This window comes from Salmo salar, chromosome 06 (assembly GCF_965601325.2).
Source record: "Salmo salar chromosome 06, fSalSal1, whole genome shotgun sequence".
Classification (NCBI taxonomy): Eukaryota; Metazoa; Chordata; class Actinopteri; order Salmoniformes; family Salmonidae; genus Salmo; species Salmo salar.
The window spans coordinates 90,837,500-90,909,588 of NC_138296.1; the positions used below are offsets into that span (position 1 = coordinate 90,837,500).

Consider the following 72,089-nt stretch of genomic DNA (forward strand, 5'->3'; position numbering starts at 1 on the left):
CAGATAGAGCTGTAAGGCCTTTCCACAGAGACAAGCTTATATTCAGGCAGCAGGCAGCATTGACTACAGGAGGAGAACAATGACTACAGGAGAGCAGCAGTGACTACAGGAGGAGAACAATGACTACAGGAGGAAAACAATGACTACAGGAGGAGAACAATGACTACAGGAGGAAAACAATGACTACAGGAGGAAAACAATGACTACAGGAGAGCAGCAATGACGAGAGAAGAGTCCAAAACAGTGTTGACAATATTGACACACACAGTCAGACGTGTTATTCATCACATTACACAACTAGGCCTATACGCGGATCCTAGAAAGCGATCCCTCCCTGATGACACTGACTGTAAATACTGTAGTTTCCCCTTCGCCGACATGGTTTATGCCCGCTCAGCCTGATCGGACCACTCGCTCTGTAAATTTGTCGCAGACAGTAAAAAGCTGTCCGATGCATACTCAAATAATAGCCTGTCATTTTTGCAACACTTGTGAGTGTCTATCAGGGTACTATATATGTGTTTCAGTGGGAAAATAAACCCAGATTACACCTCTTTGAGTGATGGGCAGACTGTGGCTGTCTCTCAATAAGCGAGCGCACCAGAAGCGCTTGTTGGTTGACATTAATTCCAAGTAATAAAACGGACCAGGACAATGGAATAGTAAACGTGAAAGATCAACAAACACTTATTCTAAGGTTCTTAGTCTATACATGGAGCCGATTATGGAACAACTTTTAAAAAGGAAAATAAACTTGACTTGTCCACATAGCGTAAATCGGAGCGCAGAAGAACATTGTCGTTTCATGCATAGACAAATATTTTCTTAAAAGCGTCCGCATGATATGCTTTGTACACCGAAAACATTCGTGTAGAAACCAATAAATACGAACAAAACGAGGCATTTTTGTCCTAATGTGCACGGTGTGATATGTTTATAAACATCATTTAACATCAAAATAGCATATTCCATTATTCCACTCAATTTGTTGTCCTTTTCTACTTTATTGAACGCAACCATTGCATGCCAGCGAAAACGTTTTCTTGGTATAGAATATAGCATTTTGAGAATTACTTACGATTTGAGAGGATTCTGAATGACAGTCGCCATTTTGCTGCTAGACAGTAAGCAAATATTCCAAATCTCGGAGCTGTTTGGGACCCTATGAAAAAAACAACCAGTAAGGTTTTAGGCGACCTGCTCCTTAACCAATACAATACCAGGATGCAGGAGTAAAGGCGTGGTTTATGAGAAAACTGTCAAAAGCGTTTCATAAAGACGATGAGCCAAGGCTACACACTGTACAACTTTATATTGCACACATGCAAATCATTACAGTGTACTAGTCAGTATAAGTCATTTGCATAGTGTAGGCATATCCTCGGGCATATGAAACAGATATAGCAAGGAGTGGCTGCATTTTCTAAAAGGGAAAAGAAAAGCGTTGCCAGTGGTCCTGTGTTCCTTTGTGCCTGTCCCAAACAGACCATCTTTATTTTCTCAGCATATCAAATCAAATCAAATATTATTGGTCACATACACATGGTTAGCAGATGTTATTGCGAGTATAGCGAAATGCTTATATGGAGACTCTTCTTCATTCAGTGGCATTTAGCAAAACAAATAGAATGGCACTAGAAGATATACATAATATTATGTAGCAGTGTAGTAAAACACATTAACATGAGGTATATTTAGATGTATATATTGTAGAAGCATTAGTTACACATGAAGGTTTGTTTACACAGGAAATTGAAAACAAAGCAATGCCTGATGCTCTATCTAGAATATAAACAAATCCCAACTACTGTCCCACTACAGACAAACAAATTAATATTTTCCACTCTCTGTTACAATGTTCAGTTTATGAGAATGATCTTAAAAATGTTAGATTTCCTTTTAGAGGAGGGGAAAGTGATTGAAAGCACACGCATCCAATCGTAAAGCCGCAAAGAGGGCTATTATTGTCAGCGATAAACCAATGAGATTTGGCTGGCGGGTGTTAAATTGGTCACATGGATGCAGCATTGTAACAAGTACAGGAACTTTGTCAAGCTCCTACAATCAATCAAATGTAGTTATAAAAGCTCTTCTTACATCTGCTGTACACTTACAAAGTGCTGTACAGAAAACCGTTTGGTGAACACCTGGTCTGACTGTATCAGAGACGTTTGGTGAACTACACCTGGTCTGACTGTATCAGAGACGTTTGGTGAACTACACCTGGTCTGACTGTATCAGAGACGTTTGGTGAACTACACCTGGTCTGACTGTATCAGAGACGTTTGGTGAACTACACCTGGTCTGACTGCATCAGAGACGTTTGGTGAACAACACCTGGTCTGACTGTATCAGAGACGTTTGGTGAACTACACCTGGTCTGACTGTATCAGAGACGTTTGGTGAACTACACCTGGTCTGACTGCATCAGAGACGTTTGGTGAACAACACCTGGTCTGACTGTATCAGAGACGTTTGGTGAACAACACCTGGTCTGACTGTATCAGAGACGTTTGGTGAACAACACCTGGTCTGACTGTATCAGAGACGTTTGGTGAACCAGACCTGGTCTGACTGTATCAGAGACGTTTGGTGAACCAGACCTGGTCTGACTGTATCAGAGACGTTTGGTGAACCAGACCTGGTCTGACTGTATCAGAGACGTTTGGTGAACTACACCTGGTCTGACTGTATCAGAGACTTTTGGTGAACAACACCTGGTCTGACTGTATCAGAGACATTTGGTGAACCAGACCTGGTCTGACTTGGACAAGCTCCAGGGCCTAATACCGAGTGGTAGGCTTTAGATCAGCAGGCTAACACAGTCTAGTGCCACACAGGCTGGGCTCAAACCCAGATACACTCATATCACTTTGTTATTGTTATTGGAAGTTATCACAACATGCATTTGGATCCACCGTGTCCTCGCCTTGCATGTCCACTTTGTCCTAGCCTTGCATGTCCACTTTGTCCTAGCCTTGCATGTCCACCTTGTCCTAGCCTTGCATGTCCACCTTGTCCTCTCCTTGCATGTCCACCTTGTCCTCTCCTTGCATGTCCACCTTGTCCTCTCCTTGCATGTCCACCTTGTCCTCTCCTTGCATGTCCACCTTGTCCTCTCCTTGCATGTCCACCTTGTCCTAGCCTTGCATGTCCACCTTGTCCTCTCCTTGCATGTCCACCTTGTCCTCTCCTTGCATGTCCACCTTGTCCTCTCCTTGCATGTCCACCTTGTCCTCTCCTTGCATGTCCACCTTGTCCTAGCCTTGCATGTCCACCTTGTCCTCTCCTTGCATGTCCACCGTGTCCTCTCCTTGCATGTCCACCTTGTCCTAGCCTTGCATGTCCACTTTGTCCTAGCCTTGCATGTCCACCGTGTCCTCTCCTTGCATGTCCACCTTGTCCTCTCCTTGCATGTCCACCGTGTCCTCTCCTTGCATGTCCACCTTGTCCTAGCCTTGCATGTCCACTTTGTCCTAGCCTTGCATGTCCACTTTGTCCTAGCCTTGCATGTCCACCGTGTCCTCTCCTTGCATGTCCACCTTGTCCTCTCCTTGCATGTCCACCGTGTCCTCTCCTTGCATGTCCACCTTGTCCTAGCCTTGCATGTCCACTTTGTCCTAGCCTTGCATGTCCACCGTGTCCTCTCCTTGCATGTCCACCTTGTCCTCTCCTTGCATGTCCACTTTGTCCTAGCCTTGCATGTCCACCTTGTCCTCTCCTTGCATGTCCACCTTGTCCTCTCCTTGCATGTCCACCTTGTCCTCTCCTTGCATGTCCACCTTGTCCTAGCCTTGCATGTCCACCTTGTCCTAGCCTTGCATGTCCACCTTGTCCTCTCCTTGCATGTCCACCTTGTCCTCTCCTTGCATGTCCACCGTGTCCTCTCCTTGCATGTCCACCTTGTCCTCTCCTTGCATGTCCACCTTGTCCTAGCCTTGCATGTCCACTTTGTCCTAGCCTTGCATGTCCACTTTGTCCTAGCCTTGCATGTCCACCGTGTCCTCTCCTTGCATGTCCACCTTGTCCTAGCCTTGCATGTCCACTTTGTCCTAGCCTTGCATGTCCACTTTGTCCTAGCCTTGCATGTCCACCGTGTCCTCTCCTTGCATGTCCACCTTGTCCTCTCCTTGCATGTCCACCGTGTCCTCTCCTTGCATGTCCACCTTGTCCTAGCCTTGCATGTCCACTTTGTCCTAGCCTTGCATGTCCACCGTGTCCTCTCCTTGCATGTCCACCTTGTCCTCTCCTTGCATGTCCACTTTGTCCTAGCCTTGCATGTCCACCTTGTCCTCTCCTTGCATGTCCACCTTGTCCTCTCCTTGCATGTCCACCTTGTCCTCTCCTTGCATGTCCACCTTGTCCTAGCCTTGCATGTCCACCTTGTCCTAGCCTTGCATGTCCACTTTGTCCTCTCCTTGCATGTCCACCTTGTCCTCTCCTTGCATGTCCACCTTGTCCTCTCCTTGCATGTCCACCGTGTCCTCTCCTTGCATGTCCACCGTGTCCTCTCCTTGCATGTCCACCTTGTCCTTTTTTCCTTTCTTCCTCCCCTCTTCCCTTCTTAGTTCCTTCCGTCTCCAGAGTTGCCAGGGTTCTACTTTGACGTTGAGAAGAACCGTTACTGTAACCCTCTGCCCAGAGAGCTGCTGCAGGAGAGAGAGCAGGAGAAACACAGGGCCAGGATGATCTACGAGGAGGAGAGGCCTAAGGTCCACTGGGTTTCACTTTCACAGAGACAATCAGCAGTTGAAATAATTACAAAGCGTTTCCCCGCCCCTGTTTTGGTGAAAACAGGGGCTTGCACACCCTAGCAATCTTGAAGGATGGTTGTCATCCTGACATAAAATATTGCAAAATTACAACCAAATACTTTGTCTTTATAAAATGATTCCCTCATTCAATGAATCAGGGATCAGCTGGATAAAGTAGACTACTTCAAAGCAAGGTATCTAACTAGACATTTATATATAAGGCTCAAATATTCATGTTTCAGGGGAGATCTATGCACAGCAAGTTATTTTGTCAATTAGGCTATTCTTAGAATATTTTTTACGTTGTCACAATTACAAACATTCAAACAGGACAGTTTTATCTCAATCTCTTCATTCAAAGACTCAATCATGGACACTCTTACTGACAGTTGTGGCTGCTTTGCATGATGCATTGTTGTTTCTACCTTCTTTCCCTTTGTGCTGTTATCTGTGCCCAATAATGTTTGTACCATGTTTTGTGCTGCTGCCGTGTTGTGCTGCTGCCATGTTGTGCTTCTACCATGTTGTTGTCATGTTGTGTTGCTACCATGCTGTGTTGTCATGAGTTGCTGTCTTGCTATTTTGTTGTCTTAGGTCTCTCTTTATGTAGTGTTGTGATGTCTATCTTGTCATGATGTGTGTTTTGTCCTCTCTCATATATATATATTACATTCTCCCCTCGGGTGTAGCTCCTCTGAGGAGGAGACGTAAATGCCTGGGCCTAAACACACCAGGTAAACCAGATGAAAGGGGAAGAAATGTGGGGTGTAATGAGCGAAAACAACCAGACCACAACCAGAACTCAATGTTAGCCCTCAGGGGATGTTTAGTAAAGTAATTAAATAAACAATATAAAAACACCCATGAAGAATCAGTAAGAAAACTAAAAAACAACCACAACCAGGGAAGGTGAGAGAAGGGAATGTTTGGGATCGGGGTCCAAGTAATGAAAATGAACAAAAGGTCCCTCCTCTTCTACACACCTAATCCTTCCTAACACATTCTACACCCTAACCCACTGTCCTACCTGGTTCCTAATCCTTCCTAACACACTCTAAACCCTAACCCACTGTCCTACCTGGTTCCTAATCCTTCCTAACACACTCTAAACCCTAACCCACTGTCCTACCTGGTTCCTAATCCTTCCTAACACACTCTAAACCCTAACCCACTGTCCTACCTGGTTCCTAATCCTTCCTAACACACTCTAAACCCTAACCCACTGTCCTACCTGGTTCCTAATCCTTCCTAACACACTCTAAACCCTAACCCACTGTCCTACCTGGTTCCTAATCCTTCCTAACACACTCTAAACCCTAACCCACTGTCCTACCTGGTTCCTAATCCTTCCTAACACACTCTAAACCCTAACCCACTGTCCTACCTGGTTCCTAATCCTTCCTAACACACTCTAAACCCTAACCCACTGTCCTACCTGGTTCCTAATCCTTCCTAACACACTCTAAACCCTAACCCACTGTCCTACCTGGTTCCTAATCCTTCCTAACACACTCTAAACCCTAACCCACTGTCCTACCTGGTTCCTAATCCTTCCTAACACACTCTAAACCCTAACCCACTGTCCTACCTGGTTCCTAATCCTTCCTAACACACTCTAAACCCTAACCCACTGTCCTACCTGGTTCCTAATCCTTCCTAACACACTCTAAACCCTAACCCACTGTCCTACCTGGTTCCAAGAAAATACAAGGGTGACACCCGCCCAGCTAACCTAGTGTATAAAACAATGGGTTATCTACGTGGGAATGTACACCCATGGGCAGATCTACCTTTTCCCTTCTCCAGGACCTAGGTAGGGTGGAGTACCTCAGGAGGACAGGCTGAAACACAAACAAAGATGAATTAAATCAACAAATCATCAACTAGCCAAAAAACAAGTGTCCCCTCTCTCTCTCTCTCTCTTTCTCTCTCTCCTCTTCTAGGTTCACACGGCAAACAGTTATCCCCTCCTCAGTCAGCTACAGCTGCCAGGACTCCGGACCGAAGCCACGCCCACCATCGTCAGCCCAACTCGGTACACCTGTAATGCCTAGGACACAAACACACTAACATGGAAAAATGGGGAGCAAGAAAAACGTGACACGTAACATATATATATATATATATATATATATATATATATATATATATATATATATATATATATATATATATATACACTGCTCAAAAAAATAAAGGGAACACTTAAACAACACATCCTAGATCTGAATGAAAGAAATTATCTTATTAAATACTTTTTTCTTTACATAGTTGAATGTGCTGACAACAAAATCACACAAAAATAATCAATGGAAATCCAATTTATCAACCCATGGAGGTCTGGATTTGGAGTCACACTCAAAATTAAAGTGGAAAACCACACTACAGGCTGATCCAACTTTGATGTAATGTCCTTAAAACAAGTCAAAATGAGGCTCAGTAGTGTGTGTGGCCTCCACGTGCCTGTATGACCTCCCTACAACGTCTGGGCATGCTCCTGATGAGGTGGCGGATGGTCTCCTGAGGGATCTCTTCCCAGACCTGGACTAAAGCATCCGCCAACTCCTGGACAGTCTGTGGTGCAATGTGGCGTTGGTGGATGGAGCGAGACATGATGTCCCAGATGTGCTCAATTGGATTCAGGTCTGGAGAACGGGCAGGCCAGTCCATAGCATCAATGCCTTCCTCTTGCAGGAATTGCTGACACACTCCAGCCACATGAGGTCTAGCCTTGTCTTGCATTAGGAGGAACCTAGGGCCAACCGCACCAGCATATGGTCTCACAAGGGGTCTGAGGATCTCATCTCGGTACCTAATGACAGTCAGGCTACCGCTGGTGAGCACATGGAGGGCTGTGCGGCCCCCCAAAGAAATGCCACCCCACACCATGACTGACCCACCGCCAAACCGGTCATGCTGGAGGATGTTGCAGGCAGCAGAACGTTCTCCACGGCGTCTCCAGACTCTGTCACGTCTGTCACGTGCTCAGTGTGAATCTGCTTTCATCTGTGAAGAGCACAGGGCGCCAGTGGCGAATTTGCCAATCTTGGTGTTCTCTGGCAAATGCCAAACATCCTGCACGGTGTTGGGCTGTAGGCACAACCCCCACCTGTGGACGTCGGACCCTCATACCACCCTCGTGGAGTCTGTTTCTGACCGTTTGAGCAGACACATGCACATTTGTGGCCTGCTGGAGGTCATTTTGCAGGGCTCTGGCAGTGCTCCTCCTGCTCCTCCTTGCACAAAGGCGGAGGTAGCGGTCCTGCTGCTGGGTTGTTGCCCTCCTACGGCCTCCTCCACGTCTCCTGATGTACTGGCCTGTCTCCTGGTAGCGCCTCCATGCTCTGGACACTACGCTGACAGACACAGCAAACCTTCTTGCCACAGCTCGCATTGATGTGCCATCCTGGATGAGCTGCACTACCTGAGCCACTTGTGTGGGTTGTAGACACCGTCTCATGCTACCACTAGAGTGAAAGCACCGCCAGCATTCAAAAGTGACCAAAACATCAGCCAGGAAGCATAGGAACTGAGAAGTGGTCTGTGGTCACCCCCTGCAGAACCACTCCTTTATTGGGGGTGTCTTGCTTATTGCCTATAATTTCCACCTGTTGTCTATTCCATTTGCACAACAGCATGTGAAATGTATTGTCAATCAGTGTTGCTTCCTAAGTGGACAGTTTGATTTCACAGAAGTGTGATTGACTTGGAGTTACATTGTGTTGTTTAAGTGTTCCCTTTATTTTTTTGAGCAGTATATATATACATACACACAGTTGAAGTCGGAAGTTTACATAGACCTTAGCCAAATATATTTAAACTCAGTTTTTCACAATTCCTGACATTTAATCCTAGTAAAAATTCCCTGTCTTAGGTCAGTTAGGATCACCACTTTATTTTAAGAATGTGAAATGTCAGATAGTAGAGAGAATGATTTATTTCAGATTTTATTTCTTTCTTCCCATTCCCAGTGGGTCAGAAGTTTACATACACTCAATTAGTATTTGGTAGCATTGCCTTTAAATTGTTTAACTTGGGTCAAACGTTTCGGGTAGCCTTCCACAAGCTTCCCACAATAAGTTGGGTAAATTTTGACCCATTCCTCCTGACAGAGCTGGTGTAACTGAGTCAGGTTTGTAGGCCTCCTTGCTCGCACAGACTTTTTCAGTTCTGCCCACAAATGTTCAATAGGATTGAGGTCAGGGCTTTGTGATAGCCACTCCAATACCTTGACTTTGTTGTCCTTAAGCAATTTTGCCACAACTTTGGAGGTATGCTTGGGGTCATTGTCCATTTGGAAGACCCATTTGTGACCAAGCTTTAACTTCCTGACTGATGTCTTGAGATGTTGCTTCCACATAATTTTCCTACCTCATGATACCATCTATTTTGTGAAGTGCACCAGTCCCTCCTGCAGCAAAGCACCCCCACAACATGATGCTGCCACCCCTGTGCTGCATGGATGGGATGGTGTTCTTCGGCTTGCAAGCCTCCCCCTTTTTCCTCCAAACATAACGATGGTCATTATGGCCAAACAGTTTTATTTTTGTTTCATCAGACCAGAGGACATTTCCATGTGCAGTTGCAAACCGTAGTCTGGCTTTTTTTTATGGCGGTTTTGGAGCAGTGGCTTCTTCCTTGCTGAGCGGCCTTTCAGGTTATGTCTATATAGGACTCGTCTTACTGTGGATATAGATACTTTTGTACCTGTTTCCTCCAGCATCTTCACAAGGTCCTTTGCTGTTGTTCTGGGATTGATTTGAACTTTTTGCACCAAAGTACATTCATCTCTAGGAGACAGAACGTGTCTCCTTCCTGAGCGGTATGACGGCTGCGTGGTCCCATGGTGTTTATACTTGCCTACTACTGTTTGTACAGATGAACGTGGTACCTCCAGGCATTTGGAAGTTGCTCCCATGGATGAATCAGACTTGTGGAGGTCAACAAAACATTTTTTGAGGTCTTGGCTGATTTCTTTTGATTTTTCCATGACGTCAAGCAAAGATGCACTGAGCTTGAAGGTAGGCCTTGAAATACATCCACAGGTACACCTCCAATTGACTCAAATTGATGTTAATTAGCCTATCAGAAGCTACTAAAGCCATGACATCATTTTCTGGAATTTTCCAAGCCGTTTAAAGGCACAGTCAACTTAGTGTACGTAAACTTCTGACCCACTGGAATTGTGATACAGTGAATTATAAGTGAAATAATCTGTCTGTAAACAATTGTTGGAAAAAATGACTTGTGTCATGCACAAAGTGAATGTCCTAACCCACTTGCTAAAACTATAGTTTGTTAACAAGAAACTTGTGGAGTGGTTGACTCCAACCTAAGTGTATGTAAACTTCCTGCTTCAACTGTATGTTGTATCTGTTATGTGTTGTACCTGTCATATCTGTGTTGTACCTGTATATGTATATTTTACTTGTTATATCTGTGTTGTACCTGTTATTTCTGTGTTGTATCTGTTACATCTGTGTTAAATATGTCGTATCTGTGTTGTGCCTGTTATATCTATATTTTACATGTTATATCTGTGTTGTATCTGTGTTTTACCTGTTATATCTGTGCTGTACCTGTTATAGCTATGTTAAATCTGTGAGATCTGTTTTGTATCTGTTATATCTATATTTTACCTGTTATATCTGTGTTAAATATGTTATATCTGTGTTTAACCTGTTATATCTGTGCTGTACCTGTTATAGCTGTGTTAAATCTGTGATATCTGTTTTGTAACTGTTATATCTGTGTTGTTCCTGTTATCTGTGTTAAATCAGCTGTATCTGTGTTGTATCTGTGTTTTACCTGTTATATCTGTGCTGTACCTGTTAAATCTGTGATATCTGTTAAATCTGTGTTAAATTGGTCTTCCCTGTGGCTCAGTTGGTAGAGCATGGTGTTTGCAACGCCAGGGTTGTGGGTTCTATAAGTGATTTCATTTTTTGGGGGGTGAACTCAATATGCCGGGTCGCTGTCACTCACCCAGACGTCCTGTATCCTTCATTCACATGTATCACCCTTTTACTAGAGTTCTGCTAAGTTTTTAACTTCAACATGAATACTAAAAGACAAGTCTGTCGTGTCGTAGTCAGTCATCAGATACAATGGATTGTTAGTGTTTTCTTAAATCCAGTGTTCAGCCCGTCTGGTGGGCTTGGCAGAGACACCAGGCTGTGGCAGTTGACTACCTGCCTCCCTTACGGCTGACGGCTGGTAGGTTACAGGACCTTACTGCTGGTAGGTTACAGGACCTTACTGCTGGTAGGTTACAGGACCTTACTGCCGACGGCTGGTAGGTTACAGGACCTTACTGCCGAGGGCCGGTAGGTTACAGGACTCTCTCGTGAGAATTCAGGCAGGGTGAAGTGAAACAGTGCAGTAAAGAGATTAAAGGTGTCCTGTCAGGATGGAAGAACTAAGGACAAAGTCAGGACATCTGACTTGACGTCCCAGCCTTACTACTGATGACGTCACAATGAATAAGAAGAATTCCCTTCCAAACTGGGCTGAACCACTGCAGCCACAGAGAGAGGGGTGTTCCACCAGTTCCAAACGCTCCAGTTCCACAGCTGTTAGGTAGAACCTGGACCGTGTTCATTAGGGCACGCCGTAGTAAAACGTTTAGAAGCTAAAAACTTTTTGAGTTGTGGACATTAAAACAATGTATTTTATCCGATGTGATTGAATGGGTGTCTTTTGGAATTATTATAAGAAAATATTCTGGTTAAAGGGATCAACAAACCTCACAAGAAATCTGCAATTTCTATAATCACATGCATATACACAGTTTACATGCACACACACACACATTGAGGTTGTCAAGTTTATTACTATGCATTCATGGTGTAGTAAACATAACAGTATTTATCTTCAGTCTGATGTCAGTATTCTCTCCTGGTTTCTTTTATCAGCTGAGATGAATCATCATGATCACTGTTCTGTTCTAGAACTTTACAACGTTCCATTTTATGTACAAGCTGATTCCAGTCAGTTATTCTGCTCCTACCCCATACTTCTTAGCCTGGGTCCCAGATCTGTTTGTGCCGTCTTGTCAACCCCTACGGTTGTTGCCCATACCAGTAGGCAAGACAGCAGAAACAGATCTGCGACCAGGCTACATAATTGCAGCTAATCATATTGAGCACGGTTGGCTGCTACACAGCCTGAGATGATAGTGTAACGATTACGTGATATTATACACTATGAATTGAATGTATAATATGTTTAAGGCTCCAGCCCCAAAGTGTGTTCATATCCTTCCATGTTATTCTACATCCTGTGCTGTGGGCCAGTCACACTGTGAAAGCAGCTCCCACCATAGAATTAAAATGGTTCAAATTCTGATCATCTAATTCTATGGTTCCTTTTCAGCAATCTCCTCTAACGTCAATCTGATGACATCACTCAATGATAGTAGCATTGTAGTGTGGACCCATTAAAAACAAAAAAGAGGCCATTTTATACTAAACAAATCAATTATTTTCCCCATTATATTAAAACTTACCCTATATGTCAAATAAAAACAAGTCAACGAGGGCTGTCTGCCTGTTTAAACCCACATATAAAACCACTCAGCTTCCAACATTATAATCGGTAGTTAATTAAGCGAATCATCATAAACATGGAATGCATCTATGCTGCTACATAAGGGTTGTGATTCCTCTTCTTCAAGCCAAGGATCAAAGTTGGACAGAAAGTATAAGCTATGAAAAGCACGACGCTGAAGGATGAGGATCAAAATGACAAGCGTGACGCTGAAGGATGAGGACCAAAATGACAAGCGCGATGCTGAAGGATGAGGACCAAAGCGAAAAGACGAGAGCACAGTGATCTTTTCCTTTTTCCAGATCATCTTTCCTCACCGATGCTCCTCCTCTTCTGTCCTAGTTCCTCTTAGCCAGGTGGTATCAGGTATTATAAACTGGGTGGTTCGAGCCCTGAATGCTGATTGGCTGACAGTCGTGGTATATCAGACCATATACCACAGGTATGACAAAACATTTGTTTTTACTGCTCTAATTACGTTGGTAACCAGTTTATAATAGCAATTAGGCACCTCGGGGGTTTGTGGTATATTGCCAATATACCAAGGCTAAGGGCTGTATCCAGGCACTCCGCATTGCGTTGTGCTTAAGAACAGCCCTTACCCGTGGTATATTGGCCATATACCACACCCCCCCTGGCCTTATTGCTTAATTGTTGTCTCCTAGTTCCTCTTGGTCAGGTGGTATGAGGTACTGTTGTCAGGTAGAGTACAGGTGGTATCAGGTACTGTTGTCAGGTAGAGTACAGGTGGTATCAGGTACTGTTGTCAGGTAGAGTACAGGTGGTATCAGGTACAGTACAGGTGGTATCAGGTACTGTTGTCAGGTAGAGTACAGGTGGTATCAGGTACTGTTGTCAGGTAGAGTACAGGTGGTATCAGGTACTGTTGTCAGGTAAAGTACAGGTGGTATCAGGTACTGTTGTCAGGTAGAGTACAGGTGGTATCAGGTACTGTTGTCAGGTAGAGTACAGGTGGTATCAGGTACTGTTGTCAGGTAGAGTACAGGTGGTATCAGGTACTGTTGTCAGGTAGAGTACAGGTGGTATCAGGTACTGTTGTCAGGTAGAGTACAGGTGGTATCAGGTACTGTTGTCAGGTAGAGTACAGGTGGTATCAGGTACTGTTGTCAGGTAGAGTACAGGTGGTATCAGGTACTGTTGTCAGGTAGAGTACAGGTGGTATCAGGTACTGTTGTCAGGTAGAGTACAGGTGGTATCAGGTACTGTTGTCAGGTAGAGTACAGGTGGTATCAGGTACTGTTGTCAGGTAGAGTACAGGTGGTATCAGGTACTGTTGTCAGGTAGAGTACAGGTGGTATCAGGTACTGTTGTCAGGTAGAGTACAGGTGGTATCAGGTACTGTTGTCAGGTAGAGTACAGGTGGTATCAGGTACTGTTGTCAGGTAGAGTACAGGTGGTATCAGGTACTGTTGTCAGGTAGAGTACAGGTGGTATCAGGTACTGTTGTCAGGTAGAGTACAGGTGGTATCAGGTACTGTTGTCAGGTAGAGTACAGGTGGTATCAGGTACTGTTGTCAGGTAGAGTACAGGTGGTATCAGGTACTGTTGTCAGGTAGAGTACAGGTGGTATCAGGTACTGTTGTCAGGTAGAGTACAGGTGGTATCAGGTAGAGTACAGGTGGTATCAGGTACTGTTGTCAGGTAGAGTACAGGTGGTATCAGGTACTGTTGTCAGGTAGAGTACAGGTGGTATCAGGTACTGTTGTCAGGTAGAGTACAGGTGGTATCAGGTACTGTTGTCAGGTAGAGTACAGGTGGTATCAGGTACTGTTGTCAGGTAGAGTACAGGTGGTATCAGGTACTGTTGTCAGGTAGAGTACAGGTGGTATCAGGTAGAGTACAGGTGGTATCAGGTACTGTTGTCAGGTAGAGTACAGGTGGTCTACTATTGCGGCGTCATTCATTCGGATAGACTGGTATTCAAGGATTTCTGGTTTCTTCTGTGTGCATTAATATAAATCTCTATGTCTGTGTGTGTGTGTGTGTGTGTGTGTGTGTGTGTGTGTGTGTGTGTGTGTGTGTGTGTGTGTGTGTGTGTGTGTGTGTGTGTGTGTGTGTGTGTGTGTGTGAGAGAGAGAGAGAATTCAGGCAGGGTGAAGTGAAACAGTGCAGTAAAGAGATTAAAGGTGTCCTGTCAGGATGGAAGAACTAAGGACAAAGTCAGGACATCTGACGTGACGTCCCAGCCTTACTACTGATGACGTCACAATGAATAAGAAGAATTCCCTTCCAAACTGGGCTGAACCACTGCAGCCACAGAGAGAGGGGTGTTCCACCAGTTCCAAACGCTCCAGTTCCACAGCTGTTAGGTAGAACCTGGACCGTGTTCATTAAGGCACGCCGTAGCAAAACGTTTCTTCCATTTCATACCTAATGAACACAACCCTGGACTGTATCTGTCTGTGTCCCAAATGGCACCCTAGTTCATATACAGTACACTATTTTTGACCAGGGTCTATAGGAAATAGGATGCCAATGTGTCCTCTCTCTCGCTCCCCCGTCTCCTGCTAGAGGTCCCCTGGTTTCTGGTGGCAGGTGTTGCAGACGCGCACCGGGTGGTCCCAACCCCTAGAGGGCACCGCTCTGCGTTCAGGGGAGCAGTCGTCACACACGCCCTGGCCGCAGGCCCTGCAGTGGTGGATGGAGAGACACGGGGCGGAGAGGTCTCTCTGACACTCACAGCAGCACCGGATGTTCTGGTCTGGAACCCAGTAGGCTGGACGAGCTGCATCCTTCATCAGACCTAGAGAGAGAGGGAGAGGGCGTACACAGGCACGCAAACACACACACACACACACACACACACACACACACACACACACACACACACACACACACACACACACACACACACACACACACACACACACACCACACACACACACACACACACACACAGATTAGTTTTGCGAGGACATACGGTTATGTCCATCACAGTTTATATTGAATGATGTATATCACATGATGAAAAAGTAATCATCGCGGCTGTATTTCTGCTTAAACAGCTAGATAGACATGAAAACATGAAATGACCCGGGAATCGAAAGAACGTCGCTCAAAGATGCACAAAAACGACATAACATTGAAAATGGATGAACCTTTCCTTTATAAAGGTGCTACAGGTAGAACAGCCTCAATTCGTCAGGGCATGGTATTATGGACATTTTCTGAAATTACAATGCAAATATGCAAAAACAACGTGTAGCACCTTTAAGCCTCTATTAGGCCGTTAAAAATGTTAAGCTCAGACATGTGGACATGTGATGTTTGTACATCTCCTCTCTCTCCAGACCGGTGACCACAGAGCAGTCTAGACTACAGTACTCACCCAGCGGGCTACAGTACTCACCCAGAGGGCTACAGTACTCACCCAGAGGGCTACAGTACTCACCCAGAGTGCTACAGTCATCGCCCAGAGGGCTACAGTACTCGCCCAGAGGGCTACAGTACTCAGCCAGAGGGCTACAGTACTCACCCAGAGGGCTACAGTACTCACCCAGAGTGCTACAGTACTCACCCAGAGGGCTACAGTACTCGCCCAGAGGGCTACAGTACTCACCCAGAGGGCTACAGTACTCAGCCAGAGGGCTACAGTACTCACCCAGAGGGCTACAGTACTCAGCCAGAAGGCTACAGTACTCAGCCAGAAGGCTACAGTACTCACCCAGAGGGCTACAGACATCACCCAGAGGGCTACAGCACTCAGCCAGAAGGCTACAGTACTCACCCAGAGGGATGTATGTAGCAGTGACCACAGCTCCCAGTGTATTCTGAACAGCCTCTCCTACTCTCCTACTGAGTGTCCCTCCTTCCTCCTCCTCCAACTCTGCATCCAGCAGCTCTACCACACACACACACACACACACACACACACACGGAAGAAAGAAAGAAGAAAACAACCACAGATTTATGTTTCACATATTAATTTATAAGATCTGTAAATCCGATAGTAAGAGTAAGAAATAAACAGTAAAAGGGGGAAATATTCTATGTCTGTTAATCTGGATACACGATTTTCCGCCTAATTTTGATGATCATGTTAGTAATGGGGGAAAACTCCAGTTAAATATTGGGATATTATTTTTGACGATATATCATATCGTTTTGACAATATCGCAATATTATTTTTGCGCTAGTTGTCTCTACCTGCACCAAAACTCCAGTATTTTTCCTTCATAGCTTCTTTTCCAGCTTCTTTTTAAATAGCGAGCCAATTTGTTTTCAGCACTTTTATTTCCATGACTGATCAAAACTTGTTTTCTCATGGCTCTCTCTCATCCCTCTGCAGCAGACATATGGTGAGCAATATGTTTGGAACATTGAATCACAATAAAATCACAGTATGGAATCACAATACATACAGTGCATTCGGAATGTATTCAAACCCATTCACTTTTTCACATTTTGTTACGTTACAGCCATATTCTAAAATTGATTAAATAGACACAAAATACCCAATAATGACATCACAATACCCCATAATGACATCACAATACCCCATAATGACATCACAATACCCCATAATGACAAAGCAAAAACTGTTTTATATAAATTTTTGCACATTTATTACAAATAAAAAACTGAAATATCACATAAGTATTCAGACCCTTTACTCAGTACTTTGTTGAAGCACCTTTATCAGTGATTACAGCCTCTAGTCTTCTTGGGTATGACGCTACAAGCTTGGCACACCTGTATTTGGGGAGTTTCTCCCATTCTTCTCTGCAGATCCTCTCAAGCTCTGTCATGTTGGATGGGGAGCGTCGCTGCACAGCTATTTTCAGGTCTCTCAAGAGATGTTCGATCGGGTTCATGTCTGGGCTCTGGCTGAGCCACTCAAGGACATTCAGAGACTTGTCCCGAAGCCACTCCTGCGTTGTCTTGGCTGTGTGCTTAGGGTCATTGTCCTGTTAGAAGGTGAACCTTTGCCCCAGTCTGAGGTCCTGAGTGCTCTGGAGCAAATTTTCATCAAGGATCTCTCTGTACTTTGCTCCATTCATCTTTCCCTCGATCCTGACTAGTCTCCCAGTCCCTGCCGCTGAAAAACATCCCCACAGCATGATGCTGCCACCACCATGCTTCACCATAGGGATGGTGCCAGGTTTCCTCCATATCATAAAGACCTGATTGGTGGAGTGCTGCAGAGGTGGTTCTCCTTCTGGAAGGTTCTCCCATCTCCACAGAGGAACTCTGGAGTTCTATCAGAGTGACCATCGGGTTCTTGGTCGCCTCCCTGACCAAGGCCCTTCTCCCCCGATTGCTCAGTTTGGCCGGGCGGCCAGCTCTAGGAAGAGTCTTGGTGGTTCCAAACTTTTATTTTAGAATGATGGAGGCCACTGTGGTCTTGGGGACCTTCAATGCTGCAGAAATGTTTTGGTACCCTTCCCCAGAAATGTTCCTCGACACAATCCTGTCTCGGAGCTCTACGGACAATTCCTTCGACCTCATGGCTTGGTTTTTGCTCTGACATGAACTGTCAACTGTGGGACCTTATATAGACAGGTGTGTGCCTTTCCACATCATGTCCAATCAATTGAATTTACCACAGGTGGACTCCAATCAAGTTGTAGAAACATCTCAAGGATGATCAATGGAAACAGGATGCACCTGAGCCCAATTTCCAGTCTCATAACAAAGGGGCTGAATACTTATGTAAATAGGGTATTTCTGTTTTTTATTTTATTTCATAAATTAGCAAACATTTCTCAAAACCTGTTTTCGCTTTGTCATTATGGAGTTGTGTGTAGATTGATGAGGAAAAACATGTATTTAATAATTTTTTGGAATAAGGCTGTAAGGTAACAGAATGTGGAAAAAGCCAAGGGGTCTGAATACTTTCTGAATGCACAGTATAGTATCAGCACCTACAGGAAGTATCATGTTAATATCGTATTGTGAGATCCCTGGCAATTCCCTGCCCAAATTCACATGGCATACAGTTTTATCTAAGAGTATTCTTTAAAGACCTATTGGGACATCATAGGATCACTGAAGAAAAAACATTTCCTTACCTTCTTTTTTGAAAGTTTGTTTTACCCCTTTTTCCTCCCCTATTGGTAGTTACAGTCTTGTCCCATTGCTGCAACTCCCGTACGGACTCGGGAGAGGTGAAGGTCGAGAGCCCTGCGTTCTCCTGGAAACACAACCCAGTCACGCAGCACTGCTTCTTGACACAATGCCCGCTTAACTCAGAAGCCAGCCGCACCAATGTGTCAGAGGAAACACCGTACACCTGGAGTCCGTGTCAGCATGCACTGTGCCCGGCCCTTCACAGGAGTCGCTAGTGTGCGACGGGACAAGAACATCCCTGCCGGCCAAACCCTCCCCTAACCCGGACAACGCTGGGCCAATTGTGCACCGCCCCATTGGTCTCCCGGTCGTGGCCGGATGTGACAGAGCCTGGACTCAAACCAGGATCTCTAGTGGCACAGCTAGCACTGCGCCACTCGGGAGGCCCGTCCTTACCTTCTGAGATTCCCCGGTTCTGGAAGCAGGCATCACAGACCCGTACGGGGGCGAGCCCCCAGCCCCTCTCTGGAACAGGACGGTTCTTGGTGGAGCAGCCGTCACAGAAGCCCTCTCCACAGGCACGGCAGTGATGCTTAGTATCGTTGTCCTGGAACACCTCACTGCACTTAGAACATTTCTGTTACAGAGACACAGAGAGCACAGCTGAAAGAAAATATCACAGGCTGAAAACACAAGCACACATAGGAGCAATGGACAGTCATAGGAGGAATGGACAGTCTTTACACACACACATATATGAGAGAGAGAGAGAGAGAGAAACAGATACTTTAAAAAACTCTGCATTACAACCCTTAAAATAACCTTCATTGCCAGTGAGTCACTGCATCTCGATGTTGGTTCTGAAAATGCATATGTCAGCCATGTTGGATCCATGCTGTGTCTATATCAGTATGACCAGATGGCTGTGAGGACCACGTACCAGGATGAGTGAGTTGGGTTTCCAGTAGGCCGGGGCGATCTGGTCAGTGAGCCAGGAAGTGACAGCTTTGGCAGGTTTCACACTGAGCTCTGACACACTCTGGGAGATGTAGTTCACACTGTCCAACAGTCTCTGAGCTGCATTGTTGTTGTCTTTCAGAAAACCATCCGACTGGAGAGAGGAGAGAGAGTGGAAGGAGTGAGAGAGAGGGGAAAGAGAGAGAGGAGAGAAAGAAAGGGAGGAGAGAGTGGAAGGAGTGACACAGAGGGAGAGAAAGGGAGAGAGAAAGGGAGAGAGAGAGAGAGAGAGAGAGAGAGAGAGAGAGAGAGAGAGAGAGAGAGAAGGGCAGTAGTATGAGTGACAGAGAAGTCAGTCAGTATGTATAGCTCATTGCGGTACATTCTAGATTATACATTCTAGAGGCTTCATTTTGGAGCGGCAGGTAGCCTAGTGGTTAGAGCGTTGGGCCAGTAACTGAAAGGTTGCTAGATCGAATCCCCGAGCAGACAAGGTAAAAATCTGTCGTTCTGCCCCTGAACAAGTCAGTTAACCCACTGTTCCTAGGCCGACACTGTAAATAAGAATTGCTGTATGCCAGTCCTGACCACTGGGTCCTGGTCCCCTCCTCTCTTGTTCTTTACCCCAGGTTAGATGTGCTGTATGTCAGTCCTGACCACTGGGTCCTGGTCCCCTCCTCTCTTGTTCTTTACCCCAGGTTAGATGTGCTGTATGTCAGTCCTGACCACTGGGTCCTGGTCCCCTCCTCTCTTGTTCTTTACCCCAGGTTAGATGTGCTGTATGTCAGTCCTGACCACTGGGTCCTGGTCCCCTCCTCTCTTGTTCTTACCCCAGGTTAGATGTGCTGTATGTCAGTCCTGACCACTGGGTCCTGGTCCCCTCCTCTCTTGTTCTTTACCCCAGGTTAGATGTGCTGTATGTCAGTCCTGACCACTGGGTCCTGGTCCCCTCCTCTCTTGTTCTTTACCCCAGGTTAGATGTGCTGTATGTCAGTCCTGACCACTGGGTCCTGGTCCCCTCCAATCTCTTGTTCTTTACCCCAGGTTAGATGTGCTGTATGCCAGTCCTGACCACTGGGTCCTGGTCCCCTCCTCTCTTGTTCTTACCCCAGGTTAGATGTGCTGTATGTCAGTCCTGACCACTGGGTCCTGGTCCCCTCCAATCTCTTGTTCTTTACCCCAGGTTAGATGTGCTGTATGTCAGTCCTGACCACTGGGTCCTGGTCCCCTCCTCTCTTGTTCTTTACCCCAGGTTAGATGTGCTGTATGTCAGTCCTGACCACTGGGTCCTGGTCCCCTCCTCTCTTGTTCTTTACCCCAGGTTAGATGTGCTGTATGTCAGTCCTGACCACTGGGTCCTGGTCCCCTCCTCTCTTGTTCTTTACCCCAGGTTAGATGTGCTGTATGTCAGTCCTGACCACTGGGTCCTGGTCCCCTCCTCTCTTGTTCTTACCCCAGGTTAGATGTGCTGTATGTCAGTCCTGACCACTGGGTCCTGGTCCCCTCCAATCTCTTGTTCTTTTTAAAATGCATTTCTTAGGGGGTGTAGATCAGCCTTAATATTGCAGATAGATTGTAGCCTCCATCAATGTAATTGTCTGCACCCTTTTCAATCCCCCATATATTTGTTTGTAAATATACACAGTACCAGTCAAAATATTGACCAAGGAGAGTGATGGAGTGCTGCATCAGATGACCTGGCCTCCACAATCACCCGACCTCAACCCAATTGAGATTTGGAATGAGTTGGACCGCAGAGTGAAGGAAAAGCAGCCAACAAGTGCTCAGCATATGTGGGAACTCCTTCAAGACTGTTGGAAAAGCATTCCTCATGAAGCTGGTTGAGAGAATGCCAAGAGTGTGCAAAGCTGTCATCAAGGCAAAGGGTGGCTACTTTGAAGAATCTGAAATATAAAATATATTTTGATTTGTTTAACATTTGTTTAATGCTTTTTTTGGTTACTACATGATTCCATATGTGTTATTTCATACTTTTGATGTCTTCACTATTATTCTACAATGTAGAAAATAGTAAACATTAAAAAAGAAACTTGAATTAGTAGGTGTGTCCAAACTTTTGACTGGTATTGTATTATTATTAAAAAATCGTACATATCTTAATTAATTTCCACAATTAAGGAATAATATGCAATATAATGTTGGCAGTTCATACGAAGGATTGTTACATACAACCAGGATTGGCATTACAAAGTAAAAATATTATTTTGGCAAACAATTATTGTGATTCATCCTGTATTGTCCCTAACATCATTACCCCATAGCAACAGATGTGGGGGACAAACACAGATGGACACACACACACACTCCACCCTTTCCCTGTCAACAACCAAAAGCTCAGATGTTCAACAGTTGTTCCATCCCCAACTCAAGAGAAGACTTGATGTGTGAATACATATACAGTTGTTTGAGAAGGCATGCAAAATTGAGCAAGAATGAGGAGATTTGATCAAGCTCCTCTTGTTCTTACCCCAGGCCAGATGTGTTCTATTTCAGTCCTGACCACTGTGTCCACTGGGTCCTGGTTCCCGTACCAGTACTGCCTGCTTCTGTAGATCACCCCACAGTTGGGACACTCTATCACATACCTGTAAACAACAACACCACTACTTTAGTTTAAAAAGTTTGGACACATCTACTCATTCAAGCATTTTTATTTATTTTTACTATTTTCTACATTGTAGAATAATAGTGAAGACATCACAACTATGAAATAACACACATGGAATCATGTAGTAACCAAAAAAGTGTTAAACAAATCAACATATATTTTAGATTCTTCAAGGTAGCCACGCTTTGCCTTGATGACAGCTTTGCACACTCTTGGCATTCTCTCAACCAGCTTCATCAGGTAGTCACCTGGAAAGCATTTCAATTAACAGGTGTGCCTTGTTAAAAGTACATTTGTGGAATGTCTTTCCTTCTTAATGCATTTGAGACAATTAGTTGTGTTGTGACAAGGTAGGGTTGTATACAGAAGATAGCCCTATTTGGTAAAATACCAAGTCCATATTATGACAAGAACAGCTCAAATAAGCAAAGAGAAACGACAGTCCATCATTACTTTAAGACATGAAGGTCAGTCAATCTGGAAAATGTCATGAAATGTGAAAGTTTCTTCAAGTGCAGTTGCAAAAAACCATCAAGTGCTATGATGATACTGGCTCTCATGAGGACTGCCACAGGAAAGGAAGACCCAGAGTTACCTCTGCTGCAAAGGATAAGTAGGTGTGTCCAAACTTTTGACTGGTACTGTACAAGCGAACAACACTACAGTTCAGCCAGCGACAGCAGATAGAGTTGAAAAAGCAACTACCCGTTGGTCTCATACCACTCTTAAAGGACCATTATTCTCCTTTTCTCCACAGCCTTACATACAGTGATACAGAGTAAATATCTTCCTTCATTCTGAAAGACCACACCCGGCATGCATCCCAAATGGCACCCTATTCCCTATGTAGTGCACTACTTCAGACCAGAGTGCTATGGGTCCCTATTCCCTATGTAGTGCACTACTTTCTGATTAACCAGTAGGCCAGTACTCACCCTGACCAGGCATAGATGGCCAGACCAAACCAGGGAGAGTCAGAGGAGGCTGTCGTCTTGGGAACCACAATCACCTCCTTTCCTCCCTCATAGCACGCCTGAGGATCAGAGTACAGACGTTCAGATCAGAGGAATAACTAGTGTGTGTGTGTGTATTCCTACCTTACAAGTGTAGATGCGGTTGTCGTACTGAGCAGAGTAGCGACAGCGGTGTTTAGCCTCGTGGTCCACTTCCTCCTTCAGGTGGTTCATACTGTTCTTACAGCCAGACCTGACAGGAAGAGGGTTCGTACACAGTTAGTACAAATTGAGGAGAATAAGTAACTAAAAAGCAGCATTCCCCAAGAGAGGATGGCTTTCACTTCAGCAGTGATAAATTCATGAACTTCTTTGAGGAAAAGATCATGATCATTAGAAAGCAAATTACGGACTCTTCTTTAAATCTGCATATTTCTCCAAAGCTCAGTTGTCCTGAGTCAGCACAACACTGCCAGGACCTAGGATCAAGTGAGACACTGCCTTCCTGAAGACAAACAATGTATCCGAAATACGTCAGTCTGGTTTTAGACCCCATCATAGCACTGAGACTGCACTCATGAAGGTAGTAAGTTACCTTTAATGGCGTCAGACCGAGGCTCTGCATTTGTCCAAGTGCTCCTAGACCTTAGCGCTGCTTTTGATACCATCGATCACCACATTCTTTTGGAGAGATTGGAAATCCAAATTGGTCTATACGGACAACTTCTGGCCTAGTTTAGATCTTATCTGTCGGAAAGATATCATTTTGTCTCTGTGGATGGTTTGTCTTCTGACAAATCAACTGTACATTTCAGTGTTCTTCAAGGTTCCGTTTTAGGACCACTATTGTTTTCACTGTACATTTTAACTTTTGGTGATGTAATTCGGAAACATCATGTTAACTTTCACTGCTATGCAGACAACACACAGCTGTACATTTCGATAAAACATGGTGAAGCCCCAAAATTGCCCTCCCTGGAAGCCTGTGTTTCAGACATAAGTGGATGGCGACAAATGTTTTACTTTTAAACTCGGACAAAACAGAGATGTTTGTTCTAGGTCCCAAGAAACAAAGAGATCTTCTGTTGGATCTGACAATTAATCTTGATGGTTGTACAGTCGTCTCAAATAAAACTGAAGGACCTCGGCATTACTCTGGACCATGAGCTCTCTTTTGACAAACATATCAAGAATATTTCAAGGACAGCTTTTTTCCTTCTTCGTAACACTACAAAAATCTGAAACTTTCTGTCCAAAAATGATGCAGAAAAATTCATCCATGATTTCTAGATTAGACTACTGCAATGCTCTACTTTCCGGCTACCCGGATAAAGCACTAAATAAACTTCAGTTAGTGCTAAATACGGCTGCTAGAATCCTGACTAGAACCAAAACATTTGATCATACTACTCCAGTGCTAGCCTCTCTACACTGGCTTCCTGTTAAGGCTAGAGCTGATTTCAAGGTTTTACTGCTAACCTACAAAGCATTACATGGGCTTGCTCCTAGCTATCTTTCCGATTTGGTCTTGCCGTACATACCTACACGTACGCTACGGTCACAAGACGCAGGCCTCCTAACTGTCTCTAGAATTTCTAAGCAAACAGCTGGAGACAGGGCTTTCTCCTACAGAGCTCCATTTTTATAGAATGGTCTGCCTATCCATGTGAGAGACGCAGACTCGATCTCGACCTTTAAGTCTTTATTGAAGACTCATCTCTTCAGTAGGTCATATGATTGAGTGTAGTCTGGCCCAGGGGTGTGACGGTGAACGGAAAGGCACTGGAGCGACGAACCGCCCTTGCTGTCTCTGCCTGGCCAGTTCCCCTCTCCAGTGGGATTCTCTGCCTCTAACCCTATTACGGGGGCTGAGTCACTGGCTTACTGGTGCTCTTCCATGCCGTCCCTAGGAGGGGTGCGTCACTTGAGTGGGTTGAGTCACTGACGTGATCTTCCTGTCCGGGTTGTTCTGTTTTGGACTCTCTCTCTACCGCACCTGCTGTCTCTAACTCTGAATTATCGGCTATGAAAAGCCAACTGACATTTACTCCTGAGGTGCTGACCTGTTGCACCCTCTATAACCACTGTGATGATTATTATCTGACCCTGCTGGTCATCTATGAACGTTTGAACATCTTGGCCATGTTCTGTTATAATCTCCACCCGGCACAGCCAGAAGAGGACTGGCCACCCCTCAGAGCCTGGTTCCTCTCTAGGTTTCATCCTAGGTTTTGGCCTTTCTAGGGAGTTTTTCCTAGCCACCGTGCTTCTACACCTGCATTGCTTGCTGTTTGGAGTTTTAGCCTGGGTTTCTGTACAGCACTTTGTGACATCGGCTGATGTAAAAAGAGCTTTATAAATACATTTGATTGACTGATGATTGAATTACTATGTTATTAATGTGCTGTTCTTACAGCCAGACCTGACAGGAAAAGGGTTAGTACACAGTGTTTAATTACTGTTATTACTGTACCAAAGCTGAAAGGAAGGCAGAGAAACATTATGGCTGTAGAAAACTATTATTGTTCTATCCTGTTTGAGATGCTATTTTAGTGTAATTATCAGGTAATTACTACCGATATGTAATAACTATGCAACTCCAATGTAATACACATTAATCATTAAATAACAAAATACCAAGTAAACATTGGACTGTAATAGAAAACAGTGTAAACTGAGCCATCACACAACTAAGGCTAATTCACCATGTAAATTATAAACACAAAAAAATTGTCAAAATTGGACTGTAATACAAAGCAGAACTGGAAACAGAGAATATAGCGCGAGGTACCACAGCTGAGACGGTAACAGAAACTGCCGGTCTCGGAGATTCTGGGTTCGAGCCCAGGCTCTGTCGCAGCCGGCCGCGACCGGGAGGCCCATGGGGCGACGCACAATTGGCCCAGCATAGTCCGGGTTAGGGAGGGTTTGGCCGGCAGGGATAACCTTGTCTCATCTCGCACTAGCGACTCCTGTGGCGGGCCGGGCGCAGTGCATGCTGACACGGACTCCAGGTGTACGGTGTTTCCTCCCGACTGGCTTCCGGGTTGGATGTGCATTGTGTCAAGAAGCAGTGCGGCTTGGTTGGGTTGTGTTTCGGAGGACGCATGGCTCTCGACCTTTGCCTCTTCCGAGTCCGTACTCGAGTTGCAGCGATGAGACAAGACTGTAACTATTACCAATTGGATACCATGAAATTGGGGAGAAAAAAAGGGTAATAAATAAATAAATGTAAAAAATAACTGCCGGTCTCACGGTAATTGACCGTTAATTAACATAAACACATTTAGCATCTCCTGGCTTCCACACATAGCCTACAAGCCACTGATGCAGACCTTTGGAACATTTACATTTTTTAAAAGTCTAATAAATCCATGTAATATAGTCCACACCGTCACAGAAAATCCACTATTTATTTTAGACAGGTCTAAAGAAACATGAAATGAAGAAAATTTCTGAAGAACAGAATAGCATACTCTTTGATGTCCTTATGTTAGGTCCTGATCTGGCTATGCCATATGGCTGCTACACTCATTTAGCAGACACAATTTGCTTAGAATTCCGTGGCATTATTTTATAGTATGAAGAATACATTTGAACAAAGCTGAATAAAATGGAAATTATATTTTCTCCAAATGATTTGAGGGAGTGAGCACACGCGGCTATTCTGTGTTGAGCGGTTAACAACGAAATAGATCCTCCTATATGCTTAATTTAGAATTATTAATGTAACTTTAGTTGTGATACAAACGTTGGGCTATATGTTATTGATTTTTAATACATTACAAAGCTACATGATGAGACTAATGATGATTTGAAAAAAGTTGCTTGAAAGGCATGAGCTCTGCATTGTTTTTTGTGCAGACTGTACACACTTCATCAATCTCTCATTCACAAGTTGACAAGCACTTGATAATGCCTCGAATTTCCCGGCGGCATCCCCTTTGTGTGGCCATAATGTCATCTATGCACTTAAATAGCAAATGGAGGACACTTCCCCATGGTTCATTTTCATGCCAGCCAGGTAGGCTATACTCCTGTTGTAAAGATAAACAATGTGCTTATTATTAGGGAAGTTGAGAAATAAATATAGTAGGCCTAGCCTATTAAAAGCTGATGGGATCCTCCTCTTTTTAATAGAGGCCATCACTCTGTTTTCTCACGCAATTGCGCAACATGAGCTCATGGGCTCTCATGAAGTGTTTGATTAGATTTTCAAATACATTTGCATTGATGTCAGAGTGATTAGAGGGACAATAGAGTGCTGAGTACCAGGCAGTTAGCAAGTTTGGTAAGTTACTAATGATCATCAGCAGCATCAGAGCTTGGAGAAGCCTAATTACGATGACTAAACGGTCACGTGGAATTTGACTGCCTTCATGAGTCGTGACCTCTGGTGTGGCGGTAATATGGTCACCACAACAGATACCAGAGCAGGTGAAGTACTAATCCACAGCTGAGACAGATACCAGAGCAGGTGAAGTACTAACCCACAGCTGAGACAGATACCAGAGCAGGTGAAGTACTAACCCACAGCTGAGACAGATAGCAGAGCAGGTGAAGTACTAACCCACAGCTGAGACAGATACCAAAGCAGGTGAAGTACTAACCCACAGCTGGGACAGATACCAGAGCAGGTGAAGTACTAACCCACAGCTGAGACAGATACCAGAGCAGGTGAAGTACTAACCCACAGCTGAGACAGATACCAGAGCAGGTGAAGTACTAACCCACAGCTGAGACAGATACCAGAGCAGGTGAAGTACTAACCCACAGCTGAGACAGATACCAGAGCAGGTGAAGTACTAACCCACAGCTGAGACAGATACCAGAGCAGGTGAAGTACTAACCCACAGCTGAGACAGATACCAGAGCAGGTGAAGTACTAACCCACAGCTGAGACAGATACCAGAACAGGTGAAGTACCTACCCACAGCTGAGACAGATACCAGAGCAGGTGAAGTACTAACCCACAGCTGAGACAGATACCAGAGCAGGTGAAGTACTAACCCACAGCTGAGACAGATACCAGAGCAGGTGAAGTACTAACCCACAGCTGAGACAGATACCAGAGCAGGTGAAGTACTAACCCACAGCTGAGACAGATACCAGAGCAGGTGAAGTACTAACCCACAGCTGAGACAGATACCAGAGCAGGTGAAGTACTAACCCACAGCTGAGACAGATACCAGAACAGGTGAAGTACTAACCCACAGCTGAGACAGATACCAGAACAGGTGAAGTACTAACCCACAGCTGAGACAGATACCAGAACAGGTGAAGTACTAACCCACAGCTGAGACAGATACCAGAGCAGGTGAAGTACTAACCCACAGCTGAGACAGATACCAGAACAGGTGAAGTACCTACCCACAGCTGAGACAGATACCAGAACAGGTGAAGTACTAACCCACAGCTGAGACAGATACCAGAACAGGTGAAGTACTAACCCACAGCTGAGACAGATACCAGAACAGGTGAAGTACTAACCCACAGCTGAGACAGATACCAGAGCAGGTGAAGTACTAACCCACAGCTGAGACAGATACCAGAGCAGGTGAAGTACTAACCCACAGCTGAGACAGATACCAGAACAGGTGAAGTACTAACCCACAGCTGAGACAGATACCAGAGCAGGTGAAGTACTAACCCACAGCTGAGACAGATACCAGAGCAGGTGAAGTACTAACCCACAGCTGAGACAGATACCAGAACAGGTGAAGTACTAACCCACAGCTGAGACAGATACCAGAACAGGTGAAGTACTAACCCACAGCTGAGACAGATACCAGAGCAGGTGAAGTACTAACCCACAGCTGAGACAGATACCAGAACAGGTGAAGTACTAACCCACAGCTGAGACAGATACCAGAGCAGGTGAAGTACTAACCCACAGCTGAGACAGATACCAGAACAGGTGAAGTACTAACCCACAGCTGAGACAGATACCAGAACAGGTGAAGTACTAACCCACAGCTGAGACAGATACCAGAACAGGTGAAGTACTAACCCACAGCTGAGACAGATACCAGAACAGGTGAAGTACTAACCCACAGCTGAGACAGATACCAGAGCAGGTGAAGTACTAACCCACAGCTGAGACAGATACCAGAACAGGTGAAGTACTAACCCACAGCTGGGACAGATACCAGAGCAGGTGAAGTACTAACCCACAGCTGAGACAGATACCAGAACAGGTGAAGTACTAACCCACAGCTGGGACAGATACCAGAACAGGTGAAATACTCATCAGGGAAGAAAGAGTTACTGGCCAGGTGCTCTTCTGGGATATCCCCACTGAAACGTTCACTCAGGGCCTAGAAGGGAGAGAGAGAGAGAGTAGAGAGAGAGGGGGAGATTATAGAGAGGGAGGAGAGCTTTGCAACAGGTGTTGACAATGTCATTCATTTGCTCACACACACACACACACACACACACACACACACACACACACACACACACACACACACACACACACACACACACACACACACACACACACACACACACACACACACACCTGCAGCGCTCTGTATATGACGCTTGCGGAACGAGGTGAGCGGGTAGTGTTGTTATCTAACTGTTGCTCCAGGCTCCGCAGCAGACCACTAAAATCTGTCGGGGGGTTGTAGGTTCGAGTCCCACGATACTGGATGGAGCTGAAGGCCTCGGGAAACAGACCCAACTTCCTGAAACGCTCCTGGAGCAGACGCTCTGCGGACTCTGATGGGTTGTCTGGAGAGAGGGGGAGCGAGAGACATGTAGAGGAGAGGGAAAGAGGTGTAGAGGAGAGAGGAAGAGAGAGAGAGAGAGATGTAGAGGAGAGAGAAATAGGTGTAGAGGAGAGAGAGGAAGAGAGAGAGATGTAGAGGAGAGAGAGGAAGAGAGAGAGATGTAGAGGAGAGAGGAAGAGAGAGATGTAGAGGAGAGGGAAAGAGATGTAGAGGAGAGAGAGGAAGAGAGAGAGAGATGTAGAGGAGAGAGGAAGAGAGAGATGTAGAGGAGAGGGAAAAAGATGTAGAGGAGAGAGGGGGAGCGAGAGACATGTAGAGGAGAGAGAGGAAGAGAGAGATGTAGAGGAGAGAGGAAGAGAGAGAGATGTAGAGGAGAGGGAAAGAGATGTAGAGGAGAGAGGAAGAGAGAGAGAGATGTAGAGGAGAAAGGGGAAGAGAGAGAGAGAGAGAGCAGTGGATGAGGAAGAGAAAAGAGGGGAAGACAGTCTTGATGTTAGAAAGAGATGATTGTAAGTAGAGGTGAATGGACTAGGCTATGACAAGTTATTTGCACTTTCTAAACTGAAAACTGAATTGAGGGACATCCTGCTATGGCCTCTATCTCTGTCTCAGCCCCTGACCCTGTCCCCCAACCTCTCTGTCTCAGCCCCTGACCCTGTCCCCCAACCTGAACCCAGCTGTTAATCTGTCTCAACCCCTGACCCTGTCCCCCAACCTGAACCCAGCTGTTTATCTGTCTCAGCCCCTGACCCTGTCCCCCAACCTGAACCCAGCTGTTTATCTGTCTCAGCCCCTGACCCTGTCCCCCAACCAGAACCCAGCTGTTTGTCTCAGCCCCTGACCCTGTCCCCCAACCTGAACCCAGCTGTTTATCTGTCTCAACCCCTGACCCTGTCCCCCAACCAGAACCCAGCTGTTTATCTGTCTCAGCCCCTGACCCTGTCCCCCAACCTGAACCCAGCTGTTTATCTGTCTCAACCCCTGACCCTGTCCCCCAACCTGAACCCAGCTGTTTATCTGTCTCAGCCCCTGACCCTGTCCCCCAACCTGAACCCAGCTGTTTATCTGTCTCAGCCCCTGACCCTGTCCCCCAACCTGAACCCAGTTGTTTATCTGTCTCAGCCCCTGACCCTGTCCCCCAACCTGAACCCAGCTGTTTATCTGTCTCAGCCCCTGACCCTGTCCCCCAACCTGAACCCAGCTGTTTATCTGTCTCAGCCCCTGACCCTGTCCCCCAACCTGAACCCAGCTGTTTATCTGTCTCAGCCCCTGACCCTGTCCCCCAACCTGAACCCAGCTGTTTATCTGTCTCAACCCCTGACCCTGTCCCCCAACCTGAACCCAGCTGTTTATCTGTCTCAGCCCCTGACCCTGTCCCCCAACCAGAACCCAGCTGTTTATCTGTCTCAGCCCCTGACCCTGTCCCCCAACCAGAACCCAGCTGTTTGTCTCAGCCCCTGACCCTGTCCCCCAACCTGAACCCAGCTGTTTATCTGTCTCAACCCCTGACCCTGTCCCCCAACCTGAACCCAGCTGTTTATCTGTCTCAACCCCTGACCCTGTCCCCCAACCTGAACCCAGCTGTTTATCTGTCTCAGCCCCTGACCCTGTCCCCCAACCTGAACCCAGCTGTTTATCTGTCTCAGCCCCTGACCCTGTCCCCCAACCTGAACCCAGCTGTTTATCTGTCTCAGCCCCTGACCCTGTCCCCCAACCTGAACCCAGCTGTTTATCTGTCTCAGCCCCTGACCCTGTCCCCCAACCTGAACCCAGCTGTTTATCTGTCTCAACCCCTGACCCTGTCCCCCAACCAGAACCCAGCTGTTTATCTGTCTCAGCCCCTGACCCTGTCCCCCAACCAGAACCCAGCTGTTTATCTGTCTCAGCCCCTGACCCTGTCCCCCAACCTGAACCCAGCTGTTTATCTGTCTCAGCCCCTGACCCTGTCCCCCAACCAGAACCCAGCTGTTTATCTGTCTCAGCCCCTGACCCTGTCCCCCAACCAGAACCCAGCTGTTTGTCTCAGCCCCTGACCCTGTCCCCCAACCTGAACCCAGCTGTTTATCTGTCTCAACCCCTGACCCTGTCCCCCAACCAGAACCCAGCTGTTTATCTGTCTCAGCCCCTGACCCTGTCCCCCAACCTGAACCCAGCTGTTTATCTGTCTCAACCCCTGACCCTGTCCCCCAACCTGAACCCAGCTGTTTATCTGTCTCAGCCCCTGACCCTGTCCCCCAACCTGAACCCAGCTGTTTATCTGTCTCAGCCCCTGACCCTGTCCCCCAACCTGAACCCAGTTGTTTATCTGTCTCAGCCCCTGACCCTGTCCCCCAACCTGAACCCAGCTGTTTATCTGTCTCAGCCCCTGACCCTGTCCCCCAACCTGAACCCAGCTGTTAATCTGTCTCAACCCCTGACCCTGTCCCCCAACCTGAACCCAGCTGTTTATCTGTCTCAGCCCCTGACCCTGTCCCCCAACCTGAACCCAGCTGTTTATCTGTCTCAACCCCTGACCCTGTCCCCCAACCTGAACCCAGCTGTTTATATGTCTCAGCCCCTGACCCTGTCCCCCAACCAGAACCCAGCTGTTTATCTGTCTCAGCCCCTGACCCTGTCCCCCAACCAGAACCCAGCTGTTTGTCTCAGCCCCTGACCCTGTCCCCCAACCTGAACCCAGCTGTTTATCTGTCTCAACCCCTGACCCTGTCCCCCAACCTGAACCCAGCTGTTTATATGTCTCAGCCCCTGACCCTGTCCCCCAACCTGAACCCAGCTGTTTATCTGTCTCAGCCCCTGACCCTGTCCCCCAACCTGAACCCAGCTGTTTATCTGTCTCAACCCCTGACCCTGTCCCCCAACCTGAACCCAGTTGTTTATCTGTCTCAGCCCATGACATGACAGCACAAACAGACTGGCACTCAGGCTAAGCCAACCAGAACCACCTACCTGAGCTCAGTAGCTTGGTGTGGACGGTCTCATGGAAGATAATAACAGCTGGTCCCAGAGTGGACAGAGGGACGTCCAGGCCACAGCGGGCCGTAGTGGCCTTCAGCTCCCTGGTGAAGTGCTTCAGATAGGCTTCCGAAGCATCACCTAGGAACTTGAACAGGTCGTCGTGGAGACGGTCGGCATGGGTACGGTAGATGACGAGGTCGGAGACGGCAAGGACTTTGAGGAGCAGCCGGGTACGCTGGCCCTGATTGGATCCTAGGTGGGAACCGAGGAAGATGAAGTGTTAGTAATCAAAGGCCTTTAGGCATTCCCCTCGACAGCCAGCCAGCCAGCCAGCCAGCCAGCCAGCCAGCATTCCCCTCGACAGACAGCCAGCCAGCCAGCCAGCCAGCATTCCCCTCGACAGACAGCCAGCCAGCAAGCATTCCCCTCGACAGCCAGCCAGCCAGCCAGCCAGCCAGCATTCCCCTCGACAGACAGCCAGCCAGCCAGCATTCCCCTCGACAGACAGCCAGCCAGCAAGCATTCCCCTCGACAGACAGCCAGCCAGCAAGCATTCCCCTCGACAGACAGCCAGCCAGCAAGCATTCCCCTCGACAGACAGCCAGCCAGCAAGCATTCCCCTCGACAGACAGCCAGCCAGCCTTCCCCTCGACAGACAGCCAGCCAGCCAGCCAGCATTCCCCTCGACAGCCAGCCAGCCAGCCAGCCAGCCAGCATTCCCCTCGACAGACAGCCAGCCAGCCAGCCAGCCAGCCAGCATTCCCCTCGACCGACAGACAGACAGCATTCCCCTCGACCGACAGACAGCCAGCCAGCCAGCATTCCCCTCGACAGACAGACAGCCAGCCAGCCAGCCAGCATTCCCCTCGACAGCCAGCCAGCCAGCCAGCCAGCCAGCATTCCCCTCGACAGAAAGCCAGCCAGCAAGCATTCCCCTCGACAGACAGCCAGCCAGCAAGCATTCCCCTCGACAGACAGCCAGCCAGCAAGCATTCCCCTCGACAGACAGCCAGCCAGCAAGCATTCCCCTCGACAGACAGCCAGCCAGCCAGCCAGCCAGCATTCCCCTCGACAGCCAGCCAGCCAGCCAGCCAGCCAGCATTCCCCTCGACAGACAGCCAGCCAGCCAGCCAGCCAGCCAGCATTCCCCTCGACAGACAGCCAGCCAGCATTCCCCTCGACAGACAGCCAGCCAGCATTCCCCTCGACCGACAGACAGACAGCATTCCCCTCGACCGACAGACAGCCAGCCAGCCAGCATTCCCCTCGACAGACAGACAGCCAGCCAGCATTCTCTCAGACAGACAGACAACATTCCCCCAGAGAGACAGCCAGCATTCCCCCAGAGAGACAGACAGCCAGCAATCCCCCCGACAGACAGACAGCCAGCAATCCCCCCGACAGACAGACAGACAGCAATCCCCCCGACAGACAGACAGCCAGCCAATCCCCCCGACAGACAGACAGCCAGCAATCCCCCCGACAGAGAGACAGCCAGCAATCCCCCCGACAGACAGACAGACAGACAGCCAGCAATCCCCCCGACAGACAGACAGCCAGCAATCCCCCCGACAGAGAGACAGCCAGCAATCCCCCCGACAGACAGCCAGCCAGTCAGCATTCCCCTCGGCAGACACACAGCACTCCCCTCGGCAGACAGACAGCTTTCCCCTCGACAGACAGACAGACAGCATTCCCCTCAGACAGACAGACAGCATTCCCCTCATACAGACAGACAGCATTCCCCTCAGACAGACAGCATTCCCCTCAGACAGACAGCATTTCCCTCATACAGACAGACAGCATTCCCCTCAGACAGACAGACAGCATTCCCCTCAGACAGACAGCATTCCCCTCAGACAGACAGACAGCATTCCCCTCAGACAGACAAGTGATACTCTAGTCTAGTCTTTTGATACAACAAGGTTTTGACCAATCAGATGACAGTCGAAGCCTTGTTGTTGTTTCTAGCTACCAACAGTGTATTTGTCAGCTCCTGTGTCAAATTTAGTCATGTTTAATTCTGTACCTGCCCCCAGCAGTCCCTCTGTGTCGATCACCACCACCCTGTGGATGGGGTCCATGGCAGCCCAGACCCCCACGGTGCAGGACTCCTGGGTGGGGGATGTCTGGAACACTTCTCGCCCCAGGAAGAAGGTGTGATTCAGGGTGTGGGACTTCCCCTCCCCCGTGTTTCCAAAGATAGACACGACCTTGAGGAGTTCCTCTGGCCTGCAGTCCAGCCGGCTCACAAAGTCTTCCTCATCCTTTAACTAGAGATTCAATACAACAGAGGTCAGTCTGTGGTGAGGTACTTTCCTCAACCAAACAGAGTATCGGTCTAGCCTGGTCCCAGATCTGTTGTCTACTTCTATAGCCTGGTCCCAGATCTGTTGTCTACTTCTATAGCCTGGTCCCAGATCTGTTGTCTCCTTCTATTGCCTGGTCCCAGATCTGTTGTCTACTTCTATAGCCTGGTCCCAGATCTGTTGTCTCCTTCTATTGCCTGGTCCCAGATCTGTAGTCTACTTCTATTGCCTGGTCCCAGATCTGTTGTCTACTTCTATAGCCTGGTCCCAGATCTGTTGTCTCCTTCTATAGCCTGGTCCCAGATCTGTTGTCTCCTTCTATAGCCTGGTCCCAGATCTGTTGTCTACTTCTATAGCCTGGTCCCAGATCTGTTGTCTCCTTCTATAACCTGGTCATAGATCTGTTGTCTCCTTCTATAGCCTGGTCCCAGATCTGTTGTCTCCTTCTATAGCCTGGTCATAGATCTGTTGTCTCCTTCTATAGTCTGGTCCCAGATCTGTTGTCTCCTTCTATAGCCTGGTCCCAGATCTGTTGTCTCCTTCTATAGCCTGGTCCTAGATCTGTTGTCTACTTCTATAGCCTGGTCCCAGATCTGTTGTCTACTTCTATAGCCTGGTCCTAGATCTGTTGTCTACTTCTATAGCCTGGTCCCAGATCTGTTGTCTACTTCTATAGCCTGGTCCCAGATCTGTTGTCTCCTTCTATAGCCTGATCCCAGATCTGTTGTCTACTTCTATTGCCTGGTCCCAGATCTGTTGTCTACTTCTATAGCCTGGTCCCAGATCTGTTGTCTACTTCTATAGCCTGGTCCCAGATCTGTTGTCTACTTCTATAGCCTGGTCCCAGATCTGTTGTCTACTTCTATAGCCTGGTCCCAGATCTGTTGTCTACTTCTATAGCCTGGTCCGAGATCTGTTGTATCCTTCTATAGCCTGGTCCCAGATCTGTTGTCTACTTCTATAGCCTGGTCCCAGATCTGTTGTCTCCTTCTATAGCCTGGTCCCAGATCTGTTGTCTCCTTCTATAGCCTGGTCCTAGATCATTGTCTACTTCTATAGCCTGGTCCCAGATCTGTTGTCTCCTTCAATAACCTGGTCCCAGATCTGTTGTCTACTTCTATAGTCTGGTCCCAGATCTGTTGTCTCCTTCTATAGCCTGGTCCCAGATCTGTTGTCTCCTTCTATAGCCTGGTCCCAGATCTGTTGTCTCCTTCTATAGCCTGGTCCCAGATCTGTTGTCTCCTTCTATAGCCTGGTCCCAGATCTGTTGTCTCCTTCTATAGCCTGGTCCCAGATCTGTTGTCTCCTTCTATAGCCTGGTCCTAGACCTGTTGTCTACTTCTATAGCCTGGTCCCAGATCTGTTGTCTACTTCTATAGCCTGGTCCTAGATCTGTTGTCTACTTCTATAGCCTGGTCCCAGATCTGTTGTCTACTTCTATAGCCTGGTTCTAGATCTGTTGTCTACTTCTATAGCCTGGTCCCAGATCTGTTGTCTCCTTCTATAGCCTGGTCCCAGATCTGTTGTCTACTTCTATAGCCTGGTCCCAGATCTGTTGTCTACTTCTATAGCCTGGTCCCAGATCTGTTGTCTACTTCTATAGCCTGGTCCCAGATCTGTTGTCTACTTCTATAGCCTGGTCCCAGATCTGTTGTCTACTTCTATAGCCTGGTCCCAGATCTGTTGTCTACTTCTATAGCCTGGTCCCAGATCTGTTGTCTACTTCTATAGCCTGGTCCCAGATCTGTTGTCTACTTCTATAGCCTGGTCCCAGATCTGTTGTCTCCTTCTATAGCCTGGTCCCAGATCTGTTGTCTCCTTCTATAGCCTGGTCCTAGACCTGTTGTCTACTTCTATAGCCTGGTCCCAGATCTGTTGTCTACTTCTATAGCCTGGTCCTAGATCTGTTGTCTACTTCTATAGCCTGGTCCCAGATCTGTTGTCTACTTCTATAGCCTGGTTCTAGATCTGTTGTCTACTTCTATAGCCTGGTCCCAGATCTGTTGTCTCCTTCTATAGCCTGGTCCCAGATCTGTTGTCTACTTCTATAGCCTGGTCCCAGATCTGTTGTCTACTTCTATAGCCTGGTCCCAGATCTGTTGTCTACTTCTATAGCCTGGTCCCAGATCTGTTGTCTACTTCTATAGCCTGGTCCCAGATCTGTTGTCTACTTCTATAGCCTGGTCCCAGATCTGTTGTCTACTTCTATAGCCTGGTCCCAGATCTGTTGTCTACTTCTATAGCCTGGTCCCAGATCTGTTGTCTACTTCTATAGCCTGGTCCCAGATCTGTTGTCTACTTCTATAGCCTGGTCCCAGATCTGTTGTCTACTTCTATAGCCTGGTCCCAGATCTGTTGTCTACTTCTATAGCCTGGTCCCAGATCTGTTGTATCCTTCTATAGCCTGGTCCTAGATCTGTTGTCTACTTCTATAGCCTGGTCCTAGATCTGTTGTCTACTTCTATAGCCTGGTCCCAGATCTGTTGTCTCCTTCTATAGCCTGGTCCTAGATCTGTTGTCTCCTTCTATAGCCTGGTCCCAGATCTGTTGTCTACTTCTATAGCCTGGTCCCAGATCTGTTGTCTCCTTCTATAGCCTGGTCCTAGATCTGTTGTCTCCTTCTATAGTCTGGTCCCAGATCTGTTGTCTCCTTCTATAGTCTGGTCCCAGATCTGTTGTCTACTTCTATAGCCTGGTCCTAGATCTGTTGTCTCCTTCTATAGTCTGGTCCCAGATCTGTTGTCTCCTTCTATAGCCTGGTCCCAGATCTGTTGTCTCCTTCTATAGCCTGGTCCCAGATCTGTTGTCTCCTTCTATAGCCTGGTCCTAGATCATTGTCTACTTCTATAGCCTGGTCCCAGATCTGTCGTCTACTTCTATAGCCTGGTCCCAGATCTGTCGTCTCCTTCTATAGCCTGGTCCCAGATCTGTTGTCTACTTCTATAGCCTGGTCCCAGATCTGTTGTCTCCTTCTATAGCCTGGTCCCAGATCTGTTGTCTCCTTCTATAGCCTGGTCCCAGATCTGTTGTCTCCTTCTATAGCCTGGTCCCAGATCTGTTGTCTCCTTCTATAGCCTGGTCCTAGATCTGTTGTCTCCTTCTATAGCCTGGTCCCAGATCTGTTGTCTCCTTCTATAGCCTGGTCCCAGATCTGTTGTCTCCTTCTATAGCCTGGTCCTAGATCTGTTGTCTACTTCTATAGCCTGGTCCCAGATCTGTTGTCTCCTTCTATAGCCTGGTCCCAGATCTGTTGTCTCCTTCTATAGTCTGGTCCCAGATCTGTTGTCTACTTCTATAGCCTGGTCCTAGATCTGTTGTCTACTTCAATAGCCTGGTCCCAGATCTGTTTGTGCGCTTACCAGCTCCATTGTTCATTGACATGTCAATGACTGACAAGGAGTTGGCATGATTGCACAAAGATTGAAACTCACACGATTATTGGTCTTCTTAACCAATATTTTCTTGGACAGCCGGCAGTCCATTTCATACAGATTGTCAAATTGCAAACTGCCTTATACCTATCATCCAATCTTTTCAGATATACACAAGTTCCTAGTGATTAGTGTCTACAGTTAGGGGGTTGATTAGTGTCTAGTTAGGGGGTTGAGTATGACTCTGTGGGGCCTGGTCAAAAATAAGTACACTATATAGGGAACAGGGTGTCATTTGGGATGCATACAAGCACACAATATGTCACTCACCTGCATCTCCTCCTTCTCATCCACCAGTAAGAAGCTGCACACCTTCTCCAGTTTTGCTTTCAGGGCCTCCATCTCCCCTCCATCCCCAGTATCCAGGCTACTATCCTGGGCTTTCACCGGAGGAGGGTAGGGGGTCACGGGGTGCTTCCTCTTGTTCACCCCGCTGTGGGTCCGCTTCTGGCAGTCCAAACAGAGGTTAATCTTACAGCCCTGGCAGCGCACCACTGCCCTCAGCCTTCCCCTGTTCACTCCAAATCCGCTGTTGTTCCCTTTACAGGAGTCACAGAAAGGAACGTGTCCAGAGGCGATGCGTTCCTGACGATGGAGCTCCAGCTCGCAGCGGACACACTGCAGGCTTCCGCACTCGTCGCATTCGAAGGCGTCGTCGTCTGAGCCGCCGCAGGCGTAGCTCTCCTGACACACCAGGATGGTGTTTATCCCCTTATCTACAGACGGACCTTGACCATTCATAATTAACACTTCGGTGTGGTATTGCTAACAAGTGCGCCTTTTATGCCGATAAATCTGTGCCTGAGGAACTGTTGCTGAAGAGTCGAAAACTATACTAGGATAACGAAACCAGACTGATGTAGAATATGTTTATGGCTATAGTCTATAAGGTGTTAAAGATTTAAATGTTTTCTTCTTTAGTACGTTATGGTAGTAGTCCCTGTTCTATACTCCCCAAAACACTTAGCAGATCACTTTGACAACAAATGACTCTAAGTTACAGATCTGTCCGTCTGTCAGCAAAACAATCACAACGATTTCCTACATACATGTCCGGACATGCAGCTAGCACCACCTGCAAGCAATCGATAGCTGTCAACCACCAAATAACATTGGCATTAGCTAACGTTAGTTAGCCTAGTGTTTGTTGTTGGCTAAGCCACTTTGAGAGTAGAAATTGACAACGGTGACTCTGTGCAAAAACAAATCTGCATATATATATAAAAAGAAAACACTTACATATTTGTCAGTTACTCTACATCAACTGAAACGACCCATCAACAAAAGCCTTCATCAAGCCAAAAAGATTCAGCTAGCTAGTTTGCCCAGATGTTTCCTAACCTAAACACAAAATAACTCAATACTCTTTTAATAAACAAACATGGTATGTAGTGTCAATCACAAAGATACCGTTGTATTTAAAAAAATATATAATAATATATATAATATATATATATCTTGTAAGGATAACTTCGCTGCCCAACAGCTTGATGTTGTTCACAGTTTCATCAGCTGATTGGCTTGTTTTCATCCAGAAGTCAAAGGTTAGAGACCGCGAAGCATCCTGGGAAATGTAGTATTACTCCTAAGAGTTGTTGTTTTGAATCGATTACATTCCCCACAATGCACCTCAAAGTTTGTAGCTTGCCAGTTAGGTCAAAGAGGTTTTCTCATCGATGTTGTCCTAGTTTTGTGCAATTAATAGTCAATACTGAGAGGAAGTGCATTCCCGGATTCATATATTTGCTGGCTTTGAAGTAAACTACTAGCGTATGAAAATATGTTAGTCATTGTTAATTTTGTTTCGTTTTTTTCAGTCTCCACATTGTTAGCTAGCTAGTAAGCTGTTTACTCACTGAAGACGTTAGAGCTAGCCTACATTAGTTAGACGATAGCTAACGTTAGCTAGACATCACTCCATTTCCAGCTATTGATATTCAGTAATTCAGAGTTTATGCAGAACGGTGACCAGCATTACAGCATGGAAGATGAAACCTACACGGACATCGACGGCAAGGCCATCTCTCTGGAGTGTCAAAGTCACTCGGGTTTCTGCAGGGAGTTCACGGTTAGCTCGGCTAAAGTCTCCATAGGCAGAGTGATGGCTTACACTTGCGCCGTCTGGCTATCGGCCTACATCATATTCTTCGTCACTGAGGTAAGGAGACTAGGGATGAGTCCCAAATGGCACCCTATTCGCTATACAGTGTAATAGTTTTGACCATGGCCCATGGGGCTCTCGTGAAATGTAGTGCACTATATAGGGTAAAGGGTTCCATTTGGGACTCCCACCAGATACCCACTGGCACCTGCGTCAGTGGTCAACAATCCAGTTCCTGGAAGCTACTGGGTGTGCAGGATTTTGTTCCGGCCTGACACTAACACATCTGATTCAACCAACTGCTCATCAGGTGTTGTGTGGTTGTATCAGGTGTGTTAGTGCAGGTCTAGAACAAAAGCGTGTCCCTATAGTGCTTTAGGGCCAGTGTCGGTAACCTACTAAGCTAGATTAATCATTTAACAATATAGCCTACACCTAATAACTAAGTATTATTGTTGTTGTGGCTGTTGTGGTTCAATCAGTTCAATGCTGGTCTCTTCTCAAAGTCGCTGTATGTGGCGCACCCTGAGTCTACAGAGAAATTATTTATATTTTTTACTTCAATGCCAGTCTCTTCATCTCTCTCCAGAACACAGCCGTTCTCTCCAGTGCCATAATCATCACCCTGGTCGGTATGATGGTTCACATCCACTTTGTGAAGGTGGACCATGAGACGCTGCTCATCATTGGTTCCCTGGGTGTCCAGGTGTCTTCTAGCTACGCCTCCGGCAGGGAGTCTACAGACTTCATAGAGATGGGGAAGATCAAAGACATAGTGATTAATGAAGCTATTCACATGGTGAGGAAAATCAAAGACATAGTAATTAATGAAGCTATTCACATGGTGAGGAAATAGGATACTGAGCTGTTTGTGTCATCTAGCCAATGAAGGTACATTTCCACAGTTGATTTGATCGTCACTAAAGTCGTTGACTGCTTCTCGTTCAGATGAATCTAGATGGATCCTGCTATGACTTATCTTAACCGTTGATGATTGGCAGGACAGCTAACAATGAAAGTCGCTTTGGATAAAAGATTCTGATAAATGGTATATACAGTATTATTATATTTTATTTTAAATGCCCATTTTTTTCCAGCAAACAGTCATCTACTACCTTTGCATCCTGTTGAAGGACCCCTCAGATCCAGAGGCAGTGTCTAGCGTGGTCCCGCTCTTTCAGGTGAGCTTCGGGATCATTATTCATCAAACATACTGTTTAAAATGCATGTCTGTATCTAACTAAATCAAATCAAGCTTTATTTATACATCACATTTCAGACGTGTGAAATGTCCTGTGTGCTTCACAGGAAAAAAAGTAATAAAATAAAACCTTTGGATCTGATGTAGTTTTACCCTGTGTTGAAGCCTTTCTCACCTCTATATTCACCTGTCTAATTATAGTCTACCTTTCATTCCTCTTTCAGAGCTCAAAACCAAGGCTGAACTGCCTGGTCAAAGTGTACAAGAGCTGCCAGGAGATTCTAGCTAAGTGCTGATGGTGATAATGTCATCCTGGTCACCAGGCATCTGGGTGAACCACATTGACGTCATGTTGGAAAAGCACAGTCGCTGACATCACTGCATACCAATGCTTCAAACCACTGACTTCACCGCATACCAAGTCATGCAACATGTTTTGAATATTTCTCTGATTATGTTATCAATTCTCAATGGAAAGAAAAACTGATGATACACCTGTCAAATTATTGTTTTATCTACTTTTATCTTTTTAATTATTATTTTCAAGTTATTTTCCACACACCAGTTTTTAGTGACGCAAGACAGGATCCATTAGGTGATCCCACTAAAATATACTATACTCTTAAGATTCTCAGTAAGAGAGTAGTTTATGAATGTAAGTCCTTATTTGGTGTTACCTAATGTTATTTACTTCTATGTCATAGAATTTGATACATCTACTTGAACAGTGTTTACCTGTAACTATGTCCCTACTTGATAAGCTCGATAACTTAAGGATTTCCTGTTGGAACTATGAATTTAGAAATAACCTCTTTTTTCCTTAGATGCAAATTTTTATATTATTATATATTTACAGATATTGTATTCCATTTGAAGAGTTAATAGTATTTATCATGTAATTTAAATAAGAATTTGTTCTTAAAACTGACTTGCCTAGTTAAATAAAATAAAAATGTAATAAATTACTGTCACTAGCCGCTATTCTTTCCATCGCCAGTAGAGGGCAGGACCTACCACCTTTAACTCGGAACAGAACCACGTCCACCTGTCCCCATCGCTGTCGGCTAATGGGGATCCTAGGTTGCTATTATTTACTTGGAAAGCCGGCAGTCCTGCAATAAGTTCAGCAATACTAATCGTAAAATCTGATTTAAAACTGAACCCTAACCTTAAACGCACTTCTTATCTTATGCCTAACACTATATTTTTAAGACCAAAAAAGCAATTTTTTTGTGTTTCTGACATAGTGGCCTACAGCCAAATTATGCAGATGGTTGGTAAAGAAAAATATTAAGGATGAGCCTGAACCCAGCTGATCTAGACAGACAGACAGACACTGTCATATGGTCTAGATCTTCCATAACGGCGTCAATACGGACCGCAGGTATCATATAAACACACATAAGACATGGAAGAATGCATAGAATTGCAGGAAATTAGCTTTAAAACAGCTACAAAATATATCTGCACCATGCAAAATGTGTAGAATTGCGGGAAATTAGCTTTAAAACTGCAACATTTGCTCTCCGCCAACAAGAGTGGTGGGAACAGTTAGGGCTGACATGGGTTGCGATGTAGGTTTGTTAAAATGATTATCCATTCGGACTAAAAGTAGTTGGTTTTAAATATACAAATACTACCGGTCAAAAGTTTGGACAGAACTACTCATTCAAGGGTTTTTCTTTATTTGTACTATTTTCTACGTTGTAGAATAATAGTGAAGACATCAAAACTATGAAATAACACATATGGAATCATGTAGTAATCAAAAAAGTGTTAAACAAATCAAAATATATTTTAGATTTGAGATTCTTCAAAGTAGCCATCCTTTGCCTTGATGACAGCTTTGCACACTTTTGGCATTCTCTCAACCAGCTTCACCTGGAATGCTTTTCCAACAGTCTTGAAGGAGTTCCCACATATGCTGAGCACTTGTTGGCTGCTTTTCCTTCCCACTGCGGTCCAACTCATCCCAAAACATCTAAATTGGGTTGAGGTCGGGTGATTGTGGAGGCCAGGTCATCTGATGCAGCACTCCATCACTCTCCTTCTTGGTGTTGAATGCTGAGCTATAGTCGATGAACAGCATTTTTACAAAGGTAATTCTCTTGTCCAGATGGGATATGGCTGTGTGCAGTGCAGTGGTGATTGCATCATCTGTAGATCTATTGGGGCGGTAAGGAAATTGAAGTGGGTCTAGGCTGACAAATAAGGTAGAGGTGATATGATCCTTGACTAGTCTCTTGAAGCACTTCATGATGACAGAAGTTAGTCAGTTAGTCAGGGCGGTAGTCATTTAGTTCAGTTAACCTTGCCTTATTGGGTACAGGAACAGTGGTGGCCGTCTTGAAGCATGTGGGGACAGCAGACTGGGATAGGGAGAGAGTGAATATGTCCATGCTCTGAGGCCGCGGCTAGGGATGCTCTCTGGGCCGGCAGCCTTGCAAGGGTTAACACGCTTAAATGTCTTACGTCGGCCATGGAGAAGGAGAGCCCACAGTTCTTGTTAGTGGGCCTTATCGATGGCACTGTTATCCTCAAAGCGGGTGAAGAAGGTGTTTAGCTTGTCCGGAAGCGTGACGTCAGTGTCCGTGATGTGGCTGGTTTTCTTTTTGTAGTCCGGGATTGTCTGTAGACCCTGCCACATACGTCTCGTGTCTGAGCCGTTGATTTGCGACACCACTTTGTCTCTATACTGACGTTTTGCCTGTTTGATTGCGTAGGGAATAACAACACTGTTTGTATTCTGCCATATTCTCAGGCACCTTGCCATGGTTACATACGGTGGTTCGCGCTGTCAGTCTTGCGTGAATGCTGCCATTTATCCACGTTTCTGGTTAGGGTAGGTTTTAATAGTCACGGTGGGTACAGCATCCCTGTATACTTCCTGATAAACTCACTCACCATATCAGTATATTCGTTAATATTATTCTCGGAAGCTATCCGGAACATTTCCCAGTCCGCGTGATCAAAACAATCTTGAAGCGTGGATTCCGATTGGTCAGACCACCGTTGAATAGTCCTTTGCACGGGTACTTCCTGTTTGAATTTCTGCCTACAGGAAGGGAGGAGCAAAACGGAGTCGTGGCCAGATTTGCCAAAAGGAGAAAGACACTGTGTCATATGGTCTAGATAGACACTGTGTCATATGGTCTAGATAGACACTGTGTCATATGGTCTAGATAGACACTGTGTCATATGGTCTAGATAGACACTGTGTCATATGGTCTAGATAGACACTGTGTCATATGGTCTAGATAGACACTGTGTCATATGGTATAGATAGACACTGTGTCATATGGTATAGATAGACGCTGTGTCATATGGTCTAGATAGACGCTGTGTCATATGGTCTAGATAGACGCTGTGTCATATGGTATAGATAGACACTGTGTCATATGGTCTAGATAGACGCTGTGTCATATGGTATAGATAGACGCTGTGTCATATGGTCTAGATAGACGCTGTGTCATATGGTCTAGATAGACGCTGTGTCATATGGTATAGATAGATCTAGACAGAGGCAGCACTCCTCCTCCTCCAAACACGGCGAGTTGAGTTGATGCCAAAGAGCTCCATTTTGGTCTCATCTGACCACAACACTTTCACCCAGTTGTCCTCTGAATCATTCAGATGTTCATTGGCAAACTTCAGACGGGCATGTATATGTGCTTTCTTGAACAGGGGGACCTTGCGGGCGCTGCAGAGTCCTTCACGGCGTAGTGTGTTACTAATTGTTTTCTTGGTGACTATGGTCCCAGCTGCCTTGAGATCATTGACAAGATCCTCCCGTGTAGTTCTGGGCTGATTCCTCACCGTTCTCATGATCATTGCAACTCCACGAGGTGAGATCTTGCATGGAGCCCCAGGCCGAGGGAGATTGACAGTTCTTTTGTGTTTCTTCCATTTGCGAATAATCGCACCAACTGTTGTCACCTTCTCACCAAGCTGCTTGGCGATGGTCTTGTAGCCCATTCCAGCCTTGTGTAGGTCTACAATCTTGTCCCTGACATCCTTGGAGAGCTCTTTGGTCTTGGCCAATGTGGAGAGTTTGGAATCTGATTGATTGATTGCTTCTGTGGACATGTGTCTTTTATACAGGTAACAAACTGAGATTAGAAGCACTCCCTTTAAGAGTGTGCTCCTAATCTCAGCTCATTACCTGTATAAAAGACACCTGGGAGCCAGAAATCGTTCTGATTGAGAGGGGGTCAAATACTTATTTCCCTCAATAAAATGCAAATCATTTTATAACATTTTTGACATGCGTTTTTCTGGATTTTTTTGTTGTTATTCTGTCTCTCACTGTTCAAATAAACCTACCATTAAAATTATAGACTGATCCTTTCTTTATCAGTGGGCAAACGTACAAAATCAGCAGGGGATCAAATACTTTTTTCCCTCACTGTAGATCTAGATAGACACTGTATCATATGATCTAGTTCAGTGGAGGCTGCTGAGGGGAGGACAGCTCATAATAATGTCTGGGATGGAGTCACTGGAGTGGCATCAACCACATCAAAGAGGTGGTTTCCATGTGGTTGATACCAGTCCATTGACTCCATTCAGCCTCCACTGATCTAGATTATATGGCTACTGGTGGGTCAGTCAGTGCAGCACTTTGTGATTTCGTTATGCAGCATATTTTCTGGCAGGAAACGTTTTCTGTCCAAACTGTCCTCTCGGTGTGATAGTTTTGCATCCGTTCAGTACTGAGCTTATCTCCCCCAGGGGATCCAGAGATAAAGTATGTCTCCCAAATGGCACCATATTCCCTATATAGTGCACTACTTTTAACCAGAGCCCTATGGCACCCTATTCCCTATATAGTGCACCGCTGTTGATCAGAGCCCTATGGCACCCTATTCCCTATAGTGCACTACTTTAGACCAGAGCCCTATGGCACCCTATTCCCTATAGTGCACTACTTTAGACCAGAGCCCTATGGCACCCTATTCCCTGTATAGTACACAACTTTTGACCAGGGGCCCACTAGTGCACTATGTAGGGAATCGGGTGCTATTTAGGATGTGCTCCGTTTCATAAGACTGAGCACCTCTGACTTTGTTCTGTAGGCAAAACCCACTTGTCTGTTTCATCGACTTAAAATCAGCACTGTTAGGTTCCCTATGGCTGTTAGCTTTAGAGGTGTTAGCCTACTGTTGGTATTTAACACAGCAGGAACTGATAAGGACTTAAAGAGGGTTAGAAGGGTTTGAACCCCCAATTAACATAGGCTCAATGAGTGTATGATTTAGCTAGTTTGTCGATAGAACTTGTTTTACTTAGGTGTGTGTGTGATTATTTTTTGGTAGTTGTTGAATCCAGCAGTTGTCATGGGGATTGAGGCCAAGGACAAAATGACATTGTGCTCAGGGTGGCTGCCGATGCCATCCGTTAATAACTAACTAAATAGACAGTTGGAACAAAGCTACGCTAATGTTTTGTATCATAACAGTTCTCTTTCTTTGTGTCCCAAACGGCACTGTATTCCTTATATACACTGAGTATACCAAACATTTGGACCACCTTCTTAATATTGAGTTGCATGCCCCCTCACACACTCACACAGACACTCAAACCAGTGTGCCTGGCACCTACTACCAATCCCCTGTTCAAAGGCACTTAAATATGTTGTCTTGCCCGTTCACCGTTTGAATGGAACACATAAACAATACATGTCTCAATTGTCTCAAGGATTAAAAATCCTTCTTTAACCTGTCTCCTCCTCTTCATCGACACTGATTGAAGTGGATTTGACATGTGACATCAATGAGGGATCATAGTTTTCACCTGGATTCACCTGGTCAGTCTATGTCATGGAAAGAGCAGGTGTTCCTAATATTTTGTCCACTCAGTGTAGTGCACCACTACTATCTACTTAAGATGTGCACTACACTGAATAGGATGTCATTTGGGAAGCACCCTTTGGCTATGTAAGCCTCCTTTATTTTGATCTCTACCGTCACAGTAGGCTGTCTGATATAATGCCTGAAGAGAAGCATGAGGCTGAAGAAAAGCTCAGTGCCATTTAACAATGTTTTTTCAGTTGAGCGTACCAGAGAATGATTTTTTTCTGTCCCACGCCTCTCTTCTGTATCTCATCCTCAACACTCCCTTTAAATAGTCTCTCCATTCTCCATCTGTTCTGTTGCATATAAAGCCATTGAGGCGGTTAGTCAGGTTTGCCTCCTTTATTAAAAGCTCTTCTTATCTGCGCTCCATCACAGGAAATATTTATTTACTGGGTAACTTTCACTTGAAAAGATACCAGATTTTTTTTTTTTAACCCATTATTTAACTAGGCAAGTCAGTTAAGAACAAATTCTTATTTACAATGATGGCCTACCAGGGAACAGTGCCTGCTTTGTTCAGGAGCAGAATAATATATTTTTACCATGTCTGCTTGGGGATTCGATCTAGCAACCTCGCAGTTACTAGCCCAACGTGCTAACCACTAGGCTACCTGCCACCCCATTTGTTCAAGGGAACTTCTTCGCCAAACAGAATTGGTATGAACCATAACACCCCTGTAGCAGATCAGAGCAGGAATAGGCCTGATACTGTAACACCCCTTAGTTTATAGGTCAAATTTCAACAAACCTCATTAACTTTCACAACAGGGGCTTTCCCTCTGTCCTGTGGACCATTTGTAGCCCTCCAGGCCTGTGAACCCAGACCCCCCCTACTTCCCCCTGTCCTCCCCCTGTGTCAACCCCCCCACTTCCCCCTGTCCCCCCACTGAGTCAACCCCCCCTATACTCCAGTCCTGCTCCAGGGGCGTTAAAACAAGCAGAAGAGTGTGAGTTGATACCTGACAGTGCACGTCTAATCTGCCCCCTGCTTGGGAAAGCCCCTCTCCTCTGCCCTCCCAGGCCCTCTACCATCCCCAGCCCTAACCCCCCTGCTGGTTCTGATTTAAGATCAGCGGGTGTCTGTAGTTTACGGTGCCCGTTCTGAGGACCTGAGGTGTGTTGGTCGGTCACTCCCAGGTTATTGCCTCTGGGCCTGGTCCCTCTGGTTCCTGACTGTTTCACACCTCCTCCTCCTCCTCCTCCTCCTCCTCGCTTTCGTCGTGGGTTCTATTATTCTGTCAGAGACCTCCTTTTCACAGCAGCGTAACACACCATCACCGCCCCACCAACTCACATACAGTGTGAACTCAACACGCTGCTCTGTCATTTTCCACACACACACACACACACACACACACACACACACACACACACACACACACACACACACACCACACACACACACACACACACACACACACACACATACACACACACACACACACACACTTACACACACACACACACTTACACATACACACACACACACTTATACACACACACATACACACACACACACACACACATACACATGCCCGCACACACACACACACACACACACAGCAGCCCGTCAACTCACACTTTGCTGCTCGTTCTGACGGACCAATACCGACGCTGTAACCTATGAAGAAATATGATGTAATATTACGGTGGAATCGTCCATTTTGTTTATTTGTGTTACTTTTCAGATTGATAGTGATATGGTTCATAGTGATATGGTTCATAGTGATATGATTCATAGTGATATGATTGATAGTGATATGATTCATAGTGATATGATTGATAGTGATATATAGCTACTGTTTACAGGCCTCCTGGGCCATATGCAGTGTTCCTCACTGAGTTCCCTGAATTCCTATCGGATCTTGTAGTCATAGCAGATAATATTCTAATTTTTGGTGACTTTAACATTCACATGGAAAAGTCCACAGACCCACTCCAAAAGGCTTTCGGAGCCATCATCGACTCAGTGGGTTTTGTCCAACATGTCTCTGGACCTACTCACTGCCACAGTCATACTCTGGACCTAGTTTTGTCCCATGGAATAAATGTTGTGGATCTTAATGTTTTTCCTCATAATCCTGGACTATCGGACCACCATTTTATTACGTTTGCAATCGCAACAAATAATCTGCTCAGACCCCAACCAAGGAGCATTAAAAGTCGTGCTATAAATTCTCAGACAACCCAAAGATTCCTTGATGCCCTTTCAGACTGCCTCTGCCTACCCAAGGACGTCAGAGGACAAAAATCAGTTAACCACCTAACCGAGGAACTCAATTTAACCTTGCGCAATACCCTAAATGCAGTTGCACCCCTAAAAACTAAAAACATCTGTCATAAGAAACTAGCTCCCTGGTATACAGAAAATACACGAGCTCTGAAGCAAGCTTCCAGAAAATTGGAACGGAAATGGCGCCACACCAAACTGGAAGTCTTCAGACTAGCTTGGAAAGACAGTACCGTGCAGTATCGAAGAGCCCTCACTGCTGCTCGATCATCCTATTTTTCCAACTTAATTGAGGAAAATAAGAACAATCAAAAATTTCTTTTTGATACTGTCGCAAAGCTAACTAAAAAGCAGCCTTCGCAAATGGAGGATGGCTTTCACTTCAGCAGTAATACATTTATGAACTTCTTTGAGGAAAAGATCATGATCATTAGAAAGCAAATTACAGACTCCTCTTTAAATCTGGGTATTCCTCCAAAGCTCCATTGTCCTGAGTCTACACAACTCTGCCAGGACCTAGGATCAAGGGAGATACTAAAGTGTTTTAGTACTATATCTCTTGACACAATGATGAAAATAATCATGGCCTCCAAACCCTCAAGCTGCATACTGGACCCTATTCCAACTAAACTACTGAAAGAGCTGCTTCCTGTGCTTGGCCCTCCTATGTTGAACATAATAAACGGCTCTCTATCCACCGGATGTGTACCAAGCTCACTAAAAGTGGCAGTAATAAAGCCTCTCTTGAAAAAGCCGAATCTTGATCCAGAAATTATAAAAAACTATCAGCCTATATTTCGAATCTTCCATTCCTCTCAAACATTTTAGAAAAAGCTGTTGCACAGCAACTCACTGCCTTCCTGAAGACAAACAATGTATACGAAACGCTTCAGTCTGGTTTTAGACCCCATCATAGCACTGAGACTGCACTTGTGAAGGTGGTAAATGACCTTTTAATGACGTCAGACCGAGGCTCTGCATCTGTCCTCGTGCTCCTAGATCTTAGTGCCGCTTTTGATACCATCGATCACCACATTCTTTTGCAGAGATTGGAAACCCAAATTGGTCTACATGGACAAGTTCTGGCCTGGTTTAGATTTTATCTGTCGGAAAGATATCAGTTTGTCTCTGTGAATGGTTTGTCCTCTGACAAATCAATTGTAAATTTCGGTGTTCCTCAAGGTTCCGTTTTAGGACCACTATTGTTTTCACTATATATTTTACCTCTTGGGGATGTCATTCGAAAACATAATGTTAAATTTCACTGCTATGCGGACGACACACAGCTGTACATTTCAATGAAACATGGTGAAGCCCCAAAATTGCCCTCGCTAGAAGCCTGTGTTTCAGACATAAAGAAGTGGATGGCTGCAAACTTTCTACTTTTAAACTCGGACAAAACAGAGATGCTTGTTCTAGGTCCCAAGAAACAAAGAGATCTTCTGTTGAATCTGACAATTAATCTGGATGGTTGTACAGTCGTCTCAAATAAAACTGTGAAGGACCTCGGCGTTACTCTGGACCCTGATCTCTCTTTTGAAGAACATATCAAGACTGTTTCAAGGACAGCTTTTTTCCATCTATGTAACATTGCAAAAATCAGAAACTTTCTGTCCAAAAATGACGCAGAAAAATGTATCCATGCTTTTGTTACTTCTAGGCTGGACTACTGCAATGCTCTACTTTCCAGCTACCCGGATAAAGCACTAAACAAACTTCAGTTAGTGCTAAATACGGCTGCTAGAATCCTGACTAGAACCAAAAAATGTGATCATATTACTCCAGTGCTAGCCTCCCTACACTGGCTTCCTGTTAAGGCAAGGGCTGATTTCAAGGTTTTACTGCTAACCTACAAAGCATTACATGGGCTTGCTCCTACCTATCTTTCCGATTTGGTCCTGCCGTACATACCTACACGTACGCTACGGTCACAAGACGCAGGCCTCCTAATTGTCCCTAGAATTTCTAAGCAAATGGCTGGAGGTAGGGCTTTCTCCTATAGAGCTCCATTTTTATGGAATGGTCTGCCTACCAATGTGAGAGACGCAGACTCAGTCTCAACCTTTAAGTCTTTACTGAAGACTTATCTCTTCAGTAGGTCCTATGATTAAGTATAGTCTGGCCCAGGAGTGTGAAGGTGAACGGAAAGGCTGGAGCAACGAACCGCCCTTGCTGTCTCTGCCTTGCCGGTTCCCCTCTTTCCACTGGGATTCTCTGCCTCTAACCCTTTTACAGGGGCTGAGTCACTGGCTTACTGGTGTTCTTCCATGCCGTCCATGGGAGGGGTGCGTCACTTGAGTGGGTTGAGTCACTGACGTGGTCTTCCTGTCTGGGTTGGCGCCCCCCCCTTGGGTTGTGCCATGGCGGAGATCGTTGTGGGCTATACTCGGCCTTGTCTTAGGACGGTAAGTTGGTGGTTGGAGACATCCCTCTAGTGGTGTGGGGGCTGTGCTTTGGCAAAGTGGGTGGGGTTATATCCTGCCTGCCTGATTTATTCTGATTGATTGGATGTTCTGGTCCTGAGGCTTCAGTGTGTTAGTAGAACAGGTTAGTGAACTCAGCCCCAGGACCAGCTGGATGAGGGTCCTGAGGCTTCAGTGTGTTAGTAGAACAGGTTTGTGAACTCAGCCCCAGGACCAGCTGGATGAGGGGACTCTTTTCTTTGCTCAGCTCTTGGCATTGCAGGGCTTGGTAATGATATGAGAGGGGGTCACTGTATTTTAGATGTTTCCAAAACTTAATTGCGCTTTTTGAGTTTTTATTATTAGTGGATATTGGCCTAATTCTGTCCTGCATGCATTGTTTGTAGTTTTGTTGGAGAATCTTACAGAACTCTGCATGCAGGGTTTCAATGGGGTGTTTGTCCCATTTGATGACATCTTGTTTTGCAAGTGGACCCCACACCACGCTGCCATAAAGTGCAATTGGTTCAATGACACATTCAATTAGTTTTAGCCAAGGTATTTCAATTTGAATTTCTTTTTAATGGCGTAGAATGCCCTGTGTGCTTTCTCTCTCAGTTCATTCACTGCCTCATTAAGGTGTCCAGTTGAGCTTATTTTTAAACCTAAGTAATTGTAGTGTATGAAGTACTCTATATATTTTGTACCAATTGAGAACTTTGGTCTAATTCCCTGAGATCTGGATCTTCTCTGGAAAATCATTATTTTAGTCTTTTTTGGGTTTACTGCCAGCGCCCAGGTCTGGCAGTACTGCTCTAGCAGGTCCAGGCTCTGCTGTAGGCCATGTGCTGTGGGTGACAGCAGGCATAGGTCATCTGCGAAGAGCAGGCATTTAACCTCTGAATTGTGGAGACTAACACCATCTCTCTCTCAAGTCACCTGAGCTTTCCTTGTGTATTCAAATACACTTCTAACTGCCATCTTTGTAATCTATTGTTCTCTTCAACGTTTTTCTTTCTTTATAATCTCTCTCTCTCTTTCACAAAATACATTTCCTCCCTCATAATTTCTAATAATCCTTCTCTATTTCTCTCTCTCTTTCTCCCTCCTCCTTCCCTGTCTTCTTTGTCTCCATTCTGACTGTGTTTGTCAGGCTTTTCTAGTCCAGTGTGGTCTGTCGGTAACATCAGTCATCTGTGTTCTAGTGAACTGCACTCTCACCTAAAAAGAAAGCTCTACATTCTCTTTATACAGATGATGCAACTGCTCCTCAACGTCTCAGAGGGCATCGTCCCAGCACCAGCTTGGGACGTGTTCGTACCAGATCACTGAGCCTCCGGGTCTTCAGGTCTGGTGTATCAACATTGACAATAGAAGCTTTAGAGGAGACGGGTGAGGATTTTAAAATATTAACGTGTGATGACGTCATCGTTCCCAGACGGTACCTTACATCCAGACAACATACAGTATTTTGGTGCACAGTAGACCTGCGTTCAATCCCAATGGGGCACATTGGGCCATACAGGTATAGGATCAGGTATAGGATCTTAATTTGATCACCCCAGGAAATGTAAAACTTGAAATGTATTTGAGGTTTGAAAAGGCTTCTGAAGTTTGTAATTTCCATTTTTACATTTCAGACTCGATTTGCCCTCACAACAAATGTAGCAGAAAATGTCAGTTAATTATACTCCACGTAATAAATCAAATTTCCTGTTGCTGCAGGATTGTTTTCTTTCTGCAGCAATTCGGATCAAATTAGGATCCTACATCTGTAGCCAATGTTATGTCAGTGATTGAGAGACTTAGTTTTTTAGTAGACAAATTGTTTACAGAGAGCGTAGGCGTATGTGTGTACTGGGCTTCTGTATATCTACCTACACACACTCACAACATTGGGATTCCAGCCCCTTACCAGTACAATAGCCTAACAACACTGGGATTCCAGCCCCTTACCAGTACAATAGCCTAACAACATTGGGATTCCAGCCCCTTACCAGTACAATAGCCTAACAACACTGGGATTCCAGCCCCTTACCAGTACAATAGTCTAACAACACTGGGATTCCAGCCCCTTACCAGTACAATAGTCAACAACATTGGATTGGTTCTAAACCAGGGTGTTTTTAGCCCTGGGTGATTTAATCAGTTGACAGGGGATTTCGTTTATGTTTACCCAGAGACGGGTTCCCTTCCCTGGGCAGGACAGGAAAGCCCGGTGGCCTCCACTCATCCCCTCATACGTACATGTCAGTCTCAGTGTTAGTCAATGCGGATGTTGCCATATTTACCCAGGGTTCTCTGTTCAAACCTCCCAGCCTCAGCCTGCTCCTCCCACAGTGTCTGATGTCTAAAGTCTACCGTTCATTAAGAAGTGTGTGACAGACTATACTATACATATTGTGGTTGTGTATGTCTCTGATCACTGTTTCACCATGCACGTACAGTCATTATCCAATGTAGTACTTTCAATGTAACTGCCTACTTTTTAATGTAAATGACATTGAAATGAAACCCTTCTAAAATAAGCTGCTCTGCCTTCTTCCAATGCCCGCCCTCCCTCTCCAGTGAGGTGTGCTAGTCAGTGCTACCTGTCAGACTGGCTGTGCTGCGCTGCCTCTGGGACTCTCTGTTCTACCCGTTTTGGATGGATTACACTTTACTCAGCCTGCCCAGCCTGTATGGTGAGCTGGGGAGAAGAGCGTGCAGCAACAAGGGGCAATAGTGATAGCATCATTCTCCATTAGTTTCCATGGTAGGAGGCTAATGCTTATGCTAGTCAGATTAAGTATAGAACTGTGTGTGTGCATGCATGATACAGACCTCCATAGGAACTCTGTCTTCCCCCAGCAGTCTCATTGAGAATAGCAGGACTACTCACATGTGCAGGAACTTAAGGTGTAGTAAGCAGAGGAGTGATTATGGGTCATAAAACTTCCCCAGTCACTCGGTGAAGAAGTACTGCCTCATGTAAAAGCAGTGTGCCTGGTCAGATCACTGCATTCTGTCAGAGTGTAGGACGTTATCATTGGTGCCGGCTGGTGTGTTTACGGACATATTCAATCTCTTCCTATCCCAGTCTGTTGTACCCACATTTTTCAAGATGGCCACCTTTGTTCCTGTACCCAAGAAGGCAAAGATAACAGAACTAAATGACTATCGCCCCGTAGCACTGACTTCTGTCATCATGAAGTGCTTTGAGAGACTAGTCAAGGATCATATCACCTTCACCTTACCTGTCACCCTAGACCCACTTCAGTTTGCATACCGCCCCAATAGATCCACAGACGATGCAATCGCCATCACACTGCACACTGCCTTATCCCATCTGGACAAGAGGAATACCTATTTAAGAATGCTGTTCATTGACTACAGCTCAGCATTCAACACCATAGTACCCTCCAAGCTCATCATCAAGCTGGGTCTCAACCCCGCCCTGTGCAACTGGGTCCTGGACTTTCTGACGGGCCGTCCCCAGGTGGGGAAGGTATGAAACAACATCTCCACTTCGCTGACCCTCAACACTGGGGCCCCACAAGGGTGTGTGCTCAGCCCCCTCCTGTACTCCCTGTTCACCCACGACTGCGTGGCCATGCACGCCTCCAACTCAATCCTCAAGTTTGCAGACGACACAACAGTCGTGGGCTTGATTACCAACAACGACGAGACGGCCTACAGGGAGGAGGTGAGGGCCCTCGGAGTGTGGTGTCAGGAAAACAACCTCACTCAATGTCAACAAAACAAAGGAGCTGATCGTGGACTTCAGGAAACAGCTGAGGGAGCAGCCCCCTATCCACATCGACGGGACAGTAGTGGAGAAGGTGGATAGTTATAAGTTCCTCGGCGTACACATCACGGACAAACTGAAATGGTCCACCCACACAGACAGAGTGGTAAAGAAGGCACAGCAGTGCCTCTTCAACCTCAGGAGGCTGAAGAAATTCGGCTTGTCACCAAAAACACTCAAACTTTTACAGATGCATTATCGAGAGCATCCTGTCGGGCTGTATCACCGCCTGGTACGGCAGCTGCTCCGCCCATAACCGGAAGGCTCTCCAGAGGGTAGTGAGGTCTGCACAACGCATCACCGGGGGCAAACTACCTGCCCTCCAAGACACCTACACCACCCGATGTCACAGGAAGGCCAGAAAGATCATAAAGGACATCAACCACCTGAGCCACTGCCTGTTCACTCTGTTACCATACAAGAAGGCTTTGTCAGTACAGGTGCATCAAAGCTGGAACCGAGAGACTGAAAAACAGCTTCTAACTCAAGGCCATCAGACTGCTAAACAACCATCACTAACTCAGAGAAGCTGCTGTCTACATGGAGACCAAATCACTGACCACTTTAACAAATGGATCACGAGTCACTTTAAACAATGCCTCTTTAAATAATGTCACTTTAATCATGTTTACATATCTTGCATTACTCATATCACATGTATATACTGTATTTTATACCATCTACTGCACCTTCCCTATGCCGCTCGGCCATCGCTCATCCATATATTTATATGTACATATTCTCATTCACCCCTTTTAGATTTGTGTGTATTAGGTAGTTGTTGGGGAATTGTTAGATTACTTGTTAGATATTACTGCACTGTCAGAATTAGAAGCACAAAGCATTTCGCTACACTCAAATTAACATCTGCTAACCGTGTGTATGTGACAAATAAAATTTGATTTGATTTGCCATGGCGTCTGTCTTTGCCCACGTCCCCAAAACGGCATCCTCTTCCCTATAGAGCTCAGCAGTGCACTGTATAGGGAGCATCCTTTGCCTTGAGACAGCCACTGCCGTGGACTGCCAGGAAGGACGTTTGACACCAATGACATCATTGGTTAAGGTGAAACCATGATGGATGAGTTTTTGAGCACAAGGGAGATCTTTTGGGGAAAGTTTTGTTGTCATATCCCGATAGTAAAAAAATAAATAATGAATGACCCGTACAGACAGGTATGATCATGACTGTTTACCAGGGGGCAGGGCTACCGACAGGGCTACCGACGTTAAGGCTAATCTAAAGACGGTGCTGGCTAAAGCTAAAACTGGTTGAGTGTAGAGAGTATAGAGATATTGTTATCCACGTCGGCACCAACGATGTTAGGATGAAACAGTCAGAGGTCACCAAGCGCAACATAGCTTCAGCGTGTAAATCAGCTAGAAAGATGTGTCGGCATCGATTAATTGTCTCTGGCCCCCTCCCAGTTAGGGGGAGTGATGAGCTCTACAGCAGAGTCTCACAACTCAATCGCTGGTTGAAAACTGTTTTCTGCCCCTCCCAAAAGATAGAATTTGTAGATAATTGGCCCTCTTTCTGGGACTCACCCACAAACAGGACCAAGCCTGGCCTGTTGAGGAGTGACGGACTCCATCCTAGCTGGAGGGGTGCTCTCATCTTATCTACGAACATAGACAGGGCTCTAACTCCTCTAGCTCCACAATGAAATAGGGTGCAGGCCAGGCAGCAGGCTGTTAGCCAGCCTGCCAGCTTAGTGGAGTCTGCCACTAGCACAGTCAGCGTAGTCAGCTCAGCTTTCCCCATTGAGACCGTGTCTGTGCCTCAATCTAGGTTGGGCAAAATTAAAAATGGCGGTGTTCGCTTTAGCAATCTCACTAGTATAAAGACCTCCTCCATTCCTGCCATTATTGAAAGAGATTGTGATACCTCACATCTCAAAATTGGGTTACTTAATGTTAGATCCCTCACTTCCAAGGCAGTTATAGTCAATGAACTAATCACTGATAATAATCTTGATGTGATTGGCCTGACTGAAACATGGCTTAAGCCTGATGAATTGACTGTGTTAAATGAGGCCTCACCCCCTGGTTACATTAGTGACCATACCCCCCGTGCATCCGGCAAAGGCGGAGGTGTTGCTAACATTTACGATAGCAAATTTCAATTTACAAAAAAAAAAACAACAATGACGTTTTCGTCTTTTGAGCTTCTAGTCATGAAATCTATGCAGCCTACTCACTCACTTTTTATAGCTACTGTTTATAGGCCTCCTGGGCCATATGCAGTGTTCCTCACTGAGTTCCTTGAATTCCTATCGGATCTTGTAGTCATAGCAGATAATATTCAAATTTTTGGTGACTTTAACATTCACATGGAATTGGCCCTGTCCGGGGGTATCATCGGATGGGGCCACAGTGTCTTCTGATCCCTCCTGTCTCAGCCTCCAGTATTTATGCTGCAGTAGTTTATGTGTCGGGGGGCTAGGGTCAGTCTGTTACATCTGGAGTATTTCTCTTGTCTTATCCGGTGTCCTGTGTGTATTTAAATATGCTCTCTCTAATTCTCTCTTTCTCTCTTTCTGTCTTTCTCTCGGAGGACCTGAGCCCTAGGACCATGCCTCAGGACTACCTGGTATGATGACTCCTTGCTGTCCCCAGTCCACCTGGCCGTGCTGCTGCTCCAGTTTAAACTGTTCTGCCTGCGGCTATGGAACCCTGACCTGTTCACCGGACGTGCTTGTTGCACCCTCGACAACTACTATGATTATTATTATTTGACCATGCTGGTCATTTATGAACATTTTAACATTTTAACATTTTGACCATGTTCTGTTATAATATCCACCCTGCACAGCCAGAAGAGGACTGGCCACCCCTCATAGCCTGGTTCCTCTCTAGGTTTCTTCCTAGGTTTTTGGCCTTTCTAGGGAGTTTTTCCTAGGGAGTTTTTCCTAGCCACCGTGCTTCTTTCACATGCTTTGCTTGCTGTTTGGGGTTTTAGGCTGGGTTTCTGTACAGCACTTTGAGAATATCAGCTGATGTACGAAGGGCTATATAAAAATAAATTTGATTTGATTTGATGATGACCCGTACAGACAGGTATGATCATGACCCGTACAGACAGGTATGATCATGACCCGTACAGACAGGTATGATCATGACCCGTACAGACAGGTTTGATCATGACCCGTACAGACAGGTATGATCATGACCCGTACAGACAGGTTTGATCATGACCCGTACAGACAGGTATGATCATGACCCGTACAGACAGGTATGATCATGACCCGTACAGACAGGTATGATCATGACCCGTACAGACAGGTATGATCATGACCCGTAAAGACAGGTATGATCATGACCCGTACAGACAGGTATGATCATGACCCGTACAGACAGGTATGATCATGACCCGTACAGACAGGTATGATCATGACCCGTACAGACAGGTATGATCATGACCCGTACAGACAGGTTTGATCATGACCCGTACAGACAGGTATGATCATGACCCGTACAGACAGGTTTGATCATGACCCGTACAGACAGGTATAATCATGACCCGTACAGACAGGTATGATCATGACCCGTACAGACAGGTATGATCATGACCCGTACAGACAGGTATAATCATGACCCGTACAGACAGGTATGATCATGACCCGTACAGACAGGTATGATCATGACCCGTACAGACAGGTATGATCATGACCCGTACAGACAGGTATGATCATGACCCGTACAGACAGGTATGATCATGACCCGTACAGACAGGTTTGATCATGACCCGTACAGACAGGTATAATCATGACCCGTACAGACAGGTATGATCATGACCCGTACAGACAGGTATGATCATGACCCGTACAGACAGGTATGATCATGACCCGTACAGACAGGTATGATCATGACCCGTACAGACAGGTTTGATCATGACCCGTACAGACAGGTTTGATCATGACCCGTACAGACAGGTATAATCATGACCCGTACAGACAGGTATGATCATGACCCGTACAGACAGGTATGATCATGACCCGTACAGACAGGTATGATCATGACCCGTACAGACAGGTATGATCATGACCCATACAGACAGGTATGATCATGACCCATACAGACAGGTTTGATCATGACCCGTACAGACAGGTATGCAACCCACGTGAGGTATTTACTTTCTATTGAACAGAAAGTGACCATTGTTACTGATGCTGCTTTATAATGGTGACTATCCCCCCATTATGTTAGAATATCCTTATATATTATCATACTTCCTATAAACATTTATAACCAAGCATATCGTCTTATTACAAGCTTTTATAAATGTATAGGAAGTGCTTCTAAATGCAGTCATAATGTGTTCCGTACAGGAAGTTAACAGATAATGTTCCTGGCCTGGGACTTCTTTCGTCTAGAGCAGGGTTGGGCAACTCCAGTCCTCGAGGGCCTGATTGGTGTCACACTGTTTCTCCCTCCCTAGCAAACACATCTGATTTAATCAAATTACATTCTTGTTGGAGTCAGATGTGTTAGCTGGGGCTGGGGCAAAACTGTAACATCAATCAGGCCCTCGAGGACTGGAGCTGCCCACCCCTGATCTAGTGTACCAGGGATGTTTTGGAGGTTTCCTGCCCTGGCCACCCGGTCTTCTGACTGTTGGCTGTCAGTGACGTCACAGGTAGTGTGTATTACGCATGTAACACAAGTATTTTCTGGAGCTATAGGTGTGTTTTTAGTACGGGTGATGCGTGTGTCTGAAACCCGCCCCTGATTTATCAAACATAACAACACTCAGTGTCCCGTACAGACTGAAGACCGGCCAGACAGACTTCACAGAGGTTTTGCATACTTTTTCCACTCTGAGACAGATGTCATGAATAGGACGAGAGGAACTTACTACATCGTGTAATTATGAACGCCATGCTCAACACGCTGGAAAATTACAATGATTATAAGAAAGAAACTATCAATGGAATGCAAATAATGAACTAACCTGAGCTGTTGTGGAAAATCTATTGGGGAAAAAATGACAAATTAATGTTGGGGATTTTGCCTGCTATGTGGCCATAATACTGCCAGATGGAAGTCCCTGGTTCATTGATACTGTTATGGAAGCCCCTGGTTCATTGAGACTGTTATAGAAGTCCCTGGTTCATTGAGACTGTTATGGAAGCCCCTGGTTCATTGAGACTGTTATGGAAGTCCCTGGTTCATTGAGACTGTTATAGAAGTCCCTGGTTCATTGATACTGTTATGGAAGTCCCTGGTTCATTGAGAATGTTATGGAAGTCCCTGGTTCATTGATACTGTTATGGAAGTCCCTAGTTCATTGAGACTGTTATGGAAGTCCCTAGTTCATTGATACTGTTATGGAAGTCCCTGGTTCATTGAGACTGTTATGGAAGTCCCTGGTTCATTGAGACTGTTATGGAAGTCCCTGGTTCATTGAGACTGTTATGGAAGTCCCTAGTTCATTGATACTGTTATGGAAGTCCCTAGTTCATTGACAAAGTCAAGTGACTGCTGCCACATTCTGTTGGGCCTTCATCATCTCTCACTGCTCCTCTCCCTCTCATGGCTCATCTCCCCAGTCTGTTGGGCCTCCTGTGTCTCTCATGGCTCCTGTGTCTCTCACGGTTCTTGTGTCTCTCACGGTTCCTGTGTCTCTCACGGTTCCTGTGTCTCTCACGGCTCCTGTGTCTCTCACGGTTCCTGTGTCTCACGGCTCCTGTCTCTCACGGTTCCTGTGTCTCTCACGGTTCCTGTGTCTCTCATGGCTCCTGTTCCTCTTCCTGAGGACTTAGTAATATATCTATTAGTAATTTATCGTTCTCGCTCTCTTTATCGTTCTCGCTCTCTCACTCTCTCGCTCTCTTTCTCTCTCTCTCTGTGTCTCTCTCTCTCTGCATAACTCTCTCTCTGCATAACTCTCTCTCTCTGTATAACTCTCTCTCTGCATAACTCTCTCTCTGTATAACTCTCTCTCTCTCTCTGTGTCTCTCTCTCTGTATAACTCTCTCTCTGTATAACTCTCTCTCTCTGTATAACTCTCTCTCTCTGTATAACTCTCTCTCTGTGTGTCTCTCTCTCTCTCTGTATAACTCTCTCTCTCTCTGCATAACTCTCTCTCTCTGTATAACTCTCTCTCTGCATAACTCTCTCTCTCTGTATAACTCTCTCTCTCTCTGTGTCTCTCTCTCTCTCTGTGCCTCTCTCTCTCTCTGTATAACTCTCTCTCTGTATAACTCTCTCTCTCTGTATAACTCTCTCTCTCTGTATAACTCTCTCTCTGTATAACTCTCTCTCTGTATAACTCTCTCTCTCTGTATAACTCTCTCTCTGCATAACTCTCTCTCTCTGTATAACTCTCTCTCTCTGTATAACTCTCTCTCTGTATAACTCTCTCTCTCTCTCTGCATAACTCTCTCTCTCTGTATAACTCTCTCTCTGTATAACTCTCTCTCTGTGTCACGACAGTGACGGATGGTGGCGCCCCTCCTCGGCCGGGCGGAGCTCGGCGGTCGTCGTCGCCGGCCTACTAGCTGCCATCGATCCCTTTTTGTTTCACTTTCGTTTGGTTAGGTCTAGGTAGGCACGCACCTGGTTTGGGTTAGTAATTAGTAAGGGGGGGTTATTTAGGTTAGCGTAGGATGTATGTGGTTGTACGTGATTGTGTTGCTTGTCCGGGTTTTGTGTGTTCGTCAGAACGTGTATTGAGTTTTCCCTTCTGCCAGTGGTTTCTTTAATTTGTGTACACCACCGCAGAATCTTTCAGGGCTGCGCCCCTATACCGTATCGACCGCGTACAGTACTTCAAATAAAGAAGTGTGGTCACGAACTCTCTCTGTCTCCTGCGCCTGACTCTACCTCTCCTGTTGTTCCTCGAGCCAGCCCGTGACAGAAATCACGTACCCAAACTTAATGGAGTCAGCAGGAGCTTCAGCGCCAGCCATGTCCATGGAGGAAACCGTCGACCAACACTCCACCCTGCTCCACCGTCTGGGGAACGCCATGGATCAGGTGTTGGCGCGCCAGGAGAGCTGGGACCGACGCGCTCTCGGCCCCCTGAACGCGGCAGGCCAACAGCCTGCGCCCCCACCAGCACCCACAGCACCCAGTACCAGTGGGGTGAAACTCGCTCCCCCCAGGGAGTACGATGGAACGGCCGCTGGGTGTAAGGGCTTCTTGCTCCAGTTGGAGTTATACCTGGCGACCGTTCGTCCCTCTCCCTCGGGGGAGGAGAGCGTCAGCGTCCTCGTCTCCTGCCTCACGGGTAAGGCCCTGGAATGGGCAAACGCCGTGTGGGACAGTCCGGACTCAGCCAGGGACAACTACCCAGAGTTCACCCGCCTCTTTCGGGCAGTATTCGATCATCCCCCGGAGGGGAGAGCGGCGGGTGAGCGGCTGTTTCACCTGAGGCAGGAGACGAGGAGCGCGCAGGACTTCGCGCTCGAGTTCCGGACCCTGGCCGCGGGAGCAGGGTGGAATGAGAGGGCCCTTATAGATCACTACCGTTGTAGTTTGAGGGAGGACGTCCGCCGGGAATTAGCCTGTCGGGACACGACCCACACACTGGACCAACTGGTGGATCTGTCCATCCGACTGGACAATCTGCTGGCCGCCCGCGGACGTCCGACCCGGGCCCTGCTCATTCCACCCTCCAGCCCTCCTGCTCCCACGCCTATGGAGATAGGGGGGGCAGCAGCCAGGAAGACTGGAGGGGGAGGTCGCTCCTGCACCTCATGTGGTTGCAGAGGGCACACTGTGGACCGGTGCTGGGGAGACTCCCCTAGGAGTCCAGAAGGCAGGCAGAGCGCTCCTTTGACACCTCAGGTGAGTCAGCACCAGCCTCACCCAGACCCCCCTGTCCGTCACATGTATGTGTCAGTGTCCTTTCCTTGTTTCTCCCCTCACTCCCGGTTTAAGGCGCTAGTCGATTCAGGCGCAGCAGGGAGTTTTATGGACCGTGGGGTCGCGGCTAAGTTAGGGATTCCCCTGGTCCAGTTGGACGAACCCTTCCCCGTGCACGCCCTAGACAGTCGACCACTTGGGTCAGGGCTGGTCAGGGAGGTCACTGTGCCTCTGGTCATGGTAATGCGGGTGGGTCATGAGGAGCGGATTAGTCTTTTCCTCATCGATTCCCCAGCATTTCCAGTGGTTCTAGGGATTCCCTGGCTAGCCACTCACAACCCTAAGATTTCGTGGGGACAGAGGGCTCTTAAGGGGTGGTCAAATGAGTGCTCGGGCAGGTGCATAGGAGTTTCCATCGGTGCGACTACGGTGGAGAGTCCAGACCAAGTATCCACCGTGCACATTCCCTCAGAGTATGCCGATTTGGCTATCGCCTTCAGTAAAACGAAGGCGACCCAATTACCACCTCATCGACGAGGAGACTGTGCGATAAACCTCCAGGTGGGCGCTGCCCTTCCTCGTAGTCACGTTTATCCGCTGTCTCAGGAGGAAACAGCGGCTATGGAGACATACGTCACTGAGTCCTTGAGGCAGGGATACATTCGGCCATCTCACTCACCCGTCTCCTCGAGCTTCTTTTTCGTGAAGAAGAAGGAGGGAGGTCTGCGCCCGTGCATTGACTATAGAGGTCTAAATGCCATCACAGTGGGTTTCAGTTACCCACTACCTCTCATCGCCTCGGAGGATATCGTCTCAGATCGAGGCCCCCAGTTCACGTCCCGAGTGTGGCGGGCGTTTATGGAGCGACTGGGGGTTTCGGTCAGTCTGACCTCGGGGTTTCACCCCGAAAGTAATGGGCAGGTGGAAAGGGTAAACCAGGAGGTGGGCAGGTTCCTGCGGTCCTACTGCCAGGACCGGCCAGGGGAGTGGGCAAGGTTCGTGCCATGGGCCGAAATGGCTCAGAACTCTTTGCGCCACTCCTCCACCAACATATCACCATTCCAATGTGTGTTGGGTTATCAGCCAGTCCTGGGGCCATGGCATCAGAGCCAGACGGAGGCCCCTGCGGTGGAGGAATGGGTTCAGCGCTCAAGGGAGACCTGGAACGCTGTGCAGGAATCCCTGGAACGAACCAGGGTACGACAAAAAGCGAGCGCTGACCGGCACCGCAGCGAGGCCCCCGTGTTCACCCCAGGGGAGAGAGTCTGGCTCTCGACCCGGAACCTGCCCCTCCGCCTGCCCTGCCGGAAGCTGGGTCCGCGGTTTGTGGGGCCATTTAAAGTCCTGAGGAGAATAAACGAGGTGTGTTACAGATTACAACTTCCTTCTTATTATCGCATTAACCCCTCGTTTCATGTGTCTCTCCTCAGGCCGGTGGTAGCTGGTCCGCTGCAGGAAAATGAGGTACGGGAGGTCCCTCCACCCCCCCTGGACATCGGGGGGGGCCCCCGGCGTACACAGTCCGGTCCATCTTGGACTTCAGACGCCGGGCGAGGGGCCTTCAGTACCTCGTGGACTGGGAGGGGTACGGTCCGGAGGAGAGGTGCTGGGTACCGGTGGAGGACATACTGGACCCAGCGCTCATCTGGGAGTTCCACAGCCTCCATCCGGATCGCCCTGCGCCTCGTCCTCCGGGGCGTCCTCGAGGCCGGCGTCGGCGCGCTGCGGGAGCCGCGCGTCAGGGGGGGAGTACTGTCACGACAGTGACGGATGGTGGCGCCCCTCCTCGGCCGGGCGGAGCTCGGCGGTCGTCGTCGCCGGCCTACTAGCTGCCATCGATCCCTTTTTGTTTCACTTTCGTTTGGTTAGGTCTAGGTAGGCACGCACCTGTTTTGGGTTAGTAATTAGTAAGGGGGGGTTATTTAGGTTAGCGTAGGATGTATGTGGTTGTACGTGATTGTGTTGCTTGTCCGGGTTTTGTGTGTTCGTCAGAACGTGTATTGAGTTTTCCCTTCTGCCAGTGGTTTCTTTATTTTGTGTACACCACCGCAGAATCTTTCAGGGCTGCGCCCCTATACCGTATCGACCGCGTACAGTACTTCAAATAAAGAAGTGTGGTCACGAACTCTCTCTGTCTCCTGCGCCTGACTCTACCTCTCCTGTTGTTCCTCGAGCCAGCCCGTGACACTCTGTATAACTCTCTCTCTGTGTCTCTCTCTCTCTCTGCATAACTCTCTCTCTGCATAACTCTCTCTCTGTATAACTCTCTCTCTCTGCATAACTCTCTCTCTGTATAACTCTCTCTCTCTGCATAACTCTCTCTCTCTGTATAACTCTCTCGCTGTATAACTCTCTCTCTCTGTATAACTCTCTCTCTCTGTCTCTCTCTCTCTGCATAACTCTCTCTCTGCATAACTCTCTCTCTGTGTCTCTCTCTCTGTATAACTCTCTCTCTCTGTATAACTCTCTCTCTCTGTATAACTCTCTCTCTCTCTGTGTCTCTCTCTCTCTCTGCATAACTCTCTCTCTGTATAACTCTCTCTCTCTGCATAACTCTCTCTCTGTATAACTCTCTCTCTCTCTGCATAACTCTCTCTCTCTGTATAACTCTCTCTCTGTATAACTCTCTCTCTCTGTGTCTCTCTCTCTCTGCATAACTCTCTCTCTGCATAACTCTCTCTCTCTGTATAACTCTCTCTCTCTGTATAACTCTATCTCTCTGTATAACTCTCTCTCTCTCTGTGTCTCTCTCTCTCTCTGTATAACTCTCTCTCTCTCTGTATAACTCTCTCTCTCTGCATAACTCTCTCTCTCTGTATAACTCTCTCTCTCTGTGTGTCTCTCTCTCTCTCTCTGTATAACTCTCTCTCTGTATAACTGACTGTGTGGGTATGTTAGAGTAAGCTGTATGAGAATGCAAAGAGATCAGACAACAAAGTATTCTATTCAAGTCCAGTCTATTCTGATGACCTGTATTGTATTTAAATTGCCTGCCTGTTGACAATCTAGTGAGATACAATCAAGATATTATTATACTGTAAGCTCCGGAAAAGTGTCTACTAAATGTAAATTTAATAATACAATCAATACAGAGGCTTTAGATTTCGTCACCTCACCAATCATGACAGATGACACAATGCAGAGACAGAGACAGAGGGTGTAAGACATGAATCAACCACTGGGATATAGTATAATAGACTGTAAGACATGAATCATCCAGAGAAACAGGATGTGGTATGACTAATGTCCACTCAACGAGTCAGTCACAACATGTCACAACATGTCTTTATGAGTCTGTCGTGGGAAAGCTGATCTGTAGTACATACTAACACCCACCGAGACTAACCTCTGTGTATCAACAAACGCTCCTGTCAATGTCATCAATGTCTCTCACTGTTGGGAACGGAGGGGAGTGTGTGTGTGTGTGTGTGTGTGTGTGTGTGTGTGTGTGTGTGTGTGTGTGTGTGTGTGTGTGTGTGTGTGTGTGTGTGTGTGTGTGTGTGTGTGTGTGTGTGTGTGTGTGTGTACTGACTTGGAACAATGTTGGTTGTTTCGGTGGTGGTGGCATCATGTCCTCACTTGCCCCTGTGCCACTTACCTAACGTGTGTCTTGTGTTTGTCACAACACACACATCCCCCAGTGTGAGAACATCACCCCCACCTGATTCCCAGACAAGGACACTCCCAATCTGGGATCTTCCAGCCAATCAGTCTCAGAGTTCCCGTATGCTCATTTTTCTCTGTCGCTTTTCATGAAACCAAGGATCCCACAGGTATAGAGCTTTACAAGTGTCCTGTCACAATAGCTTCCTATCCTCATCTCCTCAACACCTTTCCTTCATGACCTCTGGTCTAAACGGACAAGATGGTTGAAGTAGAAAACCATGACGTAAAAGCGTGTCCTTTACCTACAGTAGCAGCGGTCATGGAAGAACAAACCTAAAGGAGAGAAGACAATTTCTGTAGTTTGGGAGAATTTTACATATAACATGGAGAATAATGGTGCAACACAGACAAAGTTCTGTTGATAATACAGTAGGAGGAGTCTTTCTCCTAATCAACAGCAATCAGTGTGTATCTGACACCTCGGTGATGAGGAAACAGTGACCATCTGGTGTCAGGCTTGGGACAGGACCCTCTCTCTCTCTGTCTCTCTCTCTCTCTCTCTCTCTCTCTCTCTCTCTCTCTCTGTCTCTCTCTCTCTCTCTCTCTCTCTCTCTCTCTGTCTCTCTCTCTCTCTCTCTCTCTCTCTCTCTCTCTCTCTCTCTCTCTCTCATCACAATGTCAGTATTTACATTCAAACTCTGTAAACACATCAGACTACACTACATTTGGTGTTAGAACAATATCTCTGTCCACACAGACAGAGACGAGCGTTCTTAGAGCTGGGCTTGTCTCTGACCCTCACACCTCACTTTCTGAACTGTCTGTATGTAAACAATGACAATGATCATTAATCAGTGATCTGCTCTGTAAAACATGTTGAGTGGTTAGATTCATCCTCTGGATTGAAGGACTCGGTGTCTGCTGATAAGATTGGGTTGCTTTTGAAGGTGGGTAGTGTGTTACTCAATGTGACTCAACATGTTTTAATGGCACTGCTTTGTATTCCGCATATGTAACGATAACACTAAGGTGTTCTAATCGTTATATATTACCTATTGTATTTTGGATCCATAGAATTATAAAATCCATCCAAAATATATTCTAGTTGTTATTGTTAACCTAATATGTTCTGATGAGGGCTGCAGCAGCCTGTCTGTGTATAGTACTGCAGCAGCCTGTCTGTGTATAGTACTGCAGCAGCCTGTCTGTATATAGTACTGCAGCAGCCTGTCTGTATATAGTACTGCAGCTGCCTGTCTGTATATAGTACTGCAGCAGCCTGTCTGTATATAGTACTGCAGCAGCCTGTCTGTATATAGTACTGCAGCAGCCTGTCTGTGTATAGTACTGCAGCAGCCTGTCTGTATATAGTACTGCAGCAGCCTGTCTGTATATAGTACTGCAGCTGCCTGTCTGTATATAGTACTGCAGCAGCCTGTCTGTATATAGTACTGCAGCAGCCTGTCTGTATATAGTACTGCAGCAGCCTGTCTGTATATAGTACTGCAGCAGCCTGTCTGTGTATAGTACTGCAGCAGCCTGTCTGTGTGTAGTACTGCAGCAGCCTGTCTGTGTATAGTACTGCAGCAGCCTGTCTGTGTATAGTACTGCAGCAGCCTGTCTGTATATAGTACTGCAGCAGCCTGTCTGTATATAGTACTGCAGCAGCCTGTCTGTATATAGTACTGCAGCAGCCTGTCTGTATATAGTACTGCAGCAGCCTGTCTGTGTATAGTACTGCAGCAGCCTGTCTGTGTGTAGTACTGCAGCAGCCTGTCTGTGTATAGTACTGCAGCAGCCTGTCTGTGTATAGTACTACAGCAGCATGTCTGTATATAGTACTGCAGCAGCCTGTCTGTGTATAGTACTGCAGCAGCCTGTCTGTATATAGTACTGCAGCAGCCTGTCTGTATATAGTACTGCAGCAGCCTGTCTGTGTATAGTACTGCAGCTGCCTGTCTGTATATAGTACTGCAGCAGCCTGTCTGTGTATAGTACTGCAGCAGCCTGTCTGTATATAGTACTGCAGCAGCCTGTCTGTGTATAGTACTGCAGCAGCCTGTCTGTGTATAGTACTGCAGCAGCCTGTCTGTGTATAGTACTGCAGCAGCCTGTCTGTGTATAGTACTGCAGCAGCCTGTCTGTATATAGTACTGCAGGTTAATTACATCACCTGGTAGCAGAATATACTTAATTTATTCCCTGAACGATGTACTTCAAAAACTATGATGAGTCGTGAAGTGCTGTATGTGTGTGTGTGTGTGTTTATCCTTGTGTATGTATGTGTGCGTGCGTGTGTTTCTGTGTGCCTCGTGAAGTGTTGATATTGTCCTGAGTCCAGGCCAGTGTTGCCCAGGGTCGTCAGTGAGTGTGTGTAATGACTCTCTGATTGGTTGTTTGAAGTGGTAATCAGCTCATCAGCCTCTAGGTGTTAAATGTACTAGGCAATCTTGGTTGGTGGCATACTTAGAATTACACTAACACTCCAGCACGACTCTGTTAAATGACCAAGTATATAGCTTAGATGGCGTAAATAACAATATAACACTCAAGCATGATTTTGATGGGCGGGGGGGGGGGGGGATTCTAGGAAGGTGTTCCTAATGTTTGGTGTACTCAAATTTGTTATGGTTGAGGGGAGATTTAAAGATGAAATAACTAGCGTGGGATGCTAATATGACTAAGGTAATGCCTTTGGCTGCTAGACAACGAAATAAAGTTGAAAGAAAACAATAGAACGTATATGAGGAAGTCTTTATAAAATATTTCACTTAGCATTTCTATTGTGGGATTTTGGCTTTAGGCTACCTTGAAGCAAGGTAAGACATGCCTCATAATATGAAGAACAAAGGTCCAGGTTTCAAACAATTAAGGAACGAATAAAATATAGAGATGGTAATGATAGACCTAACTGTCTTCTGGTAGATGGAAAGGCTTTCCCTAAAACCTTCTCTATTAAATGTTAACCAGCTACATTCTGTAGTACAGGCACCTAGCACTGTTGTTGGGTTAGCACTGTTTCTGTAGTACAGGCACCTAGCACTGTTGTTGGGTTAGCAGTGTTTCTGTAGTACAGGCACCTAGCACTGTTGTTGGGTTAGCAGTGTTTCTGTAGTACAGGCACCTAGCACTGTTGTTGGGTTAGTTGTGTTTCTGTAGTACAGGCAGCTAGCACTGTTGTTGGGTTAGCAGTGTTTCTGTAGTACAGGCAGCTAGCACTGTTGTTGGGTTAGCTGTGTTTCTGTAGTACAGGCAGCTAGCACTGTTGTTGGGTTAGCACTGTTTCTGTAGTACAGGCACCTAGCACTGTTGTTGGGTTAGCTGTGTTTCTGTAGTACAGGCACCTAGCACTGTTGTTGGGTTAGCACTGTTTCTGTAGTACAGGCACCTAGCACTGTTGTTGGGTTAGCAGTGTTTCTGTAGTACAGGCACCTAGCACTGTTGTTGGGTTAGCTGTGTTTCTGTAGTACAGGCACCTAGCACTGTTGTTGGGTTAGCACTGTTTCTGTAGTACAGGCACCTAGCACTGTTGTTGGGTTAGCAGTGTTTCTGTAGTACAGGCACCGAGCACTGTTGTTGGGTTAGCTGTGTTTCTGTAGTACAGGCACCTAGCACTGTTGTTGGGTTAGCAGTGTTTCTGTAGTACAGGCACCTAGCACTGTTGTTGGGTTAGCACTGTTTCTGTAGTACAGGCACCTAGCACTGTTGTTGGGTTAGCACTGTTTCTGTAGTACAGGCACCTAGCACTGTTGTTGGGTTAGCAGTGTTTCTGTAGAACACATGAGATGGAGTTTGCCGAACAAAAGGCCACTGGATTGATGCAAGTAGTGATGATATCATTCTGACATTCTGACAGAATGATATAACAACAGTGCTAGGTACCTGTACTACAGAAACACAGCTAACCCAACAACAGTGCTAGGTGCCTGTACTACAGAAACACAGCTAACCCAACAACAGTGCTAGCTGCCTGTACTACAGAAACAACGCTAACCCAACAACAGTGCTAGCTGCCTGTACTACAGAAACAACGCTAACCCAACAACAGTGCTAGCTGCCTGCTCACTTGAATTTAAGGGTAACGACGCTAAAAAAATATACATTTCTTAGATTTTTCCCAGACCTCAAAACTGGTTTCCTGATGTGGTTTAAGCATTGTTGTGGACTTGGAAAATCCAATTTTTGTATTTAAATTTTATTTAATAAGTGTGACTTTGAGAGCAAAAACCTCCCAAAAATGGGTAAATCGGAATTTCAACCGCAGTTGACAGACTAATTTATCTGTTTCAATAGTAGGCCTTCTATTAGCCGACTTGCACAGTACAGCTTGAGTTGGCCTGACTGTTAAAGACCAATATGGGATTGATCATTTTAGGTCCTTCAGAGTACATGTAACTGTTTCTCATATAACTTTTTGAAACAGGTCCGTTTGAGAATAAAATGTAAAGAAATACAGTATACCCACTTCTCCAGGCACAACTACACCACTGATTGATAGAAATCATGTAAATCACATCCACTAACCTTGTTTATCACTTATCCAGAGTTAATGTGTTAAGTCACAAAATGTATGTTAGATTGAGATTTACATTTTAATTGTTTGTTTTGTTCGCATTAATCACACACATAAAAACTGTTCCCGTGTAATAATTCAAAGACACCACTTCAAGGACGACAAAAAAACAACAGTTTTAAACCACACCACCCTCTGTCGAAACTCAGGTTCTGTCCATCAGAGAGGGAGAGGGAGAGAGAGGGGGAGAGACACAGAGGGAGAGAGAGGGGGAGAGACAGA

At 46.2% G+C, this 72,089-nt stretch overlaps 3 protein-coding genes across 4 annotated transcripts in view; 1 reads left to right on the forward strand and 2 right to left on the reverse strand.

The window, feature by feature from the left end:
* The window catches only part of dpf3 (double PHD fingers 3), a 57,993-nt gene extending 56,669 nt beyond the window's left edge, over positions 1–1,324 (reverse strand). Inside the window, 1 exon segment of the mRNA XM_045721128.2 lies at positions 1,079–1,324. Coding sequence (XP_045577084.2) covers positions 1,079–1,110 — 32 coding nt within the window. The 5' untranslated portion in view covers positions 1,111–1,324.
* A 10,242-nt stretch (positions 1,325–11,566) lies between these two features.
* LOC106608268 (zinc finger FYVE domain-containing protein 1) lies at positions 11,567–39,811 on the reverse strand. The gene is made up of 12 exons (XM_014206122.3): positions 38,571–39,811; positions 34,590–34,833; positions 32,552–32,812; positions 29,392–29,606; positions 29,082–29,188; positions 23,016–23,124; positions 22,854–22,951; positions 21,778–21,895; positions 19,273–19,443; positions 18,789–18,969; positions 16,051–16,164; positions 11,567–15,066 (listed from the first exon to the last, which is right to left on the reverse strand). The coding sequence occupies exons 1-12, from the start codon at positions 39,039–39,041 to the stop codon at positions 14,831–14,833; spliced, it is 2,325 nt and encodes a 774-aa protein (XP_014061597.1). The 5' UTR covers positions 39,042–39,811; the 3' UTR covers positions 11,567–14,830.
* Positions 39,812–39,929: 118 nt separating this feature from the next.
* Positions 39,930–42,573, forward strand: pigh (phosphatidylinositol glycan anchor biosynthesis, class H). 2 transcript variants are annotated; one of them, XM_082976047.1, is made up of 4 exons: positions 39,930–40,458; positions 40,991–41,245; positions 41,499–41,582; positions 41,827–42,573. In XM_082976047.1, the coding sequence occupies exons 1-4, from the start codon at positions 40,255–40,257 to the stop codon at positions 41,896–41,898; spliced, it is 615 nt and encodes a 204-aa protein (XP_082832173.1). In that variant the 5' UTR covers positions 39,930–40,254; the 3' UTR covers positions 41,899–42,573. The 2 variants fall into 2 exon arrangements, with proteins under 2 accessions (XP_082832173.1, NP_001134160.1); NM_001140688.1 differs by having other exon boundaries at positions 40,055–40,458; positions 40,991–41,200; positions 41,827–42,104.
* Positions 42,574–72,089: the final 29,516 nt, after the last annotated feature.

Coding starts and splice junctions, on each gene's coding strand:
- LOC106608268 (XM_014206122.3), bottom strand. CDS start 39,041: ATGAATGGTCAAGGTCCGTCTGTAGATAAGGGGATAAACACCATCCTG. Junction 29,189..29,391: donor TCATATACAGAGCGCTGCAG/GTGTGTGTGTGT, acceptor TCTCCCTTCTAG/GCCCTGAGTGAACGTTTCAG. Junction 15,067..16,050: donor TGCTACATACATCCCTCTGG/GTGAGTACTGTA, acceptor CTCTCTCTCTAG/GTCTGATGAAGGATGCAGCT.
- pigh (XM_082976047.1), top strand. CDS start 40,255: ATGCAGAACGGTGACCAGCATTACAGCATGGAAGATGAAACCTACACG. Junction 40,459..40,990: donor TCATATTCTTCGTCACTGAG/GTAAGGAGACTA, acceptor ATCTCTCTCCAG/AACACAGCCGTTCTCTCCAG. Junction 41,583..41,826: donor GCGTGGTCCCGCTCTTTCAG/GTGAGCTTCGGG, acceptor TTCCTCTTTCAG/AGCTCAAAACCAAGGCTGAA.